The sequence below is a fragment of the Stegostoma tigrinum genome, unplaced genomic scaffold (assembly GCF_030684315.1).
Source record: "Stegostoma tigrinum isolate sSteTig4 unplaced genomic scaffold, sSteTig4.hap1 scaffold_54, whole genome shotgun sequence".
NCBI lineage: Eukaryota > Metazoa > Chordata > Chondrichthyes > Orectolobiformes > Stegostomatidae > Stegostoma > Stegostoma tigrinum.
The window spans coordinates 1727440-1799528 of NW_026728472.1; the positions used below are offsets into that span (position 1 = coordinate 1727440).

Genomic DNA, 72089 nt, shown 5'->3' on the forward strand with positions numbered 1-72089 from the left:
TTAACTCCTTTAATTCGAGAAACTTCAGATCAAAATAATAACCAAACTGGTTTGGGTGACTTAATCTCTGTCTATTGGCCTTATCTCCCATTACACATTGCTCTAGCGAAGTCAGTTGTGTGGGAGCATAATGTATGATTTCTTTTCGCTGGTTAAATGATTCTACTGTGCTGTCCATATACAATGGTGTACCCATCTCCCCCCTCAAAAAAGTCAAGAGGTTGTTATTGTTCTGGTCTTTCCTTCACCAAAACAAGCGCCAACCAACTGATTGCCACTGGGCATAGCTGCCATGACCTTACAGAGGAAGTGTGGATTTGGCTGGACATTCCTGCCATTTATCTAAGAAGGCATTTTTTTCAACACAGAATACACTTTAGCTTTCTTTTTAAAATACACTGAAAAGCATCTTATTGAAGTTTATTTGCTTTAAAGTTGTAAAAAAATTGATTTTGTAACTTGAGTCCAAAGCCAGGCTTGACATGAACAATGATCTTGTCCATTTAAACCCACGGATTAATGACAGAATGAATATGATGCTGGTTAGGAGACAGAAAGGAATGAAGCAGTGGCGGTGGAGACTGGAGGGGAGTACAATGATCTCGCCCAGTCACCAATTTTTAACCATCACCCTCTTTGGGAGGCAGAATGAAGTGTGATGCAGAAGAAATAGACAGACTACATTTGGGAGATGAAATGCCCAAAGACATTGTGAACAGAGCAGGATAATTTTAAATGTGTCGTCGGGAAATATATTTTATATTAAGACTGCTTTATCACAAGGTATGAATGTTGATAACATTGGTCATATCTGGACGGGGTATTCGAAATTAAATATAGATACAGCTAATAGATGTAGGGGTACTGGATGATTTCTGGACAATAACAGTAGAAATATAGCTCATTCGGACCTCCTGCAGTAATGAGGACATGTGTTACCACTATTTTTCCTGTAGTTATTCTGTGACATGTATTACGAAGTGGCATGGTTGTTATGACTGCTGCCTCACAGAGCCTGGGACTTCGGTTCGATTCTATTCTTAGGTGACTGTATGCAGTTTGGATGTTCTCCTGTGTCTGCAATATGTTTTCTCTGGGTGCTTCCGTTTCCTCCCACAGTTCAAGAATTTGCACGCTGATGGAATGGCCATGCTGAATTGCCTGTGATGTTCAAGAATGTATAGATTAGGTGGTTCCGGGGGAAGGGTCTTGGTGTGAAGCTCGGAGAGTAAGTGTGACCTTGTTGGGCTGAAGGGCCTGTTTCCAAACTAAAGGGATTCTATTAAAAGTTTTCAGAGCATGTGGAGACAGGCTTGTTCAATAAAGAACATGGCATGGGTCATCGTCAATAATCTATTCCTGTTTTTATTTTCATGAAGTTCAGCTGCGTCTAAAATATCTTTTCAAGCAACATCAATTTTCTGAGATTCACAAATTTAGGAGGATATTCTCAAAAAAAAGTTTTTGTTGGAACTTAAAGAAGAAACAGACACCATGTTTATACAAGTATCACCAGCACAGCTTCCTTAATGGGAAAAGAAATGGACTATATTTTGTCTGATCTGAACGAGTACAGTGAAGCTGCAATTTCAGTCGACTCTCAGGTATTTGGTTATGGCCAATACATGAGTAACTATAAAGTTTCTATGTTTGACAGGTTCCCCAAGTATCAATGACATATTGAGTTGTGCTGACTTGCCATGAAATTAGTGAACTCAGTGACACTGACATCATACGATCAATCCTCTGAAAGTAACCAATTGAAAACAAACAACAAATAAACAAAAGAGAAGTGCAGCACAGGAACAAACCTTTCATCTTTCCAAGCCTGTGCTGATCGTGGTGACCTGACTAAATTAAAGAAAAACCTTCTGCCCTCATTTGTTCCGTATCCCTCCATTCTCTTCCTATTCATGTAACCATCCAAGTGTCTTTTAACTTTTGCCAACGTGCCTCCTTTCATCATCTCTTCTGGTAATGTATTCCAGGCTCCTACCAGTCCATATGAAAAAAAAACTTTCTGCGCACATCTTGCTCAAACTTTTGCCCTCTCACGTTGCATCTGTGCCCCTTTATAAATTGAAACTTCAACCCTGGGAAAAAAAATCAAAACCTCTAACTATCCACCCTATCTCTGCCTCTCATAATTTTCTAGGCCTCTATTCGGTCACCTCTCAGCCACCATCTTTCCAATAAAAACAATCCCATTCTTTTTAACATTTCGTCATTACCAATGACCTCGAGACTGGCCAACATCCTGGTGAACCTTCTCTGCACTCTCTCCAAATCTACCACATCCTTCTGGCAATGTGGCAAACAAAACGATGGGAATCACAACCTCAATGTAATGTCATTCTCTTCGTGTCGCTGGAATCAGACTCATCCAGCAAGGTATTACCTTTCTGAAACTATAGACCCAACTGTGAAAGTATAAAATATCTTGGTATTTTTAAGAAAATATATTCATCTGTGTTTTGGAAGGCAAGGGTAGAGTTTGTTTGTCATCCCCAAAAGCTCTGGAGAGTTTGACAGAGAGATTCGTCCTTGAAATTCTTCTATCCAAGTGGTGCAGATACAGACGCAGACCTCTCTGAAAGGGGATTCCAAGATATTTCAACTAACCAACAATGATGGAACATCAAATTTGTCATCGGTGCCACAATTAAAGCAGTCCTTATCATTTAAGTTACAGTAAAACAGTGCTTCTTGGTTATTCTAATGACCATACACATTGGACAAGTCAGATTAGCGAATGTAGATTGAATGATGAATTGACTAGTTCATTAGAACAGTATTTTCCAGAAACAATCAGAGAGCAAGACACCTGGTAATATGTAATGGCACAAGATTATTCAATGATCTCATAGCGAACACGCACCGAGGTATCAGTGATCACGGTGTGGCTGAGTGTACTTTGAGGGAGGGATGGTTGGTTCTAAGATGACAGCTTGAAACCTATGTGAGGAAATTGGTAACAGTGCGAAATTAGGGCTGGCTGCAATGAATTGGTACATTAGCTTAGGAGCTGGGTCAGTAGACTTGTAATGTTAGACATTTGAGGGAATATTTCATGCTGGAAAAAGCTAAACTGCAGTCAGAAAGACTCGAAGAGAATGAAGCACCATCCAAGGCTAAAGAAGGATTTTCAAGATAAGGTGAACTTTCAATAAGAAGCGTAGAATGACACAACGATATTCATATTCAGACAGAGATAATGGGAACTGCAGATGCTGGAGAATTCCAAGAAAATAAAATGTGAGGCTGGATGAACACAGCAGGCCAAGCAGCATCTCAGGAGCACAAAAGCTGACGTTTCGGGCCCGAAACGTCAGCTTTTGTGGTCCTGAGATGCTGCTTGGCCTGCTGTGTTCATCCAGCCTCACATTTTATTATCTTCATATTCAGACATATGCACACAGGGCACATTTCTTAGGGGAGTACATTTTATACGCCACCTTTCCCTCGATGCTATCAGTTCTGCTGAATAGCTCAGACCCGAGTACTGACGACCCTTGACTCGCAGCCACAGGACAACACATAATGTTGATCTTGCTGCCCTTGATCTCGCCTACTCCATGTCCTGTGCCATGTAACCAATGTACCTCTGTCTAGATCTTTTCACAAATTCTGATGTGTTTATCCTTGCTTACTATGATCTGCTTGTCCTGTTCGTAAACAAAGCTTTTCACTGTATTTCGGTACACATAATAATCTATCAATTAATCAATCATTTCCACAGATAATGCCTGTTGGACTGAATTTCTCCATAAATTTCTGATTTTGCTCAGAGAACGTTGTACCATTTTGATTGCGAGATACAGGAAGGGTGTAATTGCACTAGAGTGTGCCCAGAGCAGATCAGCAAGGATATTACCTGGATGGACCATTTCTGCTCAGAAGACAGACGATCTAGGCTGGGTTTTTTTTTCTGACAGCAGAGAAAGCTCAGTGGGGAGCAGATTAACATGTATAAAATTATGAATGGGATACATGAGGGAGATTGGACTAAACTTCAGCTTATTGAAAATGATTATTAACCTTCAAGAAAGATTGAAAACAAGTGACAGAAGGTTTACGGGAGATTTAAGGAAGATGTGTTTCTCCCACAGATAGTTCTGGGCATCTGAAATTCACTGCCTGAAAGTGTGCTTAAGCTAAGAATCAGAACATTTTACGAGTGTTTAGATGATCACATGAATGCCAGATCTCTCAGGGATAGTGTGGAAAGTGGGACGAGGACAAACAGATACAAAAGCAGAAGTTGCTATAAAAGTTTGACAGATCTGTCAACATGTGTGAAGAAACATCGGCGTTATTTTTCAGGTCTGGTGACCCTTCTTTCCAAGGAAGTTTTTTTTTGTAAAAAGACACAAAGATGATGTACCAATGCCAACTTTCTGAACTTTTAAGCTCGAGTAGGCGAGGTTCTAGGTACAATGGCGAGCGTACCAGACATCTATGGATTTATGGCCCTGTATTTCAAATGTTGTGGGTTTGACTCCCACAGAGTTTTAGATTGTGTTTGATGGAAGTCAATGATGATCTGCAAAAGCTGATTCGTTGTCACCCCCTGTTGTCCAGCTCCCACTGCTGACCATGCGAAGTTTGTCAAATTTTCGGGGCAAGTTTTCTGGGGATAATACAGTTTGAAAAATATTCAGACTAGAATCGGTTGCCTACATGATAAACCTGCATAGTTCATGAGAAAGCACAACTGGCTCGCAGCACAAACATTTCCTTCCACAGTTGACATGTTACTTTCGAAATTTTTTGAAGGTGGAGATTGATAAATGTCTGGTTCCCAATGGTACACAGGGTTTTGTGGATGGGGTGGAAAATGTCATTGAAGTTTAGATCAGCCATGATTCTAGCGAATGTTGAGATCGTTCCTTTTTTATTAGTGAGTTTTCCAGCTGAGAGTTTTAAACAATAACCTGGTGAGGATGATGTTAATTGACACCACTGAATATCAACTCATCAACTTTACTACACTTCTCTCACAGCTGGAATTTTCCAGCTTCAGATCAGGCAATGGAAGATGTACTGGAAAATAAAAATTAGGTCCTGTGAATTCCTCCAGTCATTACATTTCTTGCCTAAAATTGAGAAATTAAGGATTTTGGAAATGTCCACTCTGTGCAAAATTGTGGGCCATTAATACCTGTCCGGAATAGACGTGGTCCCAACACTGACTCCTGGGAGCGGCACTGTGCACCCTCCTCGATCCTAGTCAACAAAGCCACATCCCCACTATTGCAGGGATTTTCAGTCCCTGGGCTTCAATTCTTCACAGAATTGGTTTTAACAGACCTTGTCACTTCTTAATTCTTTACTTGTGTTCTGCTGGGGACCATACTCTGGAAGACGTACTCTGCTGTTTATCGTTTCACTAATGCCAAGGAGAAGAGTCTGTTGCTCTGCGCAATTTACTGAACAGCTTTCAGAAGCAAGGTAAATCAACTCAACTGTTTCCTGCTATCTGTAACTGAAGCAATCTCTCAAATTGATTCTACTGTCACACAGGTCAAGATTGTAAATGCTGTACAAAAGTAAAAGCTGTCCACTCTCTCACATCCCTGTTCTCCCCAGAAGATGTCAAAGTGCTGGCCTGAATTGCTTCTCTGTCACTCTGAGAATGATTTGAAAAGTAAAATCTATTCCCTGAGCTGGGATCAACACCATGAAGTTTATACAGACCTAGTACAGTGTGTCTGAATGACAAGGCTCCCTGCAGTAACTTTCCCGCTGATTCATATAGCAGCGACCTCCCTGTGACATTAAGATACAGAAACAGTTTCCTATTATTGGGAGGGATTCTCTCTTTCGTACCAACTCTGCATTTTTCGCTGTCTCAGATGCAGTACTTTAGACAAGGTTCCCAACATAATGTCAGTTCCTGTGCAAGTACGATCTGCCTTCTGCACAGACTTCCACAATTTCCATTCCTCACAAGGAGGTTTGACAGAGAACTGAAGAGCACGTTCATGCTGCCCTTCTCCAGCACTAGCTGCCAGTGGAAGATGTCTTACTCCAGGTGCCAATGGACAGAGCTTGGTCCCGGGAGAAGGGAGTAAGGAGTTAGAATGGGAAGAATCTGTTTTTAAAACTCAATGTTGCTTTCACTCCCCGAGGCAATGGGGATATCCTTAGCTTACAAGAAAACTCACCTGGCTGAGAGTTCATTGTTCTGAGCTGTTTGCTGGTTCATTGATCGAGCGGTATGATTCCTGTTTTGTGTGGATAGAGTAAATGAGAATGATTCTGCACGTTAAAAGCGTGGGCAATCTCTGGCATTTTCTATCTTGCTCTCTTCGTTACTGATGAAGTCTGTTTTTGATGAGAACGAGGTCAGTCTGAGGTCCCTCAGGTTTGCTGTGGCGAATGTATCACATGTGCAAAATAAGGAAGCAAGCTTTGAACAAAAAACCTCTTCTCGTGGTGAACGGACTTCATGACATGGAAAGTCCTCTATAAACGCACCTCTATTTATCTTCAAAGTTCAAAAATCCCAGTGTTTACTGCCCCTGGTCTTTGGAAGCAGGTTTCTCACTGTCTACTTCATCCAAACGCTCGTGCCATGAAATCTCCATTTAATCTTCTATGCCCCAAACATAACAATCTCAGCCTCTGGAATGTCTCCACAAAACTGAATTCTTTCATCCCTGGGCATGATGAAGACTGAGCAGCGCCATGAGAATTTAAGCGGGAAATCAGTTAGTACGTGGAAACATGGAAATGACACGAAACAGAAACCCAGTCTGTGAACCTTTCAAAATATATTGTGATCTAGGTGGAAGAAAATGGTTTAATACACAAATGAAGAGAACGTAGTCTCGTTGGAATGGACAAATAGCACCATTCTGGGAGCAAGGAGACAAAATGAGAGGAAATTGTTCTTGAAACTCTGAGTTGGTTTGAATTTCCGGAGCAACATTCGTGACAATCCACTCTGAGTAAGTCTCAGCTGGTTCAGAGCTAGGCAAGTGCACACAGGCAGGGTTTGTTAGTCTAGGGGTATGATTCTCGCTTAGATTATGATATGGTGTAGATATGCAAAAGGTCGCTGTGTTCAACTCCCAGACAAACCCAGCTTCTTTACCTTACATTTGCTACAATGCCCAATGAGATTTCCAGAAAAAAAGCTGGTTTTGTTAAATGTGTTTGGATTGCCTAACGTGGGAATGGTGCAGAGATACCGTTGCAATGAACATGCCAAAAGGAAACACTCGTTCAAAGTGAAAACAAGTGTTCTCGGGCCTTTGCCCACGTTAACTGACTCTGAATGAGTGCTCCAACTGCATTATTGCTCATTTCTGGGAGTGAAACGTCCAGATTAAAACAAAACGAAGGAACTGCAGATTTTGTAAATCAGGAACAAGAATAAATTTGCAAGAAAAGCTCAATAGGTCTGGCAGCATCTGTGAAGGGAAAAAAGGCAGTTAACTTTTCGGGTCTGGTGACCCTTCCTCGGAACAGAGTCATCGGATACAATATGCTTGTTCTGTTTTTTTTTTCTCTTTCATTCCATGTATGTTCATTGGAAGAGAAGTTGGAAGACATAATAGGAGGGAAAATCGTGCTCCTTTTCATTATGCCATCTCACCATCCCAACTCAATTATCCAGAGATATACAGAAGGCAGATTCTGTACGTAGAGACAGAATGTAAAAGTCAATCAGAGATGTCAAAAAAAGTGCTAACGCGATGGGATTGCTTTGTGTTCAGGAGGTGAAAAGCTCTCTCACCTGAGTCACCTTCACATCACTTGCTGAGGACTGAATAAGAGAAAAGGTGTTTCACCAGAGCTCAAGAGCCTCGCTTTCCTATTCCTCCTTGTTTCGCTCTCCTTGATCCTTTGTGAAAGAATGAAAAGAAAATGGAAACAATATTATTTAGTAGCCTGGCTTGTCCTTTTTGCAAACATTAGAATTCAAAAACGACAATATCACGTTGCGAGGTTGTTCGAACCTTGGTGCAGGTCTGAGCAGCTATCTGCCTTGTCTTTCTCCTGAAGCGTCAATTTTCCTGCACAGCTTTCCAATCGTGGACACGAACAAATGTTAGATTGGCAGCCAGCTGATTCAGAAACCTGTGTGGGAAACGAGGAAAAGCAACTCAATAAATTTTACGAAATTCCATGGTGCTTATTTAGAGATGCACGTTTATGAACACATTGACCGTTAGTAAAAGGTGATCAGAGACGTCAGCGATGTTAACAGCATGTGATTGTTTTTCATTCAAGAAGTGAAAAGCCCTCATGCCTGAGTCACCATCGCTTCACATCCTGCTGCATGATTAAGGTACAAGTTGCTTCACTTTAACTTCATGTGGCACACTTTTCTATCTCTCCTTGCTTAGACTTTCTTGCTCCTCTTTGATATAAAGAAAAGATTGGATACAATATCAATTGGTAGCCTGGCTTGTCATTTCCTCAGTTTCAATACTAGCATGTTGTTGACTTGAGACCACACGTAAATGCTAACGACTCTACGAGAGCATGAGTCATGAGGTTCATCTGAGCCTGTAAATCCCTTCACTCCTGTTGTTGGCTGAATGAGCCGCTATTGCGACCACTGCTAATAAATGCAAACACATTTCTCTACTCCGAAAGGTGACTGAAGGCTTCTGGTTTCAATTCATGCACTTTGAGACATGGCAGAGCAGAACTAGGACGTTCAGAGACTACCTTGAGATGCATTTGACAGAGAGGAATATGCGGTGCACTGCGACACCCGCAAATCAAGCTTTTCCTTGACTTTGAGCTGGAACGCTTTCACACAAAAAGCAAAGGTGACACTACACTGCTCCAGAATGAATTAGGGCACGCTAAATGCACACGTAAAAGGGACCATTTCAGCACATTCATGGCCAGGAATGAGAGGAATTTAACAAGGATTCATACCACATTGAAATAGAATTATCCTCCCTTCCACAACAAAAGCAGAAATGGCCAACTTTATTCAAAGAAATGTTGGCTGACAAGAAAGCTCACTCCATGTCCATCCAGAAACCTATCACTATAAAAGGGCAGCAGCACTGTTTCTGCCCAGCTTCGAACTGGGGACCTTTCACGGGTAAAGCGAATGTGGTAACCACTACACTACAGAAACACAGCCACTACCCTGCCCTGCGCACTGATCTTCCTACAGCATTAAAATGTGCAGCCGTTCAACACTAAACCTCTCTGTTTCAAATAGATCGATGCAGCCCAGCGTTATTGGCATTATTGAAAAATAAAAGATATCATGTCAACCCGCCCAGAAAATATTCACGTGGGCTTTGCCAGGGTTGCAGGTTTCGGACTGTATGGCGAGACTGAATAGGTTTAAGGCATGTTTTCCCTGGAGTGTCGGAGTTTGAGGGACGACCTGGCGGAAGTTGATATAATCATCACGAATATATACAGGGTGAGGAGTCAAGGTCTTTACCGCATGGTGGGTGAGTCCAAACCTAGAGGGTGTGTAATTAAAGTGAGGGGTAGGAATTTAAAAGCGACCTGAGGGCCATTTCTTTTATTGCCCTGAAGTGGTGCAAGTATGTGTTGAACTGCCAGATGAAGTGGTGCAGCCTGGTAAATGTACAACATTTCCAAGGCATATCGAATGTGTGAGTGAATCGGAAGGGTTTAGAGGGATATGGGCCAAATGCTGGCAAATGGGATTGTGTTAATGTGGGACATCTGGTTGACATTGGTGAGTAGACCAAAGGTTGAGTGTCTGCTCTTTCCATTTCCACAACAAAATTGATAACCACTGGCACAATGGAAATGAGGAGCAGATGCTCTGTGCTCTCTTGCATCGTACATTGATTGGAAACAAAATGCTTCCTACTATTGCTTTCTACTGATCGCAGCTCATCGCCATCCATTTTCAGCAGAACAGACAAACAACATGACAGGGTACCAGCATAACAGCAGTGGTGGGAATTGAACCCACGCCTCCGAGGAGGCTGGATCTGAATCCAGCTCCTGAGACCGCTTGGCCACACAGCCACTGACAGGTGCGCTGCAAACATGATTCTTTCTGATGTTGCTACTGCAAGACAACATAAGCGAAGGCACAGGGAAAGGCTTGAACAATCCCTGTCTTGTTCATCCATTTTCGTAGCTGCCGGGAAGTGCCCAGCTCAAACATTATTTTGCCACGAGATGCTGATAGCCGCTCGATCAAATCAAAAATCAACTGAAAGCAGAGCACGTCATGTGAGACTCAGTCAGGCGACAAATGTAATGTGCCTGGGAGAAAGTATATTCGGTTATGCTTGGATAAAGTAAACATGAACTGCATGGCATTTCCAGCATTTAGATTTTCACTCTGGTGAACGATTCCGCCCTTTGCTCAAAACAGGACAACTTTCACGTTACCATGTAGCGTGAAAAACACCAGACTACTGGGAAAATGCACCAAGCTGAGCAGGTTGTGCACCGGATGATACCGTGCAACATATGTAGACTTACCTTCGACGACGTTTTGCAGTGTAAGTGGCTCAAAGATAACCCTCTGTCTGAAAAACTGAGCAAGCATTAGAATTCGAGAACGACAAATCACATTGGGAGGTTGATCGAACCTCGGTGCAGCTACGAGCTGTCATCTTCCTTGCCTTTCTCCTTACTCCAACATTTTCCAATCGTGGACATGAACAAATCTCAGGTAGCAGCCAGCTGATTTGCAAGCTGGCATGGGAGACGTGAAAAAGCAACTCAGTAAAATTTACGAAATTCCACGGTGCTTATTTAGAGATGCACAAAAGGCAGTTTCTGAACACATTTCTGAATGTAAAAGGCGATCAGAGATGTCAAATAAATGCTAACAGCATGCGATTGCTTTTTGTTCAAGAAGCGAAAAGCTGTCGCTCCTGAGTACCATCACTTCACATCCTGCTGACTGATTAAGATAGGGTTAGGGTTAGGGTTGGTGTTCATGTTCTCTTGTTGTTAGTTTCCTTCCTGTTTGTCCGATGTAGTGTTTCTCACAGTCTCTGCAGGGGATCTTGCAGATGACATTGGTCCTGTCCATGGTCGGGATTGGATCTTTAGTTCTGGTGAGCACTTGTCGTAGGGTTGATGTGGGTTTGTGTGCCACCCTGATGCCGAGTGGTCGAGAAGTCTTGTGGTGAGTTCTGACATGTTCCTGATGTAAGGAAGTGTGATGTGTGTGTCGGGGCATGTAGAATCTTTCTGATGCTGTTCCTGGAGGCATCTCCTGACACAGATCTTTGGATATCCATTATCGTTGAACAACTGGCTACAAAAAGACATGGCCAATGCTCACTCATCTTAATCCACACAGACAAGGAGCACCACCACTTCGACTGGGACAGCACCAAATTCCTGGGACAGGCAAGCCAGAGGCAAACACGAGAATTCCTGGAAGCATGGCACTCCACGAAGCAGGCTATTAATAAACACATTGAACTCGATCCCAAATACATTCCACTATGGAGGAAACCCACAAGTGAGGCAATCCATCGCAACGAACCCCAGAGTTTAAAAACCAGGCGGGAAAGCACTCTGATGCTTCATCAGAAGCTGCACTGAGGATGTTACCAAGCATGGTAACGAAACGTCTGCGGAACAACAAACCAGCTCAGCGAGCCATCCAACCTCAACATAGTCATCATTAGATTTTTAATTCTAGATATCTTTTTAGAATTGGAATGTCACCACCTGCTGTGTCAGGATTTTCAGTGAGTCGATTACAACCAGGGGGAAAAAAAAACAGATACAAACACATATGGAGACACATGTCAACATGACCATTGTATCATTTGAAACTCAAGAGGGAGAGACAGAGAGAAAGCAGGGAAGTGCGTTAACACCGTTTCAATGGATTCACCCCCAAAACAACAGAAAGCCCACTGGAAAGAACCACAGGCACAAACACACAGCCACAGAGACTCACACTAATGCACACACTCAGCTTACAGTTTTGTTTCACATCAGTCTAGCTTGCACACAGTGAGAGTTCAACAGTGACACACTAATACAGAGAAAGAAACACACAGACACATATGTACACACGTATGTACACAAAGGCATATAGACACACATTGAGACAGAAGCACACAGACACAGAGCCACACACTGAGACAAACATGTGCATACAGACAGTGACACACATACGCACACATACAAATGCTGAAACACAGAGGGAGAAAGGGATGGAACGAGTTGGAGAGAGAGTGTCAAAGGTTCTTTCTAGTTCGGAAGAATCTTGGTATGAGTTGCCTGGGCCTGAATGCACATAATATTCGCAGACAGTTCAATGATTGGAGAATATTTCCTTGTAGCTAATGTTCCTATTGATGATCCGGAGATGTGTGACAAAGGAAACAGTGAATTTTTTAACTGACAACCTTTATTGGTTAAAAGCTGAGCATCTTGATTGGTTGTGACACAGAGACTGATGTGAAACAAAACTGTAAGCTCTCTTAAACCCACGTGTGAGCCAGTTCAAATTTCAGATTGCAACAACTAAAATACCAATGTTCCTCTGCCAGTTTATCATGGAGACACAGGCCCGCAGTCAATGCAAGCACACCCATGCCACCAGGAACTGGCCGTGTGTGCTGATACATACAAACTGATTCTGCAGTCTCTCTCCAATTTACTCAGTTTAAATTCAAGCTGACTATGATTCATTTCAGGATAACAATGGGCTGAATGAAGTCTTTGCTGTAATCAAGCTGTGATTTCATGGGAACATTATAGATTTAGGCATTGATTGAATGGATCAAGAGATGAGATTAAAACTCAAGGTGGGTAGTGCTCCATTTAAATGGTTTTGACATCGCTTTTCATCATTTCGGACTTTAATCAAGGGCCCACTGAAATCATTATCTCGCTTGATGGATACTGAAATTTAATTGAGAAGAAAAAAGAATGCCTCGATCTTGTTTAGTTTGGTGATTTTTTAACCGCATGAAATGATTGTGGTTGGCCATCCAAATGTTTCCCGCCACAGGGCAGTCTGACCCTCAGGGAGGTTTCTTTAATAAACTGTTCCCGGGGGCTTCCAGCTGCACCATGACGTCATACACCATGAGCGGCGACGGCCTTCAACCACTGTGATGCAACAATGATGCTGGCTCCCGGAATATAATGATTTGTCGTGGGTCACGTGGTGCTGAATCATTCAATGAAATGTAATTACATCCCCAGGTACTTACGTTTCTACATTACAATCTCAGACACTTCCATCCCTGACTTCAAGTTAAGCAATTCTTGGGATTCCATATTTCTATTAAGGATATTCATGATGCTACTTCCTGGTGAAATTGGAGAAATATTGTGTTTTGGTGGCTGAATTTACTGAACAATGTTTGGTAAGAGGGTCGGGAATCTCGTCAGTTGTTTCTTTTTTCCCTCAGATCCTTTTCCTGTGCTTGCATTTTAAGGCGGGTCGATAATAACGATGTACATACAGAATCAAATTCCCCAGTGCCCTACAAGTTCAGAGCAGGACACAAGCAGGGCTCCGCACACAAATCACATTAAGTTTACACCACTCATTTGCAGGCCAACTTCCCTGGAACATATGCTAGGATGGAGGCTTTTGGCGACGGAGTGTATGGATCTCAAACTTGTTTCTGATTATTTTTCAAGTTTGCCAAGGGAACAATGTTTCACGGCTGTGGTGTGCCATTGTTTGGGTAAATTCTCACTTCCTCTCATGTATAAAGTAAAACACAAACTGCTCACCATGCGGTTTACACACACAGCTGACTGCCTCTGGGTAGCTGCTTCATTCAGCCGGTAGTAGCACAATGTTAAATATATTACACTGATCTTTTATTACTTAAGCTATAGACACGACATTTTATTTTTCAATTCATCAGGATTTTCCAGCTCCTGTTGTGGCAGAGTGACATTGAATTCAGAAAGAGATGTTTCCAATCAACAGGAATTTCTTTCCTCTTACTGGACGCAGGAACAGTGATCTCTATGCAACAGCAAGAGCACATCCACAACCTCTCTTCACATTAACAGTAAGCCTGAATTTTATAATCTGTGTCGAGAGCAGGGAGTCAGAAAAAAGATGTTCTTGAGATTGAACAGTAATCCCATGAGCAACGTGGAATGTACTCCGCTCTGAGGGAATCCCAACTTGACCAGGGCTCCTCCTAACTTTGCCAAAAGGGCTGTTTGGTCTTGGGGTATGATTCTCACTTTAGGGGCTGTACAGCCCAAAAAAAATCTGAGAGATCACGTGTTTAAATATCGGACAAAGCCCTTATTAGTTGTCTTTGCTTTACCAATTCACCCGATCAACTTTCTGGAAAAAAAACGTGTTCAATGACGTTGAAACACATTAGGTGTGTTGGGTGCTCAGACCACTCTGCAGTAACTCCCCATAAATCCCTACAGCAGCTTCCTCGCTTTGGCACGGGGTCTTGTTTTATTTTTCAATTCATCATGATTTTCCAGCTCTTCCTGCTGTGGCAGGGTGACATTGAATTCAGAAAGAGATGTTTCCAATCAACAGCAAATCCTTTCCTCTTACTGGATGCAGGAAGAAGAAAATCATGTTTATTCAAGCTTTCTGCTTCTAAAATTTAGCATCCTAACATCAGGCTGCAAAACTGACCTGAGTTAGTTGCCAAGTTAAACTGACGTGACTCCCTGTCCGCTTGAGGCAATGAACCGAGGTGAGATGTGCAAAGGACAACACACAAATGGGAGTTATTGTATCATTGATTGTATACCAGGATAAACAGGGAAAACCAGTCTTGAGCACCCACATTGAACCTGTCTCCACTTGGCCTAAGTCAGCTCTCACTATCCACTATCATCATTCACTTTTCCTGATGTCCCCGCCGTTCTTGTTGCAAACTGACTGCACGTCACACAATTGCAACTGACATTGCTGGTGTGGAACTGTAACTGTGGTGAAGTGATTCTGAATAGTTCACAACATTATTCTGTTTCTAAAGATCAGTCTTTTTTTTAACTATACATGTTAACCATTAGTAGGCCATGGTAGTGAAGGTACTGAAACCTTATTACTAGACTACCAGTGAAAATCTGTTTAAAAACCAAAAGAACTGCGGATGCTGTAAATTGGGAACATAAACAGAAGTTGCTGGAAAGGCTCAGCAGGTCTGGTGGCAGCTGTGAAGAAAAACAGAGTTAATGATTCAGGTCAATGACCCCACCTTTCCGTTCTGAGGAAAGATCTCTGTTTATATCACCTTGGGCACTGTCTGATTCAGCCTTGCTTTCTCCCATCTTCCTGCACATAATACCTACAGCTCTGTTTCGATTTTGTTATTTCTTGATTTAAAGTATACAGGCTATCCCATTATCTATTACATTGTAATTTCTTATATGCGAGACCCTCCAACTACTGGCAGGCTAGTGGCTGAATAGCTCAGTGGTTAGAGCACTGGCCTTGTAAACCAGCAGTCATGAGTTTGCATCTTACTGATGCCTTAGGCAATTTTTGTACACCTGCTGTTTCCAAGATCCAAAGGAGCACTTTAAACATAATCTGAATTTATGAAAATATCATTTCTTCTACAGGCCTGAAATGTGCTTTAAATGCCACACTCCTGTTTATCTTGCCAGGAATTTGAGGAAGACCATTCGGAAGGACAGGAAGCAGCTGATATGATCAGTGTTTGAATGGAAGAGTGAGCTGAGGCCATATAGACTACAGAATGACAGGGGAAGAACTCAGGCCAAGGGCCGTGACTGAGCGCTTCCTTTATTTGCTGTAACCAGACTCTAGTTTTGAAGTCTGGAATGGGACAAAATAAGCCAAGTGGGTGAAATCCGACTTTCTGCGGTTTGATCTTTCCAGGAGCCTTTGTCACTCTTGGTAGAATGTGCCCCTGTTTGTTTCCTTCTGTAGGTAAGGTTAAGTTTCCCGAGGGAGCATGAAACAGTTTTCCCATCTCAAACTTTCCTCCCATTTGTTGTGTTGATTGAGATTAAAACATTTCGTGAAATTATCATTGAAATGAATACTTGAAACGTCACAGCACACAAGACTACAGGCCAAGTCCTGGAAACTGGGATGATGCTCCTCTTTCCATGCTGTAAAACTCAATGTTTTGATCATCTTTGAGAAGAAATTGATGTCCAGTTAAAAAAAGGCAGAAGCTGAGTTATTGAGAAATTATAGTACTTCTGTCCTCATCCCTGGTGGGCCTATTGTCTAGGATTCACCGCTTTCACTGTTCACGTCCACAAAATCACAGCAAAAGCACAGCAGCCCTGACAGGAATCCTTTCTATGTCTCGGATCAGAGAATGTCTCTAAGAACACCAGACTCAATGTCCCACCCTCTTAAAGAAGTCGAAGGTGTCTTGGCAGTCTCTGCTCAGTCGGACATCTGATTCAGAGAATCAGAGGAGAATATCCTTTTACCCAAATTCACCAATCAATCAAATTCATTTGTAAATCCACGCAGGATATTTTCATTTCAGTTCGATGTTTTAGCAATGAAGCAGCCTGCTGTTATGATAAGAAACTGAGGGTAATGCTGGTTTGTCCAAAATTATCCCACAGTGGGTGGCAGGGATACATTTCAATGTTTCTCTTAATTCAGGGGCCAGTGAGAAAAGGCGGCATTCCACTGACTGTATCTATCACTTCAGTTTGTAAATAATTGAAATGTTCATTAAGAAGTGTCAAGCAGCAGAATGAGTTGTATTGTTGTTTGTCTTTGTGTTGTAGAAGCTGGGGGACGGACAGGCAGAATTGGCCCCAAGTTGTCATCCTCAGAGTAGAGGACAGGAATGAAACTGAGTTCAGGAGTTGGGTACAAGTCACTCTGTCCTTGCTTCCACCTCTGGGTTACCCACTCCAAACTGGTCTTGGTACATTTCACCTTTCTCCCTTGCTCCCTCTCCCTCCCACATTCACACTGTCCCTCTTCCTGTTTTTGCCTCCTGTTCATATCTCAAGGGCAGTATCGATTGGGCAAAACTGCTCTGTGTCTCCAAAGACATTCTTTGAAAAACGAAACAACTGTACAACCTGACATACCTTCTTCAAAAAAAAATGTACCACTTGTGTAGTGAAGTTAGAACGCCACCAGGCGGTGGCATTGTACGAGAGGGATAGTCTGAGCCTTTGACTCATCGGTTTTCAATTCATTTAAACTTCTCCCCTGAGTCTCATTGCAGCCAGATATAGACTCGCAGATACAAATATGCACACGGACACATATGGAGATATACATCAAGCTGATCATTGTATCACTTCAAACGCAAGAGGGTCAGACAGAAAGGGGGTAAGGTATAACTCAATTTCTATGGAATTGCCTCCAAAACAACAGAAACCCCAAGGCACAAACATAATACGGCACACACTAGATGTGCACTATCTCACACACAAACGGAAAAACACAGCTACTAATACACAGATAGTTCAACTGAGATAGAAACACACACACTCAGTTACAGAGATGCACACAGACTCTCTCACACACACACACACACACACACATAAACAGAGAGACATCGAGGCACACATGCAGAGACAAACATAAACACAGACACACACTGACATGTAAGCATACAGACACTGACAGACATACACACAGAAATATACATGCATATGTGCAGACACTAACATTACATACATACATACACACAGAAACACAGGACACTCATACAGACTGAGTGCAGTAACTGACACTGCTCCGAATTCAACTATCATTAACAGAGCTAGAACATAGAAGTGTAGAGCAATGTATAGGTCCTTCACCCCACGATGCTGTGCCGAACTTTTACCCTAAACCTAAGGTCTATCTAGCCTCCACCCCTACCTTATGCTATCATACATATGCCTATTTAATAGCAGCTTAAAGGCCCCAAAGAGGCCGACTCCACTACCCTCTCTAGCAATGCATTCCAGACCCCGACCACTCTGAGTAAAGAACCTACCTGTGACTTGGTTTGCTCCATATCTGGACGATGTGTGTATCTACCTCCAATCAATTTAAAACTATTTCCCATCATAATAGCTCCCTCCAACCGTGGAAAAAGTCTCTGGCTGTCCACTCTATCTATACTTCTGATCATTTTGTCAACCTCCCACCCTTCATCATTCTAAAGAGAAAAGCCCTAGCTCTCTCAAATGTTCCTCCGTCGTACTGCCTTCGTTCCATTCCAGGCAACATCCTGGTAAATCTCCTCTGCACCTTTGCCAATGCCTCCACATCTTTCCTGTAATGAGGCAAACACAACTGGACACAATATTCCACTTGTGGCCGAACCAGGCTTTTGTATAGCTGGAGCATAACTTCACGGCTCTTGAACTCAATCCCTCTATTAATGAAAGCTACCATACCATACGCCTTCTTAACAACTCAATCCACCAGCTTTCAGGAAACTTTGGACATGAACCCCAAGATCCCCATGCTCCTCCCAACTGCCAAGGATTTTTCCATTAACACTGTATTCTGCTTTCAAGTTTGTCCTTCCAAAATGAATCTCCTCACACTTTTCAGGGTTAAACTCCATTCGTCACTTGTCTGCCCCACTCTGCATCCTATCAATGTCCCTTTGTAACCTAGAACAGCCCTTTGCACTATTCATAACTCAACCCACCTTTGTATCATCCATGAACTTGCCAATCCACCATTCCATTCCTACATCAAAATCATTTACAAAAACTACAAATAGGAAGAGGACTCAAGACAGATCCTTTTGGTACATCAGTCGTAACTGAACAACATGTTGACTATTTTCCATCCACTACCACCCTTTGTCTTCTCAGGGTCAGCCAAGTCTAAATCCAATCTGCCATATTTTCCCTACCCATGCCTCCTTACTTTCTGCATGAGCCTACCATGGGGAAACTTAACGAACGCCTTACATAAATGCATGTATACCACATCCACTGCTCTACCTTCATCCATGTGTTTGGCCACTTCTTCAAAGAATTCAATAAGGTTTGTGAGGCCTGATCTATCCCTCACAAATCCATGCTGCTTGCATCAATCAGATAATTCCCAGCTTTTACTGATGAACTATCAATGGGAAAGTGGGACAGTCCTATGAAATCCCTCATTCTATTGTCAGGAAAGAGGTGACAGTGTTTGATAAACTTAGGATTATTTGTACAATGAACAAACTTCCACTTGTGCAACAGATCCATGTAATCCCCTGATGTTCACCTGTGAAATAGATTGACATTCATTCTCAGAAACTAATTGAAAGTAATCGCCGGTCTGTGATGGTTACCTACAGCTCGACTCATACCTTGCGTTAGTCTGTGTGAAAATACTGTGTTCACCTGTAGGATCAATTTGTGTGCCTGGCTGCAGAAGGTTCCGTTCCCTTGTCTGGATAAAAGTGTTTCATACCCATTTTGAAACTGCAGCCTTGCCTCTGTGTGGGTTTTAGGTCTGAGGCCAATGTGTGTGTGTGTGTGTGTGTGTGTGTATGTGTGTGTGTGTGTGCGCGTGCGTGAGTGAGAGAGAGTTTGTGAGAGTGCGGGTCGGGGGGAGGGGTGCAAGGGAGGAACAATCATGAGACATTGGACTGAACTTCTGAGTTGCTGCTTTATTTCCCCCTCCTCCTCCACACTCCTCCCCCGCCCACCTCTAACGTCACAAAGAAGCTTCTTGGTTTGCTCCATATCTGGACGATGTGTGTACCAGGTACAGACAGCTCGGAACTGATTGGGTAGCTGGGATTTGGGAGGAGTGAAGGATTTGAATGACATAACTTGGGGTTTATAAAATTGGTTGTGACAGCCATACTTATCTTGTTCATGTGGATGAAGCCAGGAGGTGAGCATCAGAGTTATTCTTACTGTCTGTGTCAGTGTGAGTACAGCTGGAATCTCAGTGCCAGCTTTGGCCCTGTACCACCCTCTTCCTGAAGCAACCCTGGTGAGTATTGGCTCCTCAGACTCTGTATCTTTCCTGAATTCCTGGCTGTATCTCACTGACTTCTCCTCTTCTTGCCTCTCTTTTTCTCTGCTTTCTCGCTTTGCGTCCCTGTCTTTCTCTCTAAGTCTCTCCTTTTGTCTCCCTTTGCTTTATCTCTGTCAGTCTCTTTCTCTCTCTCTGCCTCTCACATTCTACTCTTGTCTCTCTCTATTTCATTCTCTCTCTCCCTCTTTGTGTTTCTGTCTCTTTCTTTCAAAGTCTCTCCTCTTGTCTCCCTTTTGGTCTTTCTCAGTCTTTGTCTCTTTCTCTCACCTGAATCTCTGTCTCTCAGTCAACTCTGGATCATTTTGTTTCATTCTCTCTCTCTCTCTCACGAGCAACCACTCTTTGCCCCCCACCCCTCTCTCTTGGTTCCCTCCCCTATCATTCTCTCTCTCTCTCTCTCTGTCTTTTCCCTCCATATTTCTCTCTCCTTTCCCTCCATTTTTCTCTATTTCATCTCCTGGTGTCTTGTTGCACTGCCTCTTTCTTTCCTACACCACTCCAAAAATTTTGTTTCCATTCAAAATTGCCGAATTCCAACCGCCCCCTCCACAAATATGACTGTCCCTACAAATTTGACCCTAGAATTTTGTTATTTAATTTGAGACTCTCTCATTTCACATTCTTCTTCCTCAATTTTCTGCCTACAATATAACCGCCAAGTTTCGCTGCCGCCCAGTTTTGTCCCTCTCTTTACCTCCCAGAGGAATGTCAAACTTTTGTCCCACCCTTACAGTATTGTACCCCCATCCCAAATCCTTGTGCTGGTGAATGCAATATTGCACCCCCCAATACCAATATTTTGTGGGCCTACCGAACAAATATTGTCCCCTCAATTATGGCATTTCCCAATTGCAGTTCCACAAAAGTTTGTTCTCCATCGCAATTTTGCAAACTCCCCACTAAGTCATCTCAAATATTGCCTCCCACAAATTTGCGCACCTGTTTAAATATTTCCCCTGTGACTTTTACCCCAATGAAAATGTTCAGCCTCACAGTTTCTGATTGCTGCCCGTGTAGCTACACCCTCTTTCTTCATTCCTCTGTGACGCCTCCACTGTGTATAGATAGCCCACTGTATCTCCCTCCATGTGCAAAACCCAAATATCCCCTCACCCTCACTGGATCCCTGACTGCACCCCAGAGATACTCTGGCCTGTTCATTGACTGCCTTACTGCAAAGCAAGATCCCATTTCGCAGGCACACCCCAAGCCCGACTACCACTCACTTTAGCCAAAGTGTGATGGTGCAACATGTAGGCACTGCAAGGACCAGGAAGATCCCCTGGCATTTCGCATGAAGAACAGAGAAGGACAGAGATGGAGATGGAGAGAGAGAGCGAGAGAGAGAGAGCGAGATCCCATTGAAAACAAGGAAAAAGAGAAAGAGGAGAGAGACACAGAGATAGGAGAAAGACAGAAATCCCATGGACAGGACTAGAAAGGACAGATATAGAGAGTGGGAGAGACAGAAGGGACAGTGAAAAATCGAGAGAGAGAAGAGCAGACAGAGAGATACCATTCAGAACGAGTGACAGAGATGGGGGGTGGTGTGGGGATGCAGACAAAATGACCCTCAGGAAGGAACATCAAGATCACACAGGACAATGAGAGAGAGAAAGAGAGTGTTGAGGAGAGGTGAATGGGTAAACTTGGAAATCAGCAAGACTGAACAATGAAATGGTTCTTGAAAAACCTGGGAAGGGGACAAGACATTTGGAGGGAGGAATATGAAGGGATGTGGGAGAGTGAACAGGGGTGGATGTGAAGAATGATGGGGAGACAAGGATTTATAGAAAACTGTGGGAAGGACAGGAAGGTGAGAATATGGAGGCAAAGAGAGTCGAAGGCAGTGACATCAGACTTAGCAGCAGCCCCCTTTTTCCACTTTGTCTCCCCCACACCTCCAGCCCAGAGCTCATCCCCTTGTGTTACAAATCTCAGGGACAGCCTGAACCCCATAATTATTTTCCCCTGTGAGCGTACACGTGTGCAAATGAATGACAAGGCGACAGGCTGGTTTATTATCATGCTCTCATTTCTCTCTTTCTCTTTGGTTCCAGCTCTGTCCGAAGCTTCCTCACGGCAGGACAATTTAATTCTCCCAATCAGTGCTTCGTCCCAAATTTCAGCTCCTGAATCTAATCTCCTCAGGGGCGAGGTTGGAAAGACAGACAAGAAATGAAAAAAAAAACCTACACCCATCACCTAAAACACAGCAAAATCACACCATTCTCTGCCCGAGCTTCCAAAATCTGACCCTTTCCCCCAATTGCCCTACCACCTCCAGAACAGCCCATCATCTTCAAGAGGGAACAGGAAGAGGCTCAAACCACCTCAGTGTTTCTGTTTAAAGGGAGGACAGAGAGATATGTACTCCAGATGGTGGGGCTCCCCTCCACCGGACATCCCCAACTACACGACCCCCCACCCCGAACATCTCCACTGCCAGAGATTGTGTCCACCACTGTATGTGTATAAGCTTCAGTCTCTCAGTAATCTCCTCTGGTGGAAGAGAAGGAAATTGATCCATCAAAGCCAAAGTTTTGAAACAAAAATGAAGAGAAACGTATGAGATTCCATCACAGGCCTCTTTCAAAATTTCCCCAATTTATCAGCACTTTCCCTGATTTTAAACCCAGAGAATAGGAACAAATTTGACATCGGATCAGGGGAGAAATGCTTTCTGACTGCATCCAGTGTTTACTTTCTGAGAGGCTGGACAATTAATCACTGATGGGGAGTCACTCACCGGAGCCTGCGTCTCTCTCTTTGTCCCTCTAGATGAGTTTCTGACTCCCTGCGGGAAAAAAAAACAATAAAAAGACCAAAGACCGTCCCACTCCCATTCAGCAGGCATAGACCCCATGACCACTACTTCCAGGATTGGGGCTGTTTCTACATGACATATTAATGATGAACTGATACACTTACTTTTCTCTCTCTCTCTCTGTCCCTGTCTCTATCACTGTCAGTCTTCCCTCCCTCTCTCTGTCCCAATCCACCTCTCTATCTCTGTCCAACTTTGTCCTACTCTTGAGAATTGATCAAACTCTCCCTCTCTCTCTCTGTCACTTTTCTGTCTGTGGCTGTCCCTCTGTCTCTCTTCCTCTCTGCCCCATCCACCTCTCCATCTCTGCTCTGCTTTCTGCTGCTCAACAATCGCTCTCTCTCTCTCTTCCTCTCTGACTGTCTCTGCCCCATCTCACTCTCTCTCACTCCTCTGTCCCTCTATCTTCTTCTCTTTGACGCCATCGACCTCTCCGTTCAGCTTTTCTTGCTCTTGACAATCGGTATCTATTTCTCTCTCTCTATCTCTCTCTCTCTCCATTTCCTCTGTTTTGATTGAAACACTCCTGGCTTACATTTTCCACAAGTTGCAATCTCCCCGCCGTGTCTCCTAGATGTTTGCGACACCAATATCACATTTTGGAGGGTGAGGCGATGACAAGAGGTGGGAGTGATCGGAGTTGAGGGTAAAGGAGGGACGATGCATTTCACCCACTAAAAGCTGTCAGCAGTGTCCGCTCAGGGCCCTGTAGACAGACACACAACACGTTTGAGGCTGTTCCGCAGACCAAGGGGATGCACAGCAAGATTCCACAGGCAGCCACTTAATGTACCTCGAAGGGATTCCCTCAAAACTTTGTTGGAGCCAACCACACCCTGCCCCCACAAACTGAAGGACTGACTGCGGAATGAAGGACATTCTGCACAGCAGCATCCCAACAGCTTTCCCCAGCTTCCCCATACTGAAGAGACTAAAGGTTTCCATATTCTTCACCGGCCAAGATCAGAAGCGCCGACACACCCACCTCATCTGAATTTGGAAATGGTGGACCCCTGCTCCTGTAGAGGAAAAGGCTGCAGGCTGTCCCCACACAGCAAGATTGCAACGTGAAAAAAGGATTCCCCCACTGAGTCCACCAGCAACTACTAAACACCCCATTTTAACTTAGACCTCAGCTCAGACTGAACACTGGAGTTAATCCCTCACCCCCTTTTCCTCAGAACCTGTATCTATGTCCCTCAGCCCTGTCCCTCTTTCAGCTGTCTCCAATTTCCCTCCATACCACCATCTTGGCCCCTACACTCTCCACTGTGCCGGTTCCCACAAGCAGCAAAACAATAGTCACTTGTTGATGAGAGAGGATTAATTTCACACCAAACATTGGCCGTGAGGGAGTGTGGGTGTCAGGCCCTGCAGTCTCGGCCCCTTTGAAATATTGATCCCCCTCCTTATCTCCAATCCAGAGCCTGCGCTGATCTCCCCATTCCTCCAACGCTCACCCCCAGAGAGAGGAATGAAGTCCCAGTCAATGGAAACAATTCGCTCCATTTACTCACAAACTTCACACAGACCAACCGGGGGTGGTAGGAGGGAATGGCATATAGAGGGGGTGGGATCCCACTCCCTTCCGATATCCTGGCACACCCATCCCACCCACCTCCCCATTAAAATGACAACAAGTCACAGCAGAATTTCTTCCAGATTTTCCAAGATGAAATACAGGGAAGTAACCAGCTGGATGGAGAAACAGGGGAATCCAGCCTTTCCCTCCCCTTCCCCATTGCCCTCAGATCACCACATTCAAGTGGAGCCTGCACCTTTTTTTATCCCTCGCCACCCCAGGGCCGCCTGAAGTTCAGATACGACTCTCCTCGATGATTCACAAAGCTTTCAATTGTATCAGTCCTGTCCTTGTTTGTTTTACCAAAACACAGTACCGTGTATTTATTCAAATTTAGACTCCATCTGCCACTCCTGAGCCCATTGACCCAATTGAACAAGCTCTCTTTGTAATCTTAAATATCTTCATTGGCCACCATACCAGAAATTTGGGAATCACTCACAAACTTACTAACCATGCCTTCTATCGTCCCATCTGAATCATTTACACAAATGACAAACGAAAGTGGACCCAGCAGAAGACCCTGTTGAACAGGTGTCCATTCTGAAAAACAACATCCAGCACCAGTTTGTCTCTTGCCATTAACAAACTCTGTATCCAATTAGCAAGCTCATCCTGAATCCCATGTGATCTAACTTTAATAATGCATTTCTCACAAGGAACTTTGTTGAAAGCTTCACTTTACTCCAAGTAAACAATGTGAACAGCTGTGCTCTTATCAACCTTCTTAGTCACTTCCTCACAAAAACTCAATGAAGTGTGTGGGGCGTGATTTCTCTTGCGTAAAACCATGCTGGCTATCCCTAATCAGTCAGTGCCTCTCTATATGCATCGGCTCACAGATTTATGGTTCTCAGGCTTCTCCTCACATCAGTTTTCAAACAGATGCAAACACCAGCCATTCTCCAGTTATTAGAAACTTCACCATTATTTAGAGATGATACAAATGTTTCTGCAGCGGCTCACAATTTTCTCCCTAACTTTCCAAAATGCCCTAGACATACTTGCTCAGAACCCAGAGAATTATCCACATCTATACCTTTTAAGACCACCAGCACTTCCTCTTTTATAATGTGAACTGTTTTCAATATATCATTATTTATTTCCCTGAGTTCTCCAGCCTCCGTTTCTTTCTCCACAGTAAAAACAGAGGCAAAATATTTACGTAATATGTTTCCCAACTCCTGAGACTCAACACAAAGATCAACTCCTTCATCTGTATGGAGCCCAACTCTCTCTCGTTGCTCTCTTTCTCTAATGTACTTGTGGCATTCCTTTGAGACATCCTCAAACTTACTCACCAAGACTATCTCATATCTCTCTTTGCTTTCCTGGTGCTCCTCTTAGGAATGCCCCCACACTATTCATACTATTCGAAAGATTCATTTTCACCCAATTGTTTATGTCTAATATGTGATTTTTTTTAGTTTTATTTAACAAGTCCTTCATCCCTGCAATCAATCTTGTAAACGTCCTCTGGATCCCTCAAACACCAGCGCATCTTTTCTTAATACAGGACCCAAAACTACTCAATTTTCCCACTGCGGTTTGACAAGCACCTTTTATAGCCTCAGCAGTACATTTCTGCTCGAGCTGTCTTCAAATGAATGTCTACATTGCCTTTGCCTTATTACCACTATTTGAACCTGCATATCAACCTTACAAAGAATCCTGAGCTGAATCTTTTAAGTCTCTTTTGACTTTAGATTTCTGAAGGTTTTCCGTGTTCAGAAAATAGTCTATGTCTTTACTCTTCCCACCCAAATGAATAGCCTTGCACTTTCCTTCACTGGATCCACATGCCACTTCTTTGTGCACTCCCCCAGCCTGTCCAAGTCATTTTGAAGGCTTCCCACAGCATCGATACAACCTGTCCCTCCATCTATCATTGAGTCATCTGCAAACTTAGCGACCATGTCCTTAATTCCTTTGTCCAGCTCATTAATAAATTGCATGAATAGCTGTGGTGCCAACACTTGCTCCTGCTCAACTCCACTAGTCATCCGGCTGTCAATCTGAAAAAGTCCCCTTTATCCCAACTCTCTGCCTTCTGCCAGTCAGCCAATCCTCAATCCATGCCAGTACTTTGTTCCTAAGACCACGGGCACTTCCCTTATTTGGCAGCTTCCTGTACGGCAGCCAGTCAATGCCTTCTGAAAATCCAACAGATCACTTCCACTGGTTCCCCTTCATCCAGGATGTTCAGTACCCCCTCAAAGAATTTCATCAGATTTGTCAGGCATGAAGCCCCCTTGGTGAAGCCACGCTGCCTCTTCCAAGTACACCATGATCACATCTTTACAGTGACCTGCCACACTGTTTGAAACAAAGGTTTTTTTTTTCACTTTTATCCAGAATATTTTAAAAATTGCTTTCAGTCATGAATGTTTTGAACTGCAAAGTCAAATTACCATTGAGATCTGTGAACTCTATGTTGTCTCAGCAGGATTGTCAAATGAGTGAATTCCTTCCCCCACACAGAGCAGGTGAATGGCCTGTTCTCCAGGGTGGCTCTGTGCTGTCTCAGCAGGGCTGAGGAGTGACCCAAGTGTTCTTTTCTTTTTCCTCACATGCAGCAGGTAAATACATTCTACCCAGTGTGAACTTGCTGGTTTACTGAGAGTTGAGATGATCACCTGAACCCAGTCCCACAATGAAAGCCTCCGAAAAGATACCTCATCATGTGAAAATGTTGATGGGACATCAGTTCGACAGAACTTCGATAGCACTTCCCACAGACCGGACACTTCAAAGGTTTCTCCTCAATTTGAACACATTGATGATAAAACTACCTCCAAGATCTTGCATAGGGATACCCATAATCGCAGCATTTATAAGGTCTCTCCTCAGCTTGAACATGTAGATGACAATTCAGTTCCCAGGAGCTTCTGCAGCGCTTCCTGCAGTCTGGGCATTTGAAAGATTTCTCCACAGTGTGAATTTGCTGGTGTCTCAGGAGGTTAGACGACTGAGTGAATCCCCTCCCACACTCGGAGCAGCTGAATGGTCTCTTCCCAGTGTGAACCTGCTGGTGTTCTGTGAGGTTGAATGATCACCTGTACCCAGTCCCAGAGTGACAGAACCTTTTCAGGGTGAACATGTTGATGGGATATCAGGTCCGGGGGTTTTGTAGCATTTTCTGCAGGCTGAGCATTTAAAAGGTCTCTCATTAATGTGAGCTAGTTGATGCGACATGAGATCCCTGGGACTTATAAAGCACGTCCCACAGTTTAGGCATTTAAAATATCTCTCCTCCACGTGAGCACTTTGGTGGATCATCAGGTCCCCAGGTGTTTTATAGTATTTTCCAGTCTCGACATTTAAAGGGTCTCTCTTCAGTGTGAAGATGTTGACGGGCCGCCAAGTTTCCAGAGGTTTTATAACATTTTCCACAGTTTTGGCATTTAAAAGGTCTCTCATTAATGCAAGCTAGTTAATGGGACATCAGGTTCTGGGATGTTCTGAAGCATTTTCCAAAGTCTGAGCTTTGAAATGGTCTCTTATCAGTGTGAATGAGCTGGCATTGCAGCAGGTGAGATGACTGAGTGAATCCCTCCCGACACATTGAGCAGGTAAATGGCCTGTTACTGGCGTGAATCTGTCGATGAGGTTTCAGCTCAGAAGAGGAAATGAATTCCTCCCCACAATCTCCACATTTCCACAGTTTCACCCCAGTGTGACTGCATTTGTGGTTTGTGAGGTCTGATGATTGGCTGAAGCCTTGTCCACACACACAACATGCGTAGTTTCTCTCCAGTGTGAATGGACCGTTTTCCTACCAGGTTTAAAATCTGATCATGTTCCATTTGTGATGAAATGGGCGTGACGTTTGGTTGTGTTCGTCTTCCCCTTCTAATATCCTATGAAATTGACATCAAACAAAAAACAAGAGAGTCAGAGACAATCTCTCACAAGACACTGGCTTCTGTGTGAAGATAGAGAATGAAAGCGAGGGATTTTGAACACCGGCAACTTGATCAGAACTTTGTCAGAGTCATTTAAACACCCAGCCTCCATCATTGAGAAGGGGCAGGGTAGCAGGTGGATGTGAACACCAACATCTCTAAATTCCCTCCAGGTCACAAACCATCCAAACTTTGCTGACATCCAGTCCTGGTGGAGCAGAAATTTCCTCCCATTAACTAATGACAAAACCAAGGCCTTTATCATGTTTCCCCAACACAAACTCCACTGCCTCACAACTGACTCCAAACCCTCTGTGGCAATTGCCTGAGTTTGAAACAAAACGTCATAACCATGGTGAAATATTTCATCCCGAACTGAGTTTTCAGCCACATATCCCCACCGTCATTGAGACTGCCTAATTCTGCCGCAGTAACATTACCCAACTCCTCCGAGTCTCTGCTCATTTGCTGCTGAAACACTCATCCATTCCTTTGTTACCTCTCGACTTAACTATCATTACACATCTCCTCACGGTCCTCTCACATTCCCCTCTCTGCACTTGTCTTATTTCTCTGCCTCTACTTTTGTGTGTCCTTGAGCTCTGTTTAGTGTTTTTTTGCTTCCTTCCACTGAGTGTATCTCAATGAGATATTTACCACTGCTCATTCTCCCAACCATGTGCTGCTGTCTTAACAGCTTTCTCTTCCCACATCAGCTCTCTCAATGCTGTAAGGGAAGGAGGTTCCACTTTAGGAGGTACAAATACGTGGACAGATTATGGAAAGATGTAGGAGCAACAGGGTGTTGGTGACGGGAGATTTTAATGTTCCCAACATTGACTGGGATTCACTTAGAGTTATGATCAGAGATAATGGGAACTGCAGATGCTGGAGAATCCAAGATAACAAAGTGCGAAGCTGGATGAACACAGCAGGCCAAGCAGCATCTCAGGAGCACAAAAGCTGACGTTTCAGGCCTAGACCTTTCATCAGCGAGGGGGATGGGGAGAGGGTTCTGAAATAAATAGGGAGATGGGGGAGGAGGACCGAAGTGTTTATCCACTTCACAAGCACCTTCCACCCCAACCTCAAGTTCACCTGGGCCATCTCCAACACATCCCTCACCTTCCTGGACCTCTCTGTCTCCATCTCATTTACCCAGCTAGAAACTTATGCCCATTTCAAGCCCACCGACTCCCACAGCTACCTAGAGTACACCACCTCCCACCCAAACCCTGCAAAAATTCCATTCGCCTTCACCACATCTGCTCCCAGGATGAGGCATTCCACTCTCACACATCCCACATGGCTGCGTTCTTCAAGGACCGCAACGTCCCCCTGCAGTGGTCAAGAATTCCCTTGACCACGTCTCCCGCATTTCCCACAACACATCCTTCACACTGCGACCCCGCAATAACCGCCCTAAGAGAATCTCTTCTGTCCTCACATACCACCCCACCAACCTCCGGATACAACATTTCATCCTCCGACACTTCCGCCATCTACAATCCAATCCCACCACCCAAGACATTTTCCATCCCCAACCTTGTCTGCCTTTTGAAGAGACCACTCACTCCGTGACTCCCTTGTTCGCTCCACAATCCCCTCCAACCCCACCTCTCCAGGCACCTTTCCCTGCAACCACAGGAAGTGCGACACTTGCCCCCACACCTCCTCCCTCACCCCCATCCCAGGCCCCAAGATGACTTTCCAAGTGGAGGGTTGGGGACCACTTTGCAGAACACGTCCGCACGGTTCACAATAAACAACCGCACCTCCCATTCGCAAACCATTTTAACTCCCCCTCCCATTCCATAGACGACATTTCCATCGTCGGCCACCTGCAGTGCCACGATGATGCCACCCGAAGGTTGCAGGAACAGCAGCACAAATTCCATTTGGGAACCCTGCAGCCCAATGGTATCAATGTGGGCTTCACAAACTTCAAAGTCTCCATCTCCCCCACAGCATCCCAAAACCAGCCCAGCTCGTCCCCGCCTCCCTAACCCGTTCTTCCTCTCACTTATCCCCTCTTCCCACCTCAAGCCGCACCTCCATTTCCCACACACCAACCTCATCCCGCCTCCTTGACCTGTCCGTCCTCCCCGGACTGACCTATGCCATCCCCACCTATACTCTCCTCTCCACCTATCTTCTCTTCTATCCATCTTCGGTCCGCCTCCCCTTCTCTCCCTATTTATTTCAGAACCCTCTCCCCATCCCCCTCTCTGATGAAGGGTCTAGACCTGAAACGTCAGCTTTTGTGCTCCTGAGATGCTGCTTGGCCTGCTGTGTTCGTCCAGCTTCACACTTTGTTATCTTCACTTCGAGTTAGTGGTTTAGATGGAGCAGAATTTGTAAGGATCATGGGGGAGGGCTTTCTAGAGCTGCATGTAAATACTCCAACTTATGAAGGCGCCATACTGAGCCTGGTGTTGGGGAATAAATATTGATGGACAAAGAAGAGCGTAGTCCTGAAGGAAGAGTGCTAAACTGGGGGAAGGCCAACAAAAGCAAAATTTGAAAGGAAGTGGGGAAAGTGGATTTGGAGCATCTGTTTGAGGGTAAATCCACATTTGATATGTGGGAGACTTTTAAAGAGAGGTTTATTAGACTGTAGGACAGACATGTCCCTGTGAAAATGAGTGACAGAAAGGGCAAGATTAGGGAACAATGGATGACAGGTAAAATTGTGAGACTGACAAAGAGGAAAATGGAAGCATACATAAGGTCTAGGCGACTGAAAACAGACGAAGCTTTGGAAGAATTTGGATAAGCATATGGGCGTACACGGAATAGTATAGGTTAGATGGGCTTCAGATTGGTATGACATGTTGGCACAACATCGAGGGCCCAAGATCCTGTACTGTGCTGTAATGTTCGGGAAAATAGGACTAACCTGAAACGAAGAAATAAAAGGGCTGAAAGGGATCGTGAAATATCTTTAGCAAACAGGGGTTAGCAAATTCCCAAAGCCTTTTGACATACATAAGGAGCAAGAGGGTAACTGGCGAAAGAGTTGGCCCAGTCAAGAATGAAGGAGGGAAGTTATGCAAGGAGTCAGAGAAAATGAGTGAGATTCTTGATGAGTACTTTAACTCTGTATTCACTTAGAGAAAAACATGACAGATGTTGAGGTTGGTGATAGATTTTTGATTACTGTTGGTCAAGTGGGCATAAGGAGGGAGGTTGGGGGAGTGTTGGGTATTCTGAAAGGCATTAGGGTTGGCAAGTCCCCTGGCCCAGATGTCATCGATCCCAGGCTATTGAGGGAAGCGAGTGAAGAAATAGCTGGGGCCTGAACAGATATCTTTGCAGCATCCTTGAGCACGGGTGAGGTCCCGGAGGACTGGAGAATTGCTAATGTTTTCCCCTTGTTTAAGGAGGTAGCAAGGATAATCCAGCAAATTATGGGCCAGTGAACTTGACATCCATGATAGGGAAGCCATTGGAGAAAATACTGAGGGATAGGATCTATTTACATTTGGAAGAAAATGGGCTTATCAGTGATAGGGTGCAGGAAAGTTGATGTCTTACCAACTTGATAGAATTCTAAACCAGCTATTCTAAATGCTAAACCAGGCGGTCATGCCCACCCCAATCCCAAGAATGACATTGTTTTTTAAAAAATGCCCTTCCAAATACCTGCATTATCTCCAATTCCATACTCCTGAAAATTCTTGTTTTTTAATGTTTCACATTTGGTGCCCTCAGGTTTTAGCTGCCAAGGCCACAAATGGTGAAATTTCCTAACTAAAACTCTCCCTTTCTCTGCCTCAGTTTTACACTTGAAAATATGCCTTCAAAACAACAAATTTGACCATAAAGCATTTTGTCACCTTCCTAACATCTTATTGATGATTCTGGTCAAACGTTGCATTGTAATACTCCTGAGGAACAATCTGGAAGTTTCCACTCAGTGAAAGATACTACATTGATATCAATTAATTGTCATTGATTTGGACACATATCACAGTTCCTTCATCACCATTTCATGAGTCACTCCACGCTGAACAGCATTGTGGGAGGTACTAAGGAAATATAATTGCCAGCAGCAAATGGTCAGGCAATTTTCTGCTGTATAAACCTCATTTAGAGAGTGGATGAAAGTAACAATAAAATATCTAGGATAGTCACACCCGTTATTGGAGACAGAGGAACTTAGACATGACAGAGTTGATCGAGGAGAGCAGAAATGAACCAGGACAATGGATGGGCTCTCATTCATCAGTGTTATACAGCAACTTTTAACATCAGTCTCACAATATTATGGGGGTGAGAAAATTCTACCAACCATGTGCTGCTGCCTTAACAGCTCTATCTTCCCACATGAGCTCTCACAATGCTGTGAAAGAAAGAACACCAGCCCCAGAGTCAGATGTCTGAGAACAGCACGAGAAGCTGAATTGTGTAGATTACTGGTTAAAAAATACTGAAATAATTTTGTTGTGTTCCAACTTTAAAATCAAATGCTAAACTCTACCCCTGAAAAATTATCAAAAGCACTGGGGTCAGAGGAAACTATCACAGTTCAGGATACCTAGGAATCAGAGTGATGTCACTGAGTAATTGTCCACGTGTCATAACATCACTCATTTGAACAGACAGCATTTGGGTCTGCACAAAAAGGTGACCTCCATGAAGGATGTGACGGTCAACTCATGATTCAAAAAGAAATTCATCAGAATGTTTAAAGAACTGAGGGATACTGGTTCTAAGGTCACATTGGAGAAACTCAAGTTGTTCCTCACAGTGCAAAGGAGATCAATATGCCAGTAGATAAAGGGGGTGATAATATAGTGTGGACCTGGAGGAAAATGTTCTGATGAAAGGTCCCTTCCTGAAATGTCAACTTGCCTCCTCCTCCAATGTTGTCTGGCCTGCTATGTTCCTCCAGCTCCACAGTGTGTTATCTCAGTTTCCAGCATCTGCAGTTCTTGCTATCTCTGATTTGATAAAGGTGTTCAGGTTTAAATCAGGTGGATAAAGAGCAGTTGTTCCTCTTTGCTGATAGTAAAACTGTTTGGTATACAGATTTAAGATATTGGGCAATAGTTACTGGGAAACGTAAGAAAGGAATTTTGTGCTATTTTTATTTTACTCAATACTTCCCTTTAAAGGCCAATAATACCCAGTGCTAAATGAATAAAAAAAAGGCATGCTTAGATCATTTAGTTTGAGTTTCCGATCTGCAAATCCTCTTCTGATGTGCTGTAAAAAAATTACAAATGCCATCTCAGTCAACCTGGGACACAATTTCGGAAGAAGCAACTATTTCCTTGATTTGGAGTGTGCTGTGTAAATGCTCCCCTCCCGACTCCCTGTAAAAGCAGTTTATAAAAACGCCAAGATAACAAGTGTGGAGCTGGACGAACACAGCAGGCCAAGCAGCATCTCAGGAGCACAAAAGCTGACGTTTCGGGCCTCGACCATTCATCAGAGAGGGGGATGGGGAGAGGGTTCTGCAATAAATAGGGAGAGAGGCGGAGGCGGACTGAAGACGGAGTGAAAAGAAGATAGTTGGAGAGGAGAGTATAGGTGGGGAGGTAGGGAGGGGATAAGTCAGTCCAGGGAAGACGTGCAGGTGTTCCCACCTACTAACCTCATCCCGGCTCTTCGACCTGTCCGTCCTCCCTGGACTGACCTATCCCCTCCCTACCTCCCCACCTATACTCTCCTCTCCATCTTCTTTTCTCTCCATCTTCGGGCCACCTCCCCCTATCTCCCTATTTATTCCAGAACCCTCGCCCCATCCCCCTCTCTGATGTAGGGTCTAGGCCCAAAACGTCAGCTTTTGTGCTCCTGAATGCTGCTTGTCATGCTGTGTTCATCCAGCTCCACACGTTGTTATCTTGGATTCTCCAGCATCTGCAGTTCCCATTATCTCTTATAAAAACGCTATCTCTGTCAGTCCAGGAGAGACATTCACAACTTTCTCTCCCCTGGCCCAGGGCAACCGCACATGCGCCTTGATGCCCTCTGCCTCCTACAAAGATGCCTGCCGTTACCCACGGTCTGCCATTGAGAGGGAGCCTCGATTTTAACATTTTATGAAACCGGGACAGATTGCTTCTTTATACGGGATCTGTCACATTCGCAAAGTGTTCAGAAATCCTCCCCGTCTCACTGACCGGTCTATTGCCTCCCCCGTTCCGCCTTATTATTACCTCTTGTGGAGCCGAGGAAAACAGCGACTGCGGCTCAGGTTCACTCCCACCGCGCATGATCTAGACAGTGGGCACTTGGGAACTTACTGAGCCTGCGCAGTGATCAGCAATGATGTGCGCAGCACTCAGAATTCTGGGTTACGTACCCGTCATTGTAAAGATTGAGAGAGAGAGAGATAATGGGAGCTGCAGATGCTGGAGAATTCCAAGATAATAAAATGTGAGGCTGGATGAACACAGCAGGCCAAGCAGCATCTCAGGAGCACAAAAGCTGACGTTTCGGGCCTAGACCCTTCATCCAATAGCTGGATGAAGGGTCTAGGCCCGAAACGTCAGCTTTTGTGCTCCTGAGATGCTGCTTGGCCTATTGTAAATATTGAATTGTATTTGTTGTAATGTGTACAAGCAATCTTTCTCTATACTTCCTACCAGGACAACTGACATACATTTTATAAAGTATAAAACGTGCCTTTTGCATCCCATGGATATAATATTACAAAGTCTGACACTGAGTCACACATTGAGCCTGACACCCAGATGCCGTTCACATTCTGGGTCAGAGGATTGCTTTCTTATTAGAGAGACAAAACTGGTGGTGGCTGAACCTGAGGGACACCACAACTCATGTCAGCAGAGAGGTTGAAAGTAGAAAGTCATGAGTGGTAACCTCAGGCGGTGTGGGATTTCATTCTACACTGTTGGCATCATGTGGGAAACTGGCAAACGGCTCTGAGAAACGGTTTGGCTTTCATAGCAGTCTTCAAAGAGGAAAATGTAGTTTCATGTTGCAGCAAACAGCAATGCTTTCCTTTCCTTTGTTGAAGAAAGTGTTTTTGTTCCACTGATGCCCTCAAACATTGACTACCTGTTTGGATGAGCACTTGAAATGTCAAAGCAGACGATGTGCTGGGCCAATCCCTGGAAACTGGCTTTAGAAGTGAGATCATAAACAAAGTTTCTGGTAAAGCTGAGCAGGTCTGGCAGCATCTGTGGAGGAGAAAACAGAGTTAACGTTTCAGGTCAGGTGACCCTTCCTCCGGTTTTTATTTATAAGTGAGATATTTGATGACTGCATAGATATAATGGGCCGAAGGTTCTTTCTCCGTGGTGTTAGAATCTCACTGACTAATATTTTGCAACTGAACCAAAAGGTCAAAAGCAGTGTCAAGACAGAAAACGTGCAAGCATTGTGCACACCTTCGTTTTTGGGATTCAGCATTGCAACTGTTGTGTTCATGGTTTGATTCCGAAATAGGAATGAGGATTTTATTGTTCCTCTCAAAATTCTTAAAGTGAACGTGAATTCCTGACATGAAAACACATAAAGGGAATAGCTCAGTCAGAATAATAACAGTTTGACATCAGGGATGAAAGCAAACAGGAGGAAGTGCTGAAATCCAATGACTTCAAGTGCTCAAACACAGTACTGCAAAAATAATACTTGCGCCTTATTACAGCATACAGATTTCTTTGAGATTTAATATGTTGGACACAAAAAATGGTTTTCCTTTTGGGCAATCTGCACGAGGGTGCCTAGTATCAGAATGGGGGTTGCACATTTAAGACAGATGAGGAAATGTTTATTCTCTCAAATGATGGTGAATCCATGGAATTCCTTACAGCAGAGGCTTGTCAGATCTGGGTCATTCAGTGTATTCAATGGTGAGATTGGCAGATTTTTAATCAGTAAAGGTATCAAGTGTTATGGGGAAAGGCAAGAAAGTGCAGCTCAGGATTATCATATCAGACACGAGATCAGTAAATGGTGGAACAGACTGAATGGGCTGGATGGTCCGTTTCTGCAACTAAAGTTTATGGTCTTAATACGAGACTGTTAGGTTGACTTGAGTGAAATTTGCCAGGTTAACATGCATGGATCCTCTCCGAGCTCTGAAATGAGGTGAGATGTGCACCGTCAACACACAAACGAGAGTCATTGTGGGTGATTGATCCAGAGTGATTATATATCAGGTTAAACAGTGAAAACCAGTCATCAGAGCCCAGAGATAGTAGGAACTGCCGATGCTTGAGAATCTGAGATAACAAGGTGTGGAGCTGGATAAGCACATCAGACCAAGCAGCATCAGAGGAGCAGGAAATTTGATGTTTCGGGTCTCACCCTTCTTCAGAACCCGAAGCATCAGCTTTCCTGCCTTCAGAACCGACGTAGGGCCTGGCTGCATGAGGCCTACGGTCAGCTCCTACAAACCACCGTGGCCCTTCACTTTTCCTGACGTCCACTCTCTTCTTGTTTTAAACCATTTGCTAACTCTGTTTCCCGACACAGATGCTGCCAGGCCTGCTGAGCTTCCATGTCAATTCCATTTTTGTGTCATATTTCCCCAGTTCTTTGTTTTATTTTAATCTGAGTCACGTCTGGGACTACACGGTTCACCTTCCATCTCCTGAAGGATCAGTTAGAAGTGCTGTCACCATGATTAAATAACACAGCAGAGTGACTATTCCCTGACTAGGAATCAAAGCTGGGCTGGGGAGGGGTGAGGGGCCGAATCCTAGCCACGAGACCACCAGTGAAAGGGGCAGGGGGTGTGGTACATTTCTGCAATGACACTGCTTTTGCTTTTTCATTTGTGACCATTTTCACTGCAGATCAGTTTCTCCATCTGAGTTTTTACAGCGTGGAAAACGACCATTTGGTCCATCATGTCAGCGCAGGTTATCAAACCTTCATCTGTTCTTGCCACAGTATTGAGTGCACTGAGTTTCAATTACCCATCTAAGCTGCAAACACATCGGCACAATTACACTGCGAAGAAACTGTTCACCTGCTTCATGTGTGAGAAGGCATTCACAGCAGTTTCACATTGGAAAGCGGCTGTCTCCCTACTGTGAGTGTGGCAAGGAATTCATGAAGTTATCCCCGCTGCTGACACACCAATGGGCCCACACTGGGAAGACACCATTCACCTGCTCAGAGTGTGGGAAGGATTTCTCCCGGTCATCCTGCCTGTTGAAATACCCACAGGTTCACTCTGAAGAGAGACTCTTTTATTGTGCAGTTCGTGGGAAGTGCTATGAAAGCTCATGGGAACTCATGTACCATCAACATGTTCACACTGAAGGGAGACCATTCATGTGTTCTCTCTGTAGAGCTGGGTTCAGGGCATCATCAACCCTCACTGTGCACCAGCAAATACACACTGGGGAGAGGTCATTCACCTACTCTGCGTATGGGAAACAATTCACTCAGTCATTTCGCTTGAAGAAACGCCAGTGGCTTCAAACGTAACTGCAGTAATTGGGTTTTTCTTTTATTTGTTCGTGTGATCATGGCATCAGAAGCTTAGCAAGCTTTTATCATCAGTTCTAACTGCCCAGCGGATGGTTCAGAATCAAACTAATTATTATAGCTTGGAGTCACATAGAGGTCAGAATAACAATGGTTCCCAGGCCCAATGGCACTGAGTTGATTCTCTGGTCTCTTGTCCTGTTTCTGAAGCAATAGTCAATAAATTGTTGCAGTTGATTTAAAAGTGAAAGACCAAAATGGGCTTTATTCTGATTCAGCATGCCCTGCTGTTTTCTCAGATGTTATTGCCAGTCTCTTGGCCCTCACACCATCACCTGTTCAGGAGGGTGTTACAGGATAGGGGGAATGGTTAACTGCATCTGGTGACTCAAAGTGTCAATTGTCCCAAAAGGGTAACTCTGATTTCTTTCAGAGATGCTGCTGGGCCTGCTCAATTTTTACAGCAATTTCTGTTTTTGTTTCTGATTTCCCTGCATTTGCAGTTTTTTAAAAATGTTTTTCAATATTCAACTTGTCTGTTTCAGAGAAGCCTCATTGATCGGTTTGGTGGGTTTTGGAAATTGAAAGTTAGGCTACAGATCAGGCAATGGTCTCATTGAATGACAGATCAGACTTGAGGGGTTGAATTGTCTCCTCCTGTTCCTATAAAAGTATTCCATCTGCAGCTTGTGGCATTATTTCCCCTCACGACTCACTTCACATCCGTGACTCTTACACTATATGCTATTACTGGCTGACCAAATCTCCTGTGTTTGAACTAATTCTGTTATTATTCAGCGTTCCATCTTCGCCTGCCCGAATGTGACTCTCGTCAGAGAATGTTGTCTCTCCTGCAGAAATTCACCAAAGATCCTCAGGCAGCACATTCCAAACCCATGACCACTTCCATCTGGAAGAACAAGGGCAGCAGATATATGGGAAGATCACCACATCCACGTTCCATTCCAAGTCATTCACCTTCCTGACTAGGAAATATATCACTGTCCCTTCAATGTCACTGGGTCAAACCCCTGGAATTCCCTCCCTAATAGCACTGTGGGTCACCACGCAGCAGGAGGACTGCAGCAGTTCAAGAAGGCAGCTCACCACCACCTTCCCAAGAGCAACTTAGGATGGGGAAGAAATGCCGGCCCAGCCAGGAACACCCACATCCCACACATTAATAACAAAAATACTGTGTGAACAGTCACAACAGGAGGATTCTGGAGTTTCATTCCCCGGAACAAAAACAAAGTTGCTGGAAAAGCTCAGCACGTCTGGAAACATCTGTGATCCTTCCTCACTCCCTTGGGATCTACCAAACCTGTTTATTATTTCCACTTCCTCTTTCATTCTGACTCTATAATTTCTCAATTTCTGTCCACTCGCCTTTTGAGCTCTTCAACAACCCCATTTGGGAAAATGAGAGAAAGCTGGAATTAACGCAGGGAACTGGGAATTGGGCGGAAGTACGAGGGGAGGCAAAATCAAAGAAAGCTCCCATTCCAACAACAGAGCTTCTCAAAACACAAAGGCAGCATGAAAGCTTGAGCTGAATGAACATGGTGATGTGTGGGCTGTCATGAGGAAAATGTGACCATGATCACAAATGGTTAAGATCACAGGATCCCAACAGTGCAGAAAGAGGCCATTCAGTGCATCTAGTCTGCACGAGCTCTCTATCCCGCCCTACTCCCATAAACCCCACATTTACCGCAGCTAACCCAACCACGTAAGCTGCACACTCGGGGACAATTTAGTGCGGCCAATCCACCTAACTTGCATTTTTCAACTGTGGGATGATCACAGTTTAGCTCTAAAGAAGCGAGATTGTGGATTAAATCTCAAAAACAACTCAACTCTGAAACAATTTCATGGTTTTTATTTCCAAAATTAAAATCTGGGGAAAGCTGCAGCCACAGCGATTTCAGTTTCCCTCTGGAGGAAGAGAATTTAAAACTCTGACCCGGGGGCGCTGTGAGCTGACAGAGGCCTGGGTCCAGAAATGTAACAGATTCTGAGCAAGGTGGGGGTGAGACAAGGGCAAAAGCCACACGTCACGGGGGGAAGGCAGGAGAGATTAAATTGCAGAAATGTTATTCGTCCCTCAAGGTTGCAGGGAGTGGAGTTAGGGCTGCAAAAGAAACAAATAAACAAAAGATGTGCCTGGAGCCAGGCATGCAGTGGACCCAGAAACAAATTGAATCAAGAAATGTAAACAAATTGGGGCAGAGTTCACAGTTTGAAATTGTTCATCTCAATGATGAGTCCAGAAATCTGTAAAGCCTGGCTCGTTCTATTCCAGCCAACACACACATGATGGGCCAAGGGTGAACACTGCTGTCCAGCCAACAATACGCACATCACAAAAAATCAATAAAAAAATTGTCTTGCTCTGCGCTGTAATTTTCTGTTACTTTTCTTCTGACATTTGCAGTTTGTTTCTGATGATGGCTATAACCCTAAACTTGAACTGGAGTTTAGTATCTGAGAGAAATGTAAAATAAGTCAGCTTTGCCTCAAACACATTACTGTGGATTGTTGTATTTGTCCTGAGGGTTGACCAGCACCTGGAGCTCAGAAAGGACAATCTCAGGGTGGGGAGTAGGGGGAATCGTGCTCAGCAACAGAGCTTCAGTCGGGGCAAATCCTTCAGGGTCACACTGAGGGTGTCAGATGGCACTTTACTCTTTCATGTCTCTCTTCATTGACAGCCAAGCCACAGTGTGGGTTAATCCTAATGCGTGTAAGAAATGTGTCCCAGCTACTGTCTTCCATGGCTCACAGCTCCTTGACACGGAACAGAATCTCGTTTCCAACTGGGTTTAGTGTCAGAGGAAGTACAAAGGTGAATGCTGGAAACGTGCTTCAAATCAGAGATTAGTGTAAATCAATGATCTGTTCCTGACTGGAAGTGAACCATCAGGCTCAGGTTTAGGTTTCCTCTACATTGGTAAAGATAAAACAGTATTTCGCAGCCGTGCAACACTGAGGCCCAGAGCAGTGGGAGCAGGGGTATGAACATCCTATCCCTGTCTCTGCTGTAACCACACAGAATGCGCCAGGGTGAAGTGAGAGAAGGGTCTGGGTTAGAAATTATATTTCACCAACAGTGATGACACAGGGAGTGTTGACGAAATGTTAGTTTTCATTTTCAATATCGGCACGTAACATGGACATATTGGTCAGGAAAGGATGAAGAGGGGTTATTGCTGGCAATGGGAAGATGTTTTTCTGAAGGAGTCTCGTCTGAGACTTTGTCACTTTTTTATGCTGTCTCCAGGACATGTCTTTTATTCCCACTTTGATATCATTTTCCAACTTGACTACCTTCCGTTCACTTGTCTGATCCAGAGGTAACTGTCAAAAACCAATGTTTCACTTTGTAGGCAGCTTCATATGACAACATTTCTTTTTAAATTCAAAAGCCTTCCATCAGGTTTAATACAATCGAACACAAAACAGCCCTCTTGATTTGCACCTCAATGACATCCCTGTATTCCCTACACCACTGATGCAAGGTGGCAGCAGTCACTGCACTAGGATGGACTGCAGTGGCTCAGCAGTGCTCCTCCAACAGCACCTTCTGAATCTGCAGTCTTTACCATCCAGAGCAGGTCGATATTGAATTAGACCTTTAGTCCTCCGAAAGCTTTTCCAGTCAGAGTATTTAAAAGGTCTCTTGCCAGTGTGAACCCACTGGAGAGGCATAACAACGTAAGAACAGAAGAACTAGGAACAGGAGTAGGCCATCCGGCCCCTTGAGCCTGCCCCGCCATTCAATAATATCATGGGTGATCTTTTGAGACTCAGATTCACTTACCCGCCAACTCACAATAACGCTTCAATCCTTTCCTGTTCAAACATTTATCTGGCCATGCCTTAAAAACACAGTTAGCTAGCTTCAACTGCTTCATTGGGCAGGGAATTCCACAGATTCACGACCCTTTGGGTGAAGAAGTTCCTCCTGACCTCAGTCCTACGTCTGCTTCCCTTTATTTTGAGGCGATGCCCTCTAGTCCTCGTCTCACATGCTAGTGGAAACAACCTCCCTGCCTCCACTTTATCTATTCCCATCATAATCTTATATATTTCTATAAGATCTCTCCTCATTCTTCTGAATTCCAATGAGTATAATCCCAGCCTGCTTAGTCTCTCCTCATAATCCAACCCTCTCAACTCTGGAAACAACCGAGGGAATCTCCTCGCCACCCCCTCCAGCGCTAGTATATCCCTTCTCAAGTAAGGAGACCAAAACTGCACACAATACTCCAGGTGTGGCCTCACCAGGACCCTGTACAGCTGCAGCATCGCCTCCCTGTTTTTAAACACCATCCCTCTAGCAATGGCAGACAAAATTCCCTTTGCCTTTTTAATTACCTGCTGCGCCTGCAATCCCACCTTCAGTGATTCATGCACAAGGACACCCAAGAGCCCCTGTGCAGCAGCATGCTGCAAATTTTACCATTTAAAACATAGCCCATTTTGCTGTTATTCCTAACAAAATGGATGACCTCACATTTATCAACATCGTACTCCATCTGCCAGACCTTTGCCCGCTCACTTAGACTATCTGTATTCGTCTGCAGACATTTTGTGTCTTCTGCATACTTTGTTCTACCACTCACCCGAGTGTCATCCACAAATTTTGACCCACCACACTTAGTCTCCAATTCCAATCATCTTTGTAAATCGTAAACAATTGCTGCCCCAGCACTGACCCCTGAGGCACACCACTAGCCACTGACCGCCAACCAGAAAAACACCCATTTACCCCTACTCTTTGCTTTCTACTGGTCAACTAATCTTCTATCCATGCCGATACATTACCTGTAATACCATTCAACTTTATCTTACACAGCTGCCTTTGGTGTAGCACCTTGTCAAATACCTTCTGGAAATCCAGATACACCACATCCACAGGTTCCCCAATGTACACCATGCATGTAATGCCCACCAGTTTAGTTAAACATGACCTATCCTTCATCAACCCATGCTGGGTGTTCCCAATGGGACAATTCATATCCAGATGTCTTGCTTTTTTTTTCTTTAATGATAGATTCAAGCATTTTCCCCACTACCGAAGTTAAGCTAACTGGCCTAAAACTACCTGTTTTTGTCTACTTCCTTTTGAAAACAGTGGCGTCACATTGGCTGTTTTCCAATCTGCGGGAACCACCCCAGAATCCAGTGAATTTTGTGAAATAATTACTAGTGCATTTGCTGTGTCCCCCATTCCCTCTTTTAGTGCCCTGGGATGCATTTCATCAGGGCCTGGAGACTTGTCTGCCTTTAGCCCCCATTACCTTGCCCAGCTCTGCCTCATTAGAGATAATGATAGTTTCGAGGTCCTTGCCTGCTATAACCTTCTTGCTGTTAGTTGTCTGCATGTTATTTATGTCGTTCACTGTGAAGACCAACACGAAATAACTGTATAATGCCTTGGCTATTTCCTCATTCCCAGTTATTAAATTGGCCATCTCATCTTCCATAGGATGAATGTTTACCTTTGCCACTCTTTTTACGATTTACATATTTATAGAAACTTTTGCTTCCTGTTTTTGTATTCCGAGTTAGTTTACATGACACTGGGTGACTGAGCAAATCCCTTCCCACACATTTAGCAGGTGAATGGTCTCTCCCTGGAGTGACTACGATGGTGAGCTTCCAGCTGGCCTTGCCCTTCGCACTGTCCACACATTTCCACCATTATTCAATGATGCTGATCTCCTGGCATCTCTCCAGATTGGATGATCTGCTGAACTCTTGTCCATAAACACAATGTGTGGACAGTTTCTATGCTCTGTGGATTTTTTTTTTTATTTTCAGAATGTTAACTGGATGATGTTAAATAATTTCTGCAGGTAGTTCACTGGAACATTCAGAATCAGGTGTGTCAGTGTGTGCGTGTTGGTGCTTTCTCACTCACACTGATGTTTGAAATCTTTTCCCAGAGACATACCAGATAAATATATTCCTTTCTGGTCCTGATGAATTGAATAACTCGGTTCAATCTGAACATAGTGTTTGATTTGATTGTTCCATCTTCAATGTCTTTCTTTCTATTACTCTGTGAAATAGTGGTTGGTCAGTGAGGAGGGAGGGGTGGGTAGGTGGGAGGGAAGACAGACAGATCAAGGAGTCAGGGATGAAGCTAGTCGAGGTGGGACAGTGACAGGGATGGACAGGAAGGAAGCAAAGGACAGTGACAGGCAGCAAGGGACAGGGGCAGGGATGGAGGGAGTAAGCGGGAGTGAGATAAAATCTTCGAACAAACAAATTCATATTTCTGAGATAGATAGTAGGAACTGCCAATGTCGGAGAATCTGAGATAACACGGTGTTCTTGAGAAATCTTAAGGGTCTCCACTCAAAACGTCAGCTTTCCTGCTCCTCTGATGTTGCTTGGCCTGCTGTGTTCATCCAGCTGCACACCGTGTTATCTCATATTTCTGAGTGACAATTTTCCTTTATTACACCCACCCCAAAACTATTGACTGACATTAAAAGATGTGAAAATCAGGACCAAAAGCAAAAGCAACATTCCTGAACAAATCAGGTTGTTGTTTCCAGCGTCTATGAGGCATTGTATACCCTGATGTACCAACTTGTGATGGGAAGTACCCAGCCCACTGGTGGACTCTACAAGCTCCCCGTCCACAGAGAGGTCACAAAAGAGAGATGGTACCCTTTGGGGTTAGTAGGAACTGCCGATGCTGGGGTCTGAGAGAACAAGGTGTGGGATAATAAGGTGTGGGATAACAGGGTGTGGCATAACAAGGTGTGGAATAACAGGGTGTGGGATAACAGGGTGTGGGATAACAGGGTGTAGGATAACAGGGTGTGGGATAACAAGGTGAGGGATAACAGGGTGTGGGATAACAGGGTGTGGGATAACAAGGTGTGGGATAACAAGGTGTGGGATAACAGGGTGTGGGGTAACAGGGTGTGGGATAACAAGGTGTGGGATAACAGGGTGTGGGATAACAGGGTGTGGGATAACAGGGTGTGGGATAACAAGGTGAGGGATAACAGGGTGTGGGATAACAGGGTGTGGGATAACAGGGTGTGGGGTAACAGGGTGTGGGAAAACAAGGTGTGGGATAACAGGGTGTGGGATGACAGGGTGTGGGATGACAGGATGTGGGGTAACAGGGTGTGGGATAACAAGGTGTGGGATAACAGGGTGTGGGATAACAGGGTGTGGGATAACAAGGTGTGGGGTAACAGAGTGTGGGATAACAGGGTGTGGGATAACAGGGTGTGGGATAACAAGGTGTGGGATAACAAGGTGTGGGGTAACAAGTTGTGGGATAACAGGATGTGGGATAACAGGGTGTGGGATAACAAGGTGTGGGATATCAGGGTGTGGGATAACAGGGTGTGGGATAACAAGGTGTGGGATAACAAGGTGTGGGATAACAGGGTGTGGGATAACAGGGTGTGGGATAACAGGGTGTGGAATAACAGGGTGTGGGATAACAGGGTGTGGGATAACAAGGTGTGGGATAACAGGGTGTGGGATAACAGGGTGTGGGATAACAGGGTCTGGGGTAACAGGGTGTGGGATAACAGGGTATGGGGTAACAGGGTGTGGGATAACAAGGTGTGGGATAACAGGGTGTGGGATAACAGGGTGTGGGATAATCAGGTGTGGGATAACAGGGTGGGGGATAACAAGTTGTGGAGCTGGATGAATACAGCATCGGAAGAGCAGGAAAGCTGATATTCCGGGTCTGGACACTTCATCAGAAATGAGGGAGGGGAAAGGTGGTGATCGAAGGTGGACAGTGGTGCAAATAGATGGAGAGAAGACGGACAGGTCATGGAGGTGGGGATGGCGCCAGTAAAGTTAAATGTGGCTCGGAAGTGGGGATAGGGGTTTGGTCAGTGAGGAGGGAGGGACGGGTAAGTGGGAGGGAAGACGGACAGGGCAAGGAGGATGAGGATGAAGGTAGTAGAGGTGGGACAGGGCAGGGATGGACTGGAAAGGAGCGAGGGACAGTGACAGGGAGCAAGGTACAGGGACAGGCAGGGAGGGAGTGAGAGGGAGCCAGGGAAAGGAACAGGGAGCAAGAGACAGAGAGGGGGACGGGGACAGTGAGAGAGGGAGCGAGGGAAAAGGACAGGGATGGAGGGATAGGAAGGGTGTGAGGGACAGGGAAATGGAGGGAGGGATAGGGAGGGACTGAGGGACAGGGACGAGGATGGACAAGGAGGGGGAGGGACAGGGAGAGATCAAAGGGCAGGGAGGGAGGGGCAAGTAGAGTGTGAGGGACAGGGAGTGAGGGACTGTGAGGGAGGGAGGGACACAGACAAGGACAGGCAGCGAGGGATAGGAACAGGGAGGGCAACAGCAAGGGAACAAGGGACAGAGGGCGGGTGAGGGACAGGGAGGGTGCCTGGGAATAACAAAGAGCGAACAAGGTAGCGGGAGCAAGGAGGCGACAGAGAGGGAGCGAGGGAACAAGGGGCGGGTAGGGACGGAGGAATGGGAGGCAGTGGCGAGGGATAGGGAGGGAGGGAGGGATGCCACGAGGGACAGGGAGGGAGGGCTAGGGAAGGGGGAGGGAAGGATGGGGAACGAGGGAACAAGGGTCAAGGAGAGAGAGCAAGGGATGGGGAGGGAGCAAGGGATGTAGATGGAGTGAGAGAGCAAGTGAGGGATGGGGTGGCAGCGAGGCAGTAGGGCCACGAGAGAGCCACTGGGAGGGACCGATGGAGCGAGAGATGGGGAAGGAGTGAGTGAAGGAGCGTGGGATGGGGAGGGAGCTAGTGAACGAGTGTGGGACATGGACGGAGCAAGGGACAGGCGTGAACAAGGGCGGGAGCGACAGGAAGGGAGGGACAGGAAGGGAGCAAGGCCCAGGTAGGGAGGAATGGATGGATGGGGAGGCAGAGGGCGAGGGATGAGGAGAGAGGGAGGGAGGCCACGAGGGATGGGGAGGGAAGGACAGGATCAAGGGACGGGAGGGGAATCGAGGGATATGAGAGACGGATGGGGAGGGTGCGAGGGAGCGAGGTACGGGGAAAGGATGGAGTGAGGGAGGGATGGTGAGGGAGCACGGGGTAGGGAGGGAGAGACTTGAAGTGAGGAAGCAAGGGACTGGGAAAGACAGAGCGCATTGCATGGATTATGGCGCCAGTGATGGGGAGGGAGGGAGGGAGCAAGGTACAGAGCCAGGAACAGGGAGGGAGGGAGCGAGGGACAGGGATGGAAGGAGCAATGGACGGAGAGGGACGGGAATGGGAGAGTCAGGGACCGAGGGCGAGAAGCGAGGGAAAGGGAGAGAGGGATGGGAGGGAGAGAGCCAGGGAGTGTGCAACGGAGAAGGAAGTAGGGAGGAAGGATTGAGGGAGAGATGGACTGAGGGAGTGATGGAAACGTGTGGAGGGAGTGAGAAAGGGATGGGGAGGCAGAAGAGGGGGTGAGGAAGTGAGCGAGGGACAGGGAGTGAGGGAGGGAACGAGGCACTGGGAGGCAGCGACTGAGCGAGGGATGGGGAGGGAACAAGGGATGGGGAGGGTGCAAGGAATTTAGGGACTGTGAGAGAGGGAGGAACAAGAATGGAGCGAGTGCATGAGGGATGGTTAGGGAGTGAGGGACTGAACGAGAGGCAGGGTGGTTGGTAGTGATGGATGGGGAGGGAGCAAGGAATGGGAATGGAGTGAGGGACCAGGGATGGGGATGGAGCAAAGGACCGAAAGGGAGGGAGGGAGCAACAGGGAGAGGAGCTAGGGAGTGAGGGATGGGGGAGGGAGGGAGCAAGGGAGCAATGGACGGGGAGGGATGGAGCGTGGGACAAGGAGGGAAGGAATCAGGGAGCAAAGGACGGACGGGGTGGTAGCGAGGGATGGAGAGGGAGGGAGTTAGCGATGGATCAGAGGGGAGCAGCAGAGCGAAGGACAGAGCGAGGGAGCGAGGAACGGAGCAAGAGAGTGAGGGACAGAGCAATGGAGTAAGGAAGGGTGAGGGATTGAAGGACCGAGGAACGGGGAAGACGGGGAGGGAGCAAGGGACGGGGTGAGAATGAGGGACAGGGACGGAGTGAGGGATGGGGGAGCATGGGACGGCACGGGAGTGAGAGACTGGAATGGGTCAAGGCAGCAAGGGACGGGAAGGTAGGGAGGGAAGAATGGGGAGGGGCGAGTGATGGGGAGAGAGCGAGTGAGCGAGGGACGGCGTGAGGGAGTGAGGAACACAGTGAAAGAGTGAGGGACAGTGAGAGGCAGCGAGGGGTGGTGATACAGGGAGGGGGCGAGTGACGCTGAGGGAGTGAGGGTTGGGGAGTGAGCGAGGGCTGACGTGAGAGTGAGGAAGTTAGGCACAGTGATGGATCGAGAGACTGGGTCACAGTGAGGCAGGGAGGGGCAGAGAGGGAGGGAAAAATGGGGAGGGAGGACGGGAGTGAGGGATGGAGAGGGAGAAAGGGAGCGAGTGAGCGAGGGATGGTTAGGAAGAGAGAGGGAGGGAGTGAGGGACAGAGAGACAGGGAGAGAATGAGGGACACGGATGGAGGGAGGGATGGAAAGTGAGCAAATGAGGTAGAGAGGGACCAGGGAGGGAGCAAGGGATCAGGAGGGACAGGGAGAGGGACAGGGAGGGAGGTGGAAGCAGCAAAGGATATGAATGGATGCAGGGACAGAGTGAGGGACAGGGATTGACAAGGAGGGGGAGGGACAAGGAGGGAGCAAAAATAAAGGAGGGAAGATCAGTGAAAGAGCGAGGTGCAGGGACATAGACTGGGAGGGAGGGAGAGACAGGGAAGGAGTGAGTGACTGGTAGTGGGCATGGAGGGAGCGAGGGACAGGGAGGGAGCAAGAGACAGGGCAGGACTGGGAGAGAGCATGGGACAGTGAAGGACAGGGAAGGAGCGAGTTTGTGAGGGAGCGAGTGAGGGACCGGGAGGGTTGCGGGATGGGGAGGGTGCAAGGGACCTGGAGGTTGCATTGGAGAGCGAGGGACAGGGAAGGAGGGAGTGAAGGAGGCATCACGGGATAGGGAGTGTAAGAGGGACCAGAAGGGACTGACGGAGAGGAAGAGAGGGATAGGGAGGGATGGACGGGAAGTAGGGCAGGATGGAGGGAGGGAGCTTAGGATGGCAAGGGATCGAGGGACAGGAAGGGTGCAAGGGATGGGAGGGACGGAGGGATGGAGTGAGGGGCAAGGTGGGAGCGAGGGACAGGGATTGCAACAGGGTGGGGTGAGTGAGGGACATGGACTGGGAGGGATAGAGAGTGAGCGAGGGATGGGCAGTGAGTGATGGGGAGGAAGTGAGGGAGCGAGGGATGGGAAGGGAAGTGGTGTGAGTGAGGGATGGGGAAGGAGTGATGGAGTGACAGGGAGGGAATGACAAGGAGGAGGAGGGAGAGAGCGACAGGGGCAGGGGGACATGGCCCAGGGAGCCAGATACAAGGGGCCAGGGAGCAGGGGGTTCCAGAGATAAATGAGGGACTTGAAGGGGGAGAGGAGGACAAGAAAGAGAGAGAGAGAGAGAGAGAGAGACAGAGAGGGTCAGAGACAGAGTGAAGGAAACAGAGGCAGAGAGGTGAGAGTGAGGGGGGAAGGAGAGAGAGACAAAGGTACAGAGGGGGATTAGATTAGATTAGATTCCCGACAGTGTGGAAACAGGCCATTCGGCCCAACAAGTCCACACCGTCCCTTGAAGCATCCCACCCCGACCCATTCCCCGACAACCCACACACCCCTGAACACTATGGGCAACTTAACATGGCCAATCCACATAACCTGCACACCTTAGGGTTGTGGGAGGAAACCGGAGCACCCGGAGGAAACCCACGCAGACACGGGGAGAATGTGCAAACTCCTCACAGACAGTCGCCCGAAACTGGAATCGAACCCGGGTCGCTTGCGCTGTGAGGCTGCAGTGCTAACCACTGAGACACCGTACTGCCAGGATGGGGAAAGAGATGGAGAGGGGAAGGGGGAGGGGGATGGAGAGATGAAAGAGTGTGATAGGGGATTAGGGAGAGATGGGGTCAGAGGGAAAAATACAGAGTGGGAGACGGGGTTCACGCAGGCAGACGGTGAGAGAAGGGGGTGTAGACATTCGAGGAGGAGAGAGAGACAGGATGCAGGGAGAGAAGGAGGGAGTGGTTTGTAGAGGGTGGCTGGAAAGAGAGAAGGAAGGGAATGGAGAGAGTGGTGGGGAGCGGGGGCGGTACAGAGAAATGTGGATCAGAGAGGGAGAGACTGAGTGAGGAAGGGCAGGAGAGAGAGAAAGAGACAGAGAAATACCAGAGGTGAATGCAAGGACAGAGTGACTTAAACCCAACTCCTGAGCTCAGTCCCGAAAGCCTCCCATTCCCCTGGGACTGAGCCTGTCTCTCTCCAGCTGAGCTTCTTCAACAAAAAGGCAAACAACAATATAGTTTGCTGAGCTGCTTGGCACTTTTTAATGAACGTTAATTACATATTGAAGTTATGGATGCAGTCAGTGGAATGGTGCCTTTTCTCTTTGGCCTGTGAGTTGAGAGAAACATTGACATGTTTCCCTGCAACCCCCTGTGGGATAAGGTTGGATAAACCAGCACTACCCTCAGTCTGTTACCATAGTGACAGGCTGCTTCATTGCTGAAACATTGAACTGAAATGAGAAAATCTCGGATGGATTGATTAATGAGTGGATTTGATTGATTGATGAATTTGGGTAAAGGGGTATTTCAGCACATTCTTCAGCTGCTGCCTGAACTTATTCTGGGTCACGGCATAAATCGCAGTGTTTGTGCAGCAACTGAGGAGCTGCAGCATGAAGCCCAGTTCCTGCACAAAGTAATCTAGATACACAGACTGATACCCAAACCCATACATTCGAAACCATATAGAATACACCATTAACATTGACCATAACAGGATAAAATTGGCCGAGATCACAAACAGTAAAATGTTGGTTTTTTTCGATTTCTCATTTCTGTGTCACACTGACAGTCCCCATTGGTGTGAGTCCAGAGTCTGCTGCGGGCTCTGCTGGCCACTAAAGTGTGTCTGACATTGAGCAGCAGAATCAGGAGAAATGGGAGAGCCGGGGTTTGAATGTGGTCGAGGAACTCGATTGTGATCCAGACAGGATTAAAATAAACATTGGCTGTTACCACACAAAACTAGGGTTGGTTCCTCAGCCAATACCGAGCTGTGAGCATAAAATACCAGAAAATGTTCTTTAAACAGCCCAGCGCAGTCACTGTTCCCAGAACCACAGCCGCCGTTTTCTCACTGCAATATTTACTTTTCAGCTTCTGGCAACAAATGGCCACAAATCGATCAAAGGTGAAAGTGACGGTGAACCAGACAGAACAGTCAATGGCTGCATAAAGCAGGACGGCATGGATATTACACACGGGGATGGACCACAGGAAATGAAACTGTTCGTTGTAAACAATGGGAATGTGTCTCAATATCAGGTCGAGGATAATGACCAGTAGATCCGCCACTGCCATGGCCCCCAGGTAACGTCTGACACATGGAGACAATCCACAATCTTTATAAAGCAGGACGTAGATAGTCACTACGTTAACTGTGAGGAAGGAAACTAAATAAAGTATACATCAGCCTGGAACCAAATGTACCAGTTTATTTGAGGACAGAGTGAGATATTCAAACGCATCACTGTAGTCAGCGAGTTCTTGAAATAATTGCAGCTGAAGTCACAAATAGTAAGGTCTGAATTACTTATAAAATGAAATAGTAAAAGCTGTTCTGGTGTGTGAAAAGAAAAAAACTGGCTAAGACTAAAATTGGGCCCTTGAAGTCAGAAACGGGTGAATTTATTATGGCGAACAAGGAAATGGCAAAAGAGTTGAATAGGTACTTCCGATCTGTCCTCACGAGAGAAGACACAAGCAATCTCCCAGATGCAATAGTGGCTGAAGGACCGACGGTAATGGACGAACTGAAGGGCATTTATATTTGGCAGGAAATGGTGCGGGATAGACTGTTGGGACTGAAGGGCGATAAGTCCCCTGGACTTGATGGTCTGCATCCCAGGGTTCTTAAGGAGGTGGCTCTAGAAATTGTGGATGCATTGGTTATTATTTTCCAAAGTTGTATAGATTCTGGATCAGTTCCTGCGGATTGGAGGGTGGAAAATGCTGTCCCACTTTTCAAGAAAGGAGGGAGAGAGAAAAAAGGAAATTACAGACCGGTTAGCCTGACGTCAGTGGTGGGAAAGATGCTGGAGTCAATTATAAAAGATGTAATTACAACTCATTTGGATAGCAGTAACAGAATAGGTCAGAGTCAGCATGGATTTACGAAAGGGAAATCGTGCTTGATTAATCTTCTGGATTTTTTTGAGGATGCATCTATGAAGATAGAAATGGGTTAACCAGTCGATGTAGTGCACCTGGGCTTTCAGAAAGCCTTTGATAAAGTCCCGCAGAGGAGATTGTGAACCAAATTAGGGCACATGGTATTGGGGGAACAATACTGACTTGGATTGAAAATTGGCTGGCTGACAGGAAGCAAAGAGTAGTGGTAACCAGTTCCCTTTTGGAATGGCAGGCAGTGACCACTGGGGTTCCACAAGGTTCGGTGCTGGGACCGCAGCTGTTTACGATATATATTAATGATAAAGACAAAAGCATGAAAAGAGGCAAGATTTTGTGATGAGAACAGTGATATAAAAACGAACTCTGTTCACATTTACCAAAAAATAGGAAAAGCACAAAATGTTAGGATAATGAGGGAGCAGCGCTGTGAAGCAAATGTAATGACCGCTACACCGCAGTAACATAGGGGCCGACTGGCCCTAGTTTTTTACACTGTCTTTCTCTATTATGCACAGGCTATCCAGCCATCTATTGCAATGCAGTTTCTAATGCATGAGGTCCTCTCTCAGAGGACACCGATGCCTGCAGTGTTGGGTCTGTAGTTTTGGCGATTTGCCAAGTGGGCCTGAGTTCATTTCTTTCTGGGGTCTGCGAGAATTTTCACCTCCTGCTGCATCCAACATCCAAAGGAGCTCTTTAAATTTCATTTCAATTTATTTCTGATACAACAGTGTTAACACCACCATGTCATTCCCCCCATCAGCCAGAAATGTGTTTAAAATACCACATTCCTGTTTGTCCTTCCAGGTATTTGAGAAAGGTATTTGCAAAGCAGCTGATGTGAGGAATGCTCCAGTTTGGCAGGAAGAATGAGGTGGAGCAGTATAAATTGCAGAGTGATGAGGAAACAATGGGGCACTAACACGGACAGAGGAGCGGTGGAACGATGTTCTTCTTTGCAGTAAACAGACTCTGATTTTGAAATATGAATTTGACTAATATAAGCTAGGTGTGTGTCATCCTTGCTCTCTGGGGGTTGGTCTGTCCTGAGGACTCTGCCACTATTAGGGAATATATCTGATTGATTCTATTTGTGAGTGAAAATGAGGCTCCGTTCCCTGAGTAGAATATGAACACAGTTTTACCATCTCTAACTTCAGTCCCATTTATTGAATCTTGGGAAAATAATATTGAGATGAACACTTGAAACGTCAGAGCATACAAGGCTGCAGGCCAAGTGCTGGAAACCAGAATTGATGGACCTATGAAAAAAAAACTTAATGATTCGGTCATTTTGCAAGAGAAAAGAAATCAAAAGCTGCATCATTAGGAAACAATTCACGTGCTTCTGCCCTCAGCTCTGGTGGTCTAGTGGTTCGGATTTGGCACTTTCACCTCCGTAGCCTGAGTGTGATTGCGGATCAGGGAATCAGGATTGATTGTTCCTGACAGGGACAATAACAAAGGTAAAGCAGTTCTGAAGGGAATTCCTTCAATGTCTTGGGTTAGTCCACGTCCCCAAGAACATGAGAATCAATGCCCCAGCCTCTTAAAGATGGGAATGGTGCCTGAACTCTTTCTGTTCATTCAGACAGTTCACTCTTCATCCTCCTCTGATTCCACTTCCCAAAGAGATTCTAAAGTTTCTTGAAGCTGAAGCCGGGTGATTGGGCTTGTGTCCTTGATGTTCCCAGTAGCTGCAGTGATTGGGTCGGTGGGTTTGGGAAAATAAAAGGAAGGCATGAGCAGCTTTTGGGACAATTTCAGCTTTCCCTTCTCTGAAGAGGCTGTGATATTTGTGACATTCACTGATGGGAAAGAGCGAAAGGGTTCTTATTTCTGCAGAAATTCAAACGTCACTGCGGCTTCAAAGCAGAGAGAAAAATTACATGGGAAATGTAACAACTAGTTATACTGCTCTTGAGCCAGGTAGGAGTCAAACCTACAATTTCCTAATCCGTCGTGAGGTGTGTTATCCATTGCACCACTGGCCCACTCCAGTGTTTGGTTTTATACACTGCAGTTATGGTGTTAATGCGAACATGGTTAGCAATGGTAACATTCACAGCATGAACTACCAGCAAAGTTCATCACTGTCACTGCTTCAGTTCACTGGCCCAGACTTTGTGATGCAACGAGTTTCACTGGGAAAGAAAACACGTTTGTCCTCAGAGAACTGCCATTCACCCGACCCAGCTCAGCCATTCAATGAGATCACTACTGTTCTAATGAATCTCAGCTTCATCTTCCTGCTTTTTTCTCCATAACATGAGGAAAGCTCAAGCCCAATCTTGACCCAAAAAATCAATTTCCTGCTCCTCTGATGCTGCTTGCCCTGCTGTGTTCATCCAGCTTTAGACTGTGTTATCTCAGATTCTCCAGCATCGGCAGTTCCGACTATGATTCGTGTTATTTTTCGCAAGTTTACATTACTTTAATGGCCTGTGTGCGTTTGCAGAAAATTGAATAATATGAAACGAGCGAAAAAGCCCTTCCTGCAATTTAATCCAGTGCAGAGGCAACGAAATAAGGGAGTTCAGAGAGTGAAAATATTACCTCTATTTCTCCCTACACAGATATCTCTCTTTGCCATGTGAATATTTGTCGCATTTTTTTTTATAATTGAAACATTCTCAAGGACACATCCTCCCTGAATCCACCGACATCTGTGCTGCCAAAATACTATTTTCTTTAGATTAAAATTGCTTTCCCAAATCCTGATGTCCCAGTAACCTTTCGTCCATGTCAATTAAAGATGCTCCATGCACTAATTGCCATCCCCATTTCCCCATCTTTGCGACTAGTCCACTATGCTTCTCTGGTTCTGGACGTGAGAACTGGGATTATATGGTCATTTGCAGCAGTGGTTACTTCCTTGTGTGAGGGAACTTGTAAAGTAACCGATGTTAAACTGCATTTCTTTTTGAAAAATGCATTTTCAATATTTTCCTGCACTATTCCCGAAGCATGTTATGTTTTGAAATTTCAGCCTGGAACAGACTCAGTGACTGACCCTGCCAAAAGGTCTGGGCCACCAAAGTTTAAAGTTTCACCCCACTGTGACATTCCCACATCTCCGTCTGTTTTTTGGTAAGTATTCCTGTCATGGAAAATTCATTATGTACATTCTAAACGATGAACGTAATGTGGAAAACATGTGACCAGTGGCGCAATCGGTCAGTGTGTGATAGTTATATGACAGTGTAGAGGCCTGTGCAATACCCGGTGTGAGTTCCAGCTTCACGTGGATGAGCTTTTACTGACATGGGGACAGTACGCGAAGAATCAGAGCCATGTTGAGCGAATTCGACACTTTATTGGAAAGTGTCGGTTTCTGTGGATTGAGAAACATTTTTTTTCGGTGGGAAGTATCTCAGTTATCAACAAATATCCAACACATATTCAATGCGTGTGGAAACATTTCTGGAGAGAAAACCAAATGTGATGTTTCAGCTCAATAACTTTTCTCATGTGGCTGACCCTGCATTGGTTACAGTCTCGGATAAAAAAAATTACACTGTTTCATATTACTCAGTTTGCTGCTAACTGGCAGCATCTATGACAATAATTTTACAAAAAGGAATTAGATTTATCTCATTGCACCGTTTGACTGGTGCATTCAACTTTTGTCAGAATTCGTTGAATTCAAGTGCTGCTGAGAAGAACAGAGGCTTGAAAATACAAAAAGGCAGAGTCCAGTTGGTGGATTTCTTTAGCAGGCACTAGTAAGTATGAATGGATGAAAAATCAAAATAAATACGGTTATATCTGTAAGGTACAAGATAAAATCAGGAATTCCATCACCGAGCGACAGTTCACTTACTGATTTTGATAGTGTCATGTTACTTGCCAATTAATAAAAGAGCTTCGTTCCATTTCTAAAGCTTCACAGGAAATCATATGCCACACGTTTCAAAACCATGAGAATTTTTATAGTCGATACTATTCAACTGCATGGGTTCACAAAATTTATTGATATCTAAATTTCCTTTCTGTACTTTTTCAAATCATGCTCAGTTGTTTCACAATTTGTATTGCTTCACATCAAATAATAAGCCACAACTTCCAAAGCTATTAATATTTTATAAACAGTTTTAATCAGCCGTTAATGAAGTTTCTTCACATCTGAAATCATTCAAATTCAAATTGATTATTGACCCACACAACTCGACATCCCACCGCTTTCCCCACCCAGCCCTGGCTATAGATTCTTCCCCCTTGTTAAATACACACCTTGTACGCTTGCTCATATGCCCTTTAAAATGTACTGGAATCACCTACTGCCTTTGTTCTGAGATATTTTTTGTAGATTTTAATAGTTCTCTGACTGAATGAAACTCTGCTCCAATGTTTCCTTTATTATTCACCGACACTTTTGAATTTCTGACCTCTCTGACTTTGATTCACTTGAAAGAGGGAACTTTCATCTTATTAAGAAACTCCAAACCTCGCATCATCTGGCAAATCTCCACTTGTTTCCATTTCCATTTGCTCTGTGTCAGTTACAGCATTTCTGATTTTCCCAACATCTGGTGAATATAATCTGCAACTTTTCCATCACCCCGATAAAAACTGCCTGTGCCAATTCTAATGACTTTATATCCCAGTAGACCACATCTGCCTCCTTTCCAACTGTTTGCATATTTGTGATGAACAGTGCAGATACGGATTACACACAGTGTTCCAAGTGAGGCTCAACTACGGATGTTACGGTTATACTGCGATCTCAACAACCTCACTGTGGGGCTACAGTCACTTCCAGGGCTGACTAGTTAAGCACAGTAAATATCTTCACCAAAGCTAATCGTGGACCTGAAATCTCAAAGTTTCAAGAAGAACTGCCCTACTTGTTGTGTATCGTCTCTCCATATTCGTGTTCCCTTAGTTCATCACTTTGTGTGTCCCTGAATTGAATTCGACCGAATGATTAATTTATTAATTATGACATTTCTCTCATCTCTCATTATTCCAAACTCTCTGGAGCACAAACTGATATTACTTGTATGTGCCTAGAATACAGTCCTCTCATCCCTGTGATGAATTGACTCGACATTCCTGATGTGACCTCGAAGGCAAGTCATTCCTTCTCTGGCTGAGGGAGATCATAACTGGGACAACGGGCATTTATGTGTTCATTACACCCAAGACAATTGCAGCAAGACTTTCACATTCAGCTTTTACAATCTGATTCTAGCAAAGGTGAACCTAAAAGCTGCATTTCTCTGTGTTGTTTGTCTGTGTGTGGTTGCCTGTACTTTACCGTATACAATGACAATCAAATTTGTCTGAACACAGAGTTCCAAAAATTTCAGACAATCCGACTTGTGTGTTTCAAACTGATAGAATGCAGTAGTTTAGCAGCACCTGGGCACTGCAAGGATGTGGTGGCTTGTGGAAAGACACTGGTCTCACAAATGGGAAATGATTATTTCAATCCCCGATTCTACTCATCATTAATTGTCAATCGCTGAGCTAAAGTGTGTGTGCTCACCAACTGTTGGACTCTGTACCCATGTCATTCCACTGCTGCCCCATTTAAAGCACCTTTCTCTTTTAAGTCACGGTACAGCAATAATCTTTGGTGATTCTAATGTTGATATAAATTGGCCATGCCAGATTAACGAATGTAGTTTGAATGGTGAGTTGATGAGGTGTCATTGGGGCCATTTATTAGAATAATATTTTCCAGAAGCAACCAGAGAGCAGGATATCTGGTAATATGCAATGGCACAGGATTCAATATTTACCTCATAGTGAAGACGCTCCTGGGTAGCAGTGATCACATTGTCACTGAATTTTATATTTACTTTGAGAAAGGGAAGGTTTGAGCTATGATGAGCGCTTGAAAGCAAATTGAGGGAAATGATAACAGTACAAAGATAGGGCTGGCTGAAATGAAGTGGAAAATTAAGTTAAGAGCGGGGCCGGTAGACTTGTAATGGTAGATATTTGAGGAGGTAATTCAGACTCGAAAAAGCTGCATTCCAGTCAGGAAGAGTTGAAGAGAATGAAGCACCAACCACATCTAGGGAAGGAATGTAAAGATAAGATGAAGTTGAAATAAGAGTTCCACAAAATATATTGCTATTCAGACATATACACACAGGTCACATTGTTTAGGTGAGCACGTTTTCTATACCACCTTTTCATCAGTACTATCAGTTCTGAAGGAGAGTCGCTGGACTTGAAACATTAACTCTGCTTTCAAGATGGCACTGACATCGTGCAACTTCTTATGACATCCCCAGAGCAGATCTAACCCTAACATTTGTTCTTACCATCCTACACTTTTAAATTTCAATTTAAGCCTCAAAGAATCACTAATAATCTAGTTTCAGGTTTAAGGATATTGTAGTTGTACAGATCCAAGTACTGACGGCACTTGACTCACCAACCCAGGGCAGCAAATCATGCTGATCTTGCTAACATTGGGGTTGCTTAGTGCACGCCCTGTGCAATGTACCCAGGATGCCTCTGCCTGAGCCTTTTTCCAACCTCCAATCACTACATCCTTTTGTGCAATGATCTGCTTATCCTGCTTGTAAACAAAGCTTTACACTGTTCTCTGGTACACTTGGCAAACAGTCAATTATGTTTACAGATGATGCCAGTCATGCTGCATTTCTCCGGAAATTGCTGCTTTTGTTCGGAGAACTTTGTTCGGTCTGAACACTGGGCTGCAAGAAAGATGCAATTGTCCTAGAGGCCGTACAGATCAAATTGACTAGGTTATTGCCTGGGCTGGACCATTTCCTCTGTGAAGGTAGACAGTCTAGGATGAAGTTGTCTTTTTTCTGAGAGCAGAGCAAGTTTGAGGGAAACTTATTGTCGTGCACAAAATTATAAAGGGATAGACATAGGACATTGTAATAAACTTCATCTCATTGAAAAGGATGAATAACCATTGATATCAATTAAAAGTAAGGGATGGAGAACTTAGAGAAAATTAAAGGAAGATGTCTTTCTCCTCCAGAGAGTTCTAGGTTTCTGGAATTCACTGCCTGGGCGTACGGTTAAACTAAGAATCATCAGATTATTTTAGGAATGTTTCAATGATTACTTGAAGTGCCAGATCACACAAAGATAGGAACCACGGACTGGAAAGCAGGGACAAACTCATACAAAAAGCTGGAAAGCTCAGCAGGTCTAGCAGCATCTGTGAAGAAATATCAGAGTTTGGGTCTGGTGACCCTTCCTTCCAAGGGATAAAACAGATACTTGATGAAAGACACAAAGAGAATGTGCCAAAGATAACTTTCTGTACTGTTAGACTTCTGCAGTTATGGGGCAATGGGGAACATGTTGGCCTTCTAAGGGCGTATTAACGTGTTATTCAAACATTGTGCGTTTGCGTCCCACCAGAGTCAAGTTTTAGTTCACATTAGATAGGAGTCAATGATGGAACGTAGAAGCCGAATCATCATAAACTAGTCCTACCAAGATATTTCTTTCCTTACTTTTCGATTTCACGCAGACTGATTTATCATTCTCACCCCTCATGCCAATATCATTTCCTAATACAGCCTTGATATCATCATTAAGCAATAGAGCAACTCCAGCTCCTGCTCCTTGTTGTCTATCATGTCGGAATACTGAGTACGCAAGGGCATTTAACTTCACAACCTCCATCTTCCTCCGACCATTTTTTTCAGTAATACTCACCAGGTCAGACATATTCATCTCTCTTTGTGCTGTTAGCTCATCAAATTATCCCAAATGGTGTGCGTATTTAGGCCCAAGATTTTTAAATAAGTTGTATTGATTTGTTTTTCTCTTTTAATACTTTCTTCTGCACTGTGCTTTTGACAGTCTCCATCGTTATTTATTAATTCCAGATAATGTTGAGCCTCATCTCCATAGTTTATTCCAACTCCTACGTGTTTCCATAATGCCAATTGCTCAGCCTTATTATCCAAGAAAAGGTCAAAATTTGCTCCTTCTCTAGTAGGAATATTGACATAGTCATACAGCATGGAAACTGTCCAATGATCCCATGCCAAACATAATCCCAAACAAAATTATTCCCATCTGCCTGCACCTGGCCTATATCTCTCCAAACCTTTCCAATTCATGTACTTAACTGAATGTCTTTTACATTTTGTAATTGTGCCCATATCTCCCACTTCCTCAGGATGTTCATACTACACGCAAACCACCATATTTGTGAGAAAAAGCCCCTCATTTACTTTTAAAATGTGTCTCCCCTCATCTTAAAAAAATGTCTCCTCGTCTTGAAATCCCGCATCCTAGGGAAATGATAATAGTATTAACCCTATCTATACCCTCATTTTTTATAAACTTTGATCAGATCGCCTCTCAAGCTCCTACACTCCAGTTAAAGAAGGTCTAGCCTACCCAGCCTTTCTTTGTAATTCAAGCCTTCCTTATCTGGCAACATCCTCAACATAACATCCCAACTCCTACATCCGAAGAACTGAGCAATGAAAACAAGTGTGCCAAATTCCGTTTTTATCCACCCTGTCCTAATGTGACACAAACCACAAAGAATTATGTACCTGAATCCCTGTGTCCCTCTGTTCTACAATACTACCCAAGGCCTTCCCATTAATTATATCAGCCCTATCTTTGTTGTTGTACCCATACCTGGCATTTATCGATATTGAACTGCATCTGCTGTTTGTCAGCTCATTGACTGATTTAATCAAGATCCCTTTGGAATCACAGAAAAACTTCTTCAGTGTCTGCTATGCCACCAATTTTGGTATCGTCTACAAAATTACGAACCATGCCTTTTATATTCTCATCTAAATCATTCATATGAATGACAGGCAAAAGAGGGCCCAGAACAGATGCTGACCACCCCTGGTGACAAGCCTCCAGTCCACATAAAATTAAACATGTTGACAATTTCTTCGCTCTCCAAACATTTAACACTATGTACATACTAGTCAATGTTTGAAAAATTAAAATCACCTACTTTTACAACCTTATTATTCTTACATATATCTGATATCTCTCTACATATTTGTTCCTCTATTTCATTCTTACTACTGGGGTGTGAGCGGGGGGGTGGTGTGGCAACAATACAATCCCATCAAGGTGATCATTGCTTCCTTCTTATTTCTAACTTCATCCCATATTTTAACTGGATGATTTTTTTAGAAATATTTTCTTGAGTTAAAGCTCAAGAAACTCATGTTTTCCTTAATGTAAAATGCCACTCTTCCACCTCTTGTGCTTCCCTTTCTATCCTTCCTACATCCCCCTCATGCTTCTAAACTCCATCAAATGTTGACCGAGTTCTCGCTGCTACCTTTATGACAAACCTTTCATCCCGGGACCATTCTTGTAAACCTACAATGGACCCCCTCCAATGCCAACACGTCCTTCCTCGATACAGGACCCAAAACTGGCCACAATGTTCCAAATGCGGTCTTTGCAGAGCTGTTACAGCCTCAGCAGTATATCCCAGCTCTTGTACTCTAGGCGCCTTGAAATAAGTGTTGAAATGGTGTTTGACTTCCGAGCTGTCAACTCAACAATAATGTTAACCTTAAGGGAGTTCCTGAACTCAGACTCACAATTTTGCATTGCCGCCTGAAATATCCCTGAAAACTCTGTCATTGCTGCTTCCCTGTCTTCATTGGCTCCTTCTTCCTTCAACTCTGGCCAAATCCTCTCTCATGTCTTTTTAGTTAGTCTTACTCAGTTGTACTACCGTTACATCCCATTCCATCTCCTCCGCATCAAACTGCAGGGTGAACTCTATCACATTATGGTCACTGCCTTCTCGGGGGTTACTGCACCTTGAGCTCCCCAATCAAGTCTGCCGCATTACACATTTCTAAATCCAAAACTGCCTTCTCCTTATTGGGCTCGATTTCAAGCTGCTCCATTAAAATCTCATACAGATTTCACAAATCCCTTTTCTTTAGGCCCACTGCCGACCTGATTTTCTCAGTCAACCTGCATATTGAAGTCCCCCATAATTACTGCAATTGTGCCATTTTTACATGCCTTTTCTCTCTCCTTATACTTTCTTCCCCACAGCCTGAAGACTCCCGGAAGGCCTGTGCATAAGATCTATCATGCTGTCTTTTACTTTGTGGTTCCTTAGCTCTATCCACATGGATTCTATGCCATGTGACGCCATCTCCTTTCTTGTTCTCAATTTAATTTCATTTCTTCGTAAAAAAGGCAGTATCACACATTGGTCCATCTTTTTATAGGATGTGTATTCTTGGATATTTCGTTCCCAACCTCGATGCCCTGGCAGCCACGTCTCTGTGAAACCCACAACATTGTGCCTGTCAATTTCAATCTGTGCTACAAGCTCACTTACCTTACTTCATACACTGTGTGCATTTGAGTACCACACGCTTGGCTCTACATTGCCTGACCTTCTTCTCACAGTTGTCCCTTTATCTGCTCTGCCGGAAATTAGCTTCCTGAACCTTTCCATTCGTTCTGTCCTACTACATGTTGTAGAAACTTAAGTCTGAGTTGAGCCCATCCACTTTCACATTTTCCATGCGTGAGCCTCTGCCACCATGATTTTAATTTAATGTCCTATCCACCGGCCCTAGTTATGTCATTTCCAAGGGCTTCGGTCCTTGCCTGAGTCAAGTGGGCCCTGTCCATCAGGACAGCTCTGTCATTCCCCAGTACTGACATCAACATTCAATTAATTGGAACCCATGTCTCCCCTACCAATCTCAGTCAGGTATTTAACTCTTTAGTCTTGCTTGCACTGTTGCTGTCCGCTTATGGATCAGGCATTAATCCAGAGATTAGTATCTTTTTGGTTGTATTCTTTAATTTCCCTCCAACTTGCTCATCTTGCTTCAGAAGAATCTTGCTCCTCTTTTCTATCTGTGTCAACAACACAATCATTCCTATCCCCACTCTGGAGAAGGATGAGATATCTTGAACATAGGCACCATGTGGCAACATAGTCTTTGGGACTCTGGATAGTGTGAGATACAATCACAAACTGATCTTCGGCCACATACAACAGCAAGGTTGTTGTCAAAATCAAGTCATCCAGATATACAGCACGGACACAGGCACTTCAGTCCAACTTGTCCATGCCGTCCAGAAATCCAAAATAAACCTAGTCCCATATGCCAGCATTTGTCATTTATTCCTGTACCCTTCATCTACCCATCCAAGTAGCTTTTATATATTGTAATTGTACCAGGTTCCATCACTTCCTCTGGCAACTCATTCAATACATTCCATAATCCTTCCGTGTGAATAAGGTACTCCTTAGGTCCCTTTTCAATCTTTCCCCTCTCATCTTAAACTTATGCTTGTTAGTTTTGGACTACCGCAACCAGGGGAAAAGACCACCTTTTTACCCAACCCATGCCCTCATGATTTTATAAACGTCTACAAGGTCGGCCCTCAGCTTCCAGGTAAAATAGCCTCAGTCTGTTCAGACTCACCTTATAGCTCAAAGCCTCCAATCCTGGAAACAGCCTTGTAAATCTTTTCTGGTCACTTTCAAGTTTCACAACATCTTTTTGAGAGGAGAAAGACTCTTGTCTTCAATATTTGTTTATATGTTACATGATGTTACTACTCTAATCACACTGTGCTGTCATTGTTCTGGCACCACCTATTAATACCTAATTCAGTACCATCTAGTATCACCTACTCTGTTATGTTATGTCATCATTAATGATTATGTGATCACGTGATTTAATTATCCTCCTCGTTATATTGCGCTACAATTATTTTCACAGTCGAGTTGGAAACTATATGGTTAACAATTGACATCACACAGCAACTTGTCTCAATCAATGCCACCGGCTGGCCTCAATCTGACCTGGTGTTTTCCCTAGGTTATCAGAACACTTATCTGTGTCTGCTCTTTAATCTACTCTAATCTGACATCTAGCTACAACTACCCTTTGCTCTGTACCAGTTTAGCATCTAGTGAGCTAAAATCTACTCTAATCTGGTGTTTAGCTACTGTTCTTTGGTTACATGCCAACTTACTGGTGTGTCATTTGACATCTCATATATTCATGCTGGTATGCGAGCAATTGCTGACCTGTTGACCTATTTGATATCCTGATGTGGTGTGTTACTTTATTTTCCATACTTCCCGACACACCCTCCTTCATCTAACTATTTTATCTGCTTATGAGTCAATGGTATCGCTGGGGAGGGCCAGATTTATTGCGCATCGGTAACTGCCCTGGAGAGGATAGGGCCAGCTATAGTCCATATACTGTAAGTAGATCCACAGTGCCATTAAGGGAGACTTTCAGGAATTTGACTAAGTGGAAATGATATATTCCCAGGTCAAAGTCAGAAGTCACACAACACCAGGTTCAAGTTCAACAGGTTTATTTGAAATCATAAGCTTTCGGGGTGTTCCTTCTTCATCAGGTGAAACACTACTTTATTACACATCATAAGAAAGTGACAAAGTTGGGTGCAGCGTTCAGAAAGCTTGTGATTTCAAATAAACCTGTTGATCTAGAACCTGGTGTCACCTGAATTCTGACTTTGTCCACCCCAATCCAACACCAGCATCTCCATGTCATATTTCCAGGTCAGCACAGTATGTGGCCTAGAGGGGATATAGCAGCTAGTAGCGTTCCCATGTGACTACTGCCCTTGTCCTTCTGGATGGTAAAGACTGCAGATTCAGAAGGCGCTGTTGGAGGAGGCTTGCTGAGTCACTGCAGTGCATCCTGTAGATGGTACAGTCTGTTGCCACTGTGCATCAGTGGTGAAGGGAATACAGGGATGTAGTTTGGGACATTGTCACATGAAACTGTCCACAAAGTGAAATATTTGTTTTTGACAGTTACCTCTGGATCAGACAAGTGAAAGGAAGGAAGTCAGTTTGGGAAATGATATCAAAGTGGGAACAAAAGACATGCCCTGGAGACATCATAAGAAAGTGATTAAGTCTCAGATGAGACTCCTTCAGAAAAAAAATTCTTCCCACTGCCGGCACGAACCCCTCTTTACCCTTTCCTGACCAATACATCCATGTTACGTCTCGTTATTGAAAATGAAAATTAATATTTTGTCAACACACGCCATGTTATCACTGTTGGTGAAACATAATTTCTAACCCAGACCCTTCTTTCACTTCACTCTGGCGCATTTTCTGTGGTTACAGCAGAGGCAGGGGCAGGCTGCTCATACCCCTGCTCCCACTGCTCTGGGTCTCAGTGTTGTATGGCTACGAAATACTGTTTTATCTTTACCAATGTAGAGGAAACCGAAACCTGAGCCTGATGGTTCACTTCCAGTCAGGAACAGATCATTGATTTACACTAATCTCTGATTTGAAGCACATTTCCTGCATTCACCGTTGTACTCCCTCTGACTCTAAATCTAGATGGAAACGAGATTCTGTTCCGTGTCGAGAAGCTGTGAGCCATGGAAGACAGTAGCTGGGACACATTTCTTACACACAGCAGGATTAACCCACACCGTGGATTGCCTATCAGTGAAGAGGGACGTGATAAATTGCCATCTGATCCCCTCAGTGTGACCTTGGGATTTGTCCCAGCCGAAGCTCTGTCGCTGCCGCACGATTTTCCCCACCAAACCACAACCCACACCTCTCCACCACCGCCTCCCCCTGAGATTGCCCTTTTTCAGCTCCAGGTGCTTTCAACCCTCAGGAAAAATGCAACAATCTGCAGTGATGTGTTTGAAGCAAAGCTGATTTATTTTACATTTCTCTCGGATACTAAACTCTAGTTCAATTTTCGAGGTTGAACCCATCAGAACCAAACTGCAAATGTCAGAACAAAAGTAACAGAAAATTACAGAGCAGATCAGGGCCTTTTTTTATTCATTTGTGTGATGTGCGTATTGTTGGCTGGACAGCAGTATGCACCCTTGGCCCATCATGTGTGTGTTGGCTGGAATAGAACAAGCCAGGCTTTAAAGCTTTCTGGCCTCGTCACTGAAATCAACAATTTCAGACTGTGAACTCTGCCCCAATTTGTTTACATTTCTTGTTTCAATTTGTGTCTGGCTCCACTGCACACCTGGCTCCAGGCACATCTTTTATTTATTTGTTTCTTTTCCAGCCCTAACTCCATTCCCTGCAGCCTTGAAGGATGAATAACATTTCTGCAATTGAATCTCTCCTGCCTTCCCCCTGTGACATGCCTTTTGCCCTTGTCTCACCCCCACCTTGCACAGAATCTGTTACATTTCTGGTCCCAGGCCTCTGTCAGCTCACCGCGCCCCCAGGTCAGAGTTTTAAATTCGCTTCCTCCAGAGAGAAACTGAAATCGTGGCTGCAGCTTTCCCCAGATTTTAATTTTAGAAACAAAAACCATGAAATTGTTTCAGAGTTGAGGTTTTTTTGAGCCTTGATCCACAATTTAGAATGAAGCTGTGATCCTCCCACAGTCCAAAAATGCAAGTTAGGTGGATTGGCCACACTCAACTGTCCCCGAATGTACAGGTTCGGTAGTTGGGTTAGCTGCGGTAAATGTGGGGTTTATGGTAGTAGGGTGGGATAGAGAGCTACTGCAGACTAGATGCACTGAATGTCCTCTCTCTGCACCATAGGGATTCTGTGATCTTAACTATTTGTGATCATGGTCACATTTTCCTCATGACAGCCCACACACCCCCATGTTCATTCAGCTCAAGCTTTCATGCTGTCTTTGTGTTTTGAGAAGCTCTGTTGTTGGAATGGGAGCTTCCTTTGATGTGGCCTCTCCTCATACTTCTGCCCACCTCCCAGTTCACTGCATTAATTCCAGCCACCTCTCATTTACCCAAATGGGGTTGTTGAAGAGCTCAAAAGGCACGTGGACTGAAATTGAGAAATTAAACATTCAGAATGAAAGAGGAAAAGGAAATAATAAACAGGTTTGGTAAATCCCAGGGGAGTGAGGAAGGGTCACAGATGCTTCCAGACCTGCTGAGCTATTCCAGCAACTTTGTTTTTGTTCCAGGGGAATGAGACTCCAGGATCCTCCTGTTGTGACTGTTCACACGGTTTTTTTTAATCAATTTGTGGGATGTGGGCGTCCCTGGCTGGGCCAGCATTTCTTGCCCATCAGTAGTTGCTCTTGGGAAGGTGGTGGTGAGCTGCCTTCCTGAACAGCTACAGTCCTTCTGTTGTGTGATGACCTACAATGTTATTTGGGAGGGAATTCCAGGGTTTTCACCCAGCGACAGTGAAGGAACGGTGATATATTTCCAAGCCAGGATGGTGAGTGACTTGGAGGGGAACGTGGATGTGGTGATCTTCCCATATATCTGCTGCCCTTGTTCTTCCAGATAGAAGTGGTCATGGGTTTGGAATGTGCTGCCTGAGGATCTTTGGTGAATTTCTGCAGGAGAGACAACATTCTCTGTCGAGAGTCAAACCCGGGCAGGTGAAGATGGAGCACTGAATAGTAACAGATTTAGATCAAACACAGGAGATTTGTTCAGCCAGTAATAGCATATAGTGTAACAGTCACGGATGTGAAGTGAGTAGTGAGGGAAAATAATGCCACAAGCTGCAGATGGACAAGTTTTATTAGAACAGGAGTAGACCATTCGGCCCCTCAAGCCTATTCTGTCATTCAATTAGATCATTGCCTGATCTGTGGCCTAACTTTCAATTTCAAAAACCGACCAACCTTATCAATGAGGATTCTCTGAAACAGACAAGGTGAATATTGAAAAACAAAGGAAAAACTGCAAATGCAGGGAAATCTGGAAAAAAAACAGAAATTGCCAGAAAAATTCAGCAGGCCTGGTAGCATCTATGAAAAAAAATCAGAGTTACCCTTTCAGGTCCAGTGACCTTTTGAGTGACAAGATACAGTTGACCATTCCCCCTTTCATGTAACAGTCTCTGAAACAGGTGATGGCATGAGGACCATGAGATTGTCAATAACAACTGAGAAAACAGCAGGGCATGCTGAATCAGAATAAAACTCATTTTGGTCTTTCACTTTTAAATCAACTGTAACAATGTATTCACTTTTGTTTCAGAAACAGGACAAGAGACCAGAAAATCAACTCAGTGCCATTGGATCTGGGAGCCATTGTTATTCTGACCTCCATGTGACTCCATGCTATAACCATTAGTTTGATTCAGAACCATCCTCTGGGCATTTAGAATGGATGATAAAAGCTTGCTGAGCTTCTGATGCCATGATACCATTAACAAGCAAAGAAAAATCCAATTACTGCAGTTACTTGTGAACCCACTGATGTTTTATCACGCGAAATAACTGAGTGAATTTTCTCCCATACACAGAGTACGTGAATGACCTCTCCGCAGTGTGCATTTGCTTGTGTACAGTGAGGATTGATGATGTCCTGAACCCAGCCCCACAGTGAGAGCACATGAACGGCCTCCATTCAGTGTGAACACGTTGATGGTACATCAGTCCCCTTGAGCTTTAATAGTACTTCCCACAGTCTGTACATTTAAAAGGGTCTCTCTTCAGAGTGAACCTGTTGGTGTTTCAACAGGCTGGATGACCGGAAGAAATCCTTCCCACACCTGGAGCAGGTGAATGGTCTCTCCCCAGTGCGGACCCATTGGTGTGTCAGCAGGTGGGATGTCTGACTGAATTCCTGGCCACTCCCACAGCAGGGAAACAGCCACTTTCCAGTGTGAAACCGCTGTGAATGCCTTCTCACACATCAAGCAAGTCAACAGTTTCTTCCGGATATGATTGCACTGATGTGTTTGCAGCTTGGATGGGGAATTGTAACTCCTCCCACAGTCCCCACAGATCCACACTTCCTTGTCAGTGTGGCATTCCTTTAGCTTCAAAAAGTCAGTTGATCTCCTGAAGCCTCCTCCACAGACTCTACTTGTACACAGTTTCTCGTCACCATGAATGGTGCTTCCATCTTCCATAATCAAAACCTGATGATATTCAACTTACATTAAAATGAAGCAATTCTGTCAGATCCTGCCTCTCGAGTGCACATCCCCAAATTCAAAACAATGTGGAATTGGCCAGAAACAAAAAAAAAGCTTAACGTAGCACAAAAAGAAAGGCAGCTTGTGAAAGCAAGCTGAACGATCTGGTAATTTCTGGGGCTGGCACAGGGGTATAGTGACCTTAAAAGCTGCCATCTTCCCATTAAATCACCAATTAATTCACTTGTGTTCATCAGGGATGGAAACCTGTCATTGATCAGGACCTACGGAAGACTCTTACCCCATTGGGAAGAAAGAGAGCACTGGGCAGGGGTCGCGAACAGTCCATGTTTTCAATGGGAGAGGCTGTAGCCTCTGTATAGTTATCTGAAAGGGTTCCTGCCTTGATCTTTTGTTCAGGGCAATTAAATAAGAGCCTGCTTTAAGAGATTGTGCAAATCAGCTGTTCACAAGCTTCCCTAGTGCAATTGGTCAGCACTTGTAGCTCGTAAATGTGGGGTTGGTGGTTTGTGGTGGAGAGGTGCTTCTCATTTCTCTGTTTAAAACACCAGGAGACGTAAAAAATTACAAAATGTTCAAATTGCAGATTAAACTGGAATAGCGAAAAGGAACACCTTTTCCCTCCCGTTACTTCTTCAATCTGTAGTGTGTAGAGTGCTATTTGTTGTATCCAAATCACAGCACATTTGTTCTTCATCAGCTAATGAAGCTCATTGCTGATCTGTCTGATCAAATACATAGACCTTTTCTACCATTTTATCCAACTCCCTCACAATTTTAAACATTTCGATCAATGGGACCATCGGCCAATTGATGCAGAAACAGAAGTAAGCCAGTCGGCTCATCAAGTCTGCTCCACTATTCAATGTTGTCATGGCTGCTCTGATAATCTTCAACTCCAATCTCCTGCCCCACGTGAATAACCCTTGATCTCCTTACTGATTAAACATCTGTCTAGCTCAGCTTGAAAATACTCAACAATTCAGAGAGAGAATTCCAGACAACTACTGGGTCCTGAGCAACACAATTCCTCCTTGTTTCAGAATTAAATGGGCAGCGCCTTGTTCGGAGATTGTGTTCTTTGGCCCTCGACTCTCATACTAAGGCAAACCACATGTCCATATCTACTCTTTCAAGTTCCCAAAGAATATTGAATGTTTATAAATGTCGTTGTGTGGTTATAAATCTCGCCACACCAGGCTCCTCTGTTCCAAGGAGAACAATCCCAGCCTAAACAAGCATTCCATTCCTTTTTATTCAGTCTTGGGAAAATGCCAGGATATCTCCTGCAGTGTCCATGAATATTTTAAAGGGAGATTTACAATGATTCTGTGAAACAAGTGGTTTAGCATTTATCAGGCATATGCAGGGTTTGGGATTTAGGGTCAGAATCAGATTTACTCGAAAATATAGAACAGTGGGGCATTGAGTTTCTTTGATTGCAGGCCTGGAAACTTGCTTTCTATGGTCGTCTGCAGCAGTAGTCGCTTCCTTGTCTGAGGAATCCGCTGCTATAACCGTTGTAAAACTCAAATGCTCATTGAAAAATATACCCAAAATTGCACTCCAGCAAAAAAAAATTTCAACATGAAAATGAATCACATTCACCAAGTGAATTTAAGACAGAACGTATTCATTTTAAGCTGTAAGAAATCAGAGTATGATGTGGACACTCAGCACTTACAGCCCACTATGAGATCTTGGACGGCCTCCGACTTCAAAACCATTTTCTCTGCATTATTCGCTGAGATCTTGACTTCTTAAAAACCTGTGAAAATCTATCAATGACCACCTTTTACAAACTCAGTACTTAGCATTCACGACTTCCGGGACTCGGAATTCCAAAGATTCTCCCAATTGTGGAATTTCAGTCCGCTGTTTGGCAAGTATTCCTGTTGTGTGCCTGGTGCTGCTCCTGTCACACCCCATAACACTGCACTTATTTCCTGTTCCCTGAGGCCTCATTGTGCAGCGCTGTGACCATTTCATGGTCCTTACTGTATGATGTGGCTGCAGCTGCTCTTGTTTGAATCCAGCCATTACATTTACTGTGGTACTCAATTTCCCCGTAACATGTGCTAAAGGAAGACAATGAGGGAACAACTTAAATTCCAGAAAGCATGCTCATGGAGGTGTGTTCAATGCTGATGTTGTGACAGAAAACATCACCCAGGGCAGCTTTTATTCACAGAGACCAGGGACCCTTAAAGGATCAGGATCAGGAAAATGACAAGACAGCGAAGTTCAGCGCAACAGGTGTCGTTCCAAAAGACCAGTTTCTGCATTGTGCAGGTCATTTGTTAGGCTTGCCTCATTTAGCAATTTGAAATTGTCCGCTCCATAAACATGAGCCATTTATATCTGTTGAGTATTGAGTTGGTCCCAGTACTGACTTCTGGAAAAGGCAGAGTGTACTCTCCTCGAGTCTGAAATGCAATTCCTCACAGACAATGTCACATCCCCGCTGTCACCAGGCATTTCATTCAATCAGCTTCAATGCTTCGCTGAATTCAATTCAATAGATCATAGAATCATAGAATCCCTACAGTGTGAAAACAGGCCCTTGGGCACATCCAATCCACACCAACCCTCAGAGATGTCCCCCAGACCCATATTCCATCACCCACTTAATCTTGTCATTGAGTAAGCTCTTCATCTGTGTTCAGCTCATGGGAGTGGTGTGTTGCAACAGCAGTGACCCGCAGGTTATACCCTACTCTGGGAATCATACCCCGCTGCATATCATTTCACAAACATGAGGGGGAAATACTTGCTGCTCTGCACAATTTAATGAGAGAAACATGAGGTCATGACAAGATCACATGTCACCCTCTTGAAGCATGTGGCGAGATGGCTGAGAGGCGAAGGTGATAGACTGCTAACCCATTTTGCTCTACACGTGTGGGTTCAAATCCCACTCTAGCCGCTTTTCACACTTATTTCACAGCTGCCGATCTTCCTTCTGTATCATGAGTTTCAAATGAAGTGAAACTTGAATCCAATTGTGTCAGTTTATCTCGCTAGAGATTCTTGATGTGTCAATGTTATTGTAAAGGTGAAATAAAGAGTTGGAACTTGCTTTCTGACATCTATTCAAGTGTAGGTTGAATTCGGACAATTAGAAGGAACTTGATTTTCCTTCCCATTATTCCTCCCAAGTTGTGCTCCAATGAACTTACATCGAATGAAAGAGAAACGGGTAAAAAAAAATGACGAAATATCGGAAGCACAGTTTTATACAGTGGGATAGTTGATGTGCATTTTAAACTAACACAAAGTTCTGACTGATATTTCAAACAGTCTTTACTAAACCAAAACGAGACAGAT

The 72089-nt window shown here is 44.6% G+C and overlaps 1 long non-coding RNA gene across 1 annotated transcript; it reads right to left on the reverse strand.

Moving 5' to 3' along the window:
* Window positions 1-7713: 7713 nt before the first annotated feature.
* Window positions 7714-34450, reverse strand: LOC132208821 (uncharacterized). The gene is made up of 4 exons (XR_009444949.1): window positions 34373-34450; window positions 26712-28160; window positions 7968-8088; window positions 7714-7852 (listed from the first exon to the last, which is right to left on the reverse strand). It is a non-coding gene; the product is annotated as an uncharacterized LOC132208821 (long non-coding RNA).
* Between the last annotated feature and the right edge of the window lie 37639 nt (window positions 34451-72089).